Source organism: Moschus berezovskii, chromosome 17 (genome assembly GCF_049115385.1).
Source record: "Moschus berezovskii isolate FMDL1 chromosome 17, NW_MosBer_1.0, whole genome shotgun sequence".
Classification (NCBI taxonomy): domain Eukaryota; kingdom Metazoa; phylum Chordata; class Mammalia; order Artiodactyla; family Moschidae; genus Moschus; species Moschus berezovskii.
Genome location: NC_142476.1, coordinates 3076314 through 3148402, shown reverse-complemented (window position 1 = coordinate 3148402; position 72089 = coordinate 3076314). Strand labels below are relative to the sequence as shown.

The 72089-nt window shown below is 42.1% G+C and overlaps 2 protein-coding genes across 3 annotated transcripts; one reads left to right on the top strand and one right to left on the bottom strand.

The window, feature by feature from the left end:
• Positions 1-15692: 15692 nt before the first annotated feature.
• Positions 15693-20860, bottom strand: LOC148775037 (uncharacterized). Its single transcript, XM_088845077.1, is given in 2 exon segments — positions 15693-18322; positions 19942-20860. Coding segments are annotated over 2 exon segments (1041 nt in total). The 3' UTR covers positions 15693-18200.
• An 8692-nt stretch (positions 20861-29552) lies between these two features.
• Positions 29553-66415, top strand: LOC129551799 (ankyrin repeat and SOCS box protein 10-like). 2 transcript variants are annotated; one of them, XM_055420132.2, is made up of 5 exons: positions 29553-29628; positions 55607-55817; positions 64096-64210; positions 64373-64546; positions 66324-66415. In XM_055420132.2, exons 2-5 carry the CDS (start codon positions 55762-55764, stop codon positions 66345-66347), a joined length of 369 nt encoding a protein of 122 aa, XP_055276107.1. In that variant the 5' UTR covers positions 29553-29628; positions 55607-55761; the 3' UTR covers positions 66348-66415. The 2 variants fall into 2 exon arrangements, with proteins under 2 accessions (XP_055276107.1, XP_088701124.1); XM_088844998.1 differs by lacking the exon at positions 29553-29628 and having other exon boundaries at positions 55150-55817.
• The last annotated feature ends 5674 nt before the right edge of the window (positions 66416-72089 follow it).

Sequence of the window (72089 nt, the reverse complement as noted above, 5' to 3'; positions counted from 1 at the left end):
GGGAGAAAATAATAGTAAAATAAATAAATAAATAAAATTTTTAAAAAAGAAAAAGAGCAAATTAAGCCTGGAGTAACCAGAAGAAAAGAAATACTAAACATCACTGTGGAAGTTAAGGAGTAGAAGAACAGGGGTTAGCAAACTTCATGCTCTGGGTGGAAGGCAGCCCCATGGCCTGCTTTTGTGCTACAACTGAGCACTGAGCAGCTATAATAGAGACTGCATGGACTGCAGTCCAAGATAAAGCTTGTTGACCCTAATAAACTAAAAGACACAAACTACATGATCATCTCAACAGATACAGAAAATGATAAGACAAGTTCCAACATCTATTCCTGATTAAAAAAAAAAAAAATCTCAGTGAACCAGGAATTGAAGGGAACTTCCTTAACCAGATAAAGGGCACCTACAGAAATCTCAGAGCTAAATTATATGTAATGGTAAAAGACTGAGTGCTTGCCACTGAAGATCAGGAACAAGATTGGGACTTCTGTTCAGACCACTTTAATACTCTCCGGAAGGTTCTAAGCAGAGCAACTGGTCAAGAAATAACAGGCATCCAGATTAGACAGGAAGAAGTAAAACTTTTAATTCCAGAAAACATGCCCATGGTGTAGAAGACTTGGTATAACTTACAAAAGAGCTATTAGAACTAATAAGTGAGTTTAGCAAGGATCCAGGACACAAGTTCAGTATCAACTGTATTTTTATTTATAAACTATTAGAATTTGAAATTTACAATGCCATTTACAATAGCATCAAAACTATGAAATGCTGGCAAGCGATATGATAGGCTTGTATACTGAAAACTACAAAATATTACTGAGAGAAAAGGAAGAAGACAAAAATAACCGGGCTGTTTATAGGCTGAAACATTCAATGTTGTTAAGATGTGAATTCTCCCCAGATTGACACACAGATTCAATGTTGTTCCAAACAAAAATACAAGCAGGTCTGTTTTTGGTAAAAATTGACAAGCTATATGCAGAGTACATCATGAGGAACGTTGGGCTGGAAGAAGCACAAGTTGGAATCGAGATTGCCAGGAGAAATATCAATAATCTCAGATATGCGGATGACACCACCCTTATGGCAGAAAGTAAAGAGGAACTAAAAAGCCTCTTGATGAAATTGAAAGAGGAGAGTGAAAAAGTTGGCTTAAAGCTCAACATTCAGAAAATGAAGATCATGGCATCTGGCCCCATCACTTCATGGGAAATCGATGGGGAAACAGTAGAAACAGTGTCAGACTTTATTTTTGGGGGCTCCAAAATCAATGAGGATGCTGATTGCAGCCATGAAATTAAAAGACGCTTACTCCTTGGAAAGAAAGTTATGACCAACCTAGATAACATATTAAAAAGCAGAGACATTACTTTGCCAACAAAGGTCCGTCTAGTCAAGGCTATGGTTTTTCCAGTAGTCATGTATGGATGTGAGAGTTGGTCTGTGAAGAAAGCTGATCGCCAAAGAATTGATGCTTTTGAACTGTGGTGTAGCAGAAGACTCTTGAGAATTCCTTGGGCTGCAAGGAGATCCAACCAGTTCATTCTAAAGGAGATCAGTCCTGGGTGTTCATTGGAAGGACTGATGCTAAAGCTGAAACTCTAATACTTTGGCCACCTCATGTGAAGAGTTGACTCACTGGAAAAGACTCTGATGCTGGGAGGGGTTGGGGGCAGGAGGAGAAGGGGACAACAGAGAAAGAGAAGGCTGGATGTCATCACCAACTCAATGGACATGAGTTTGAGTGAATTCTGGGAGTTGGTGATGGACAGGGAGGCCTGGCGTGCTGTAATTCTTGGGGTCGCAAAGAGTCGGACATGACTGAGCGACTGAACTGAACTGATCCTAAATTTCATATGAAAAGCAAAGGACTTAGCACAGCCAAGACAAATAAAAAAAGCAGAAATTTGGAGCAAATTCGATAACACTATTTCTACAAATATTCCAACCAGTGACCTGAACTTCCACCTTGAATAACTAGAAAAAGAAGAGCAAATTAAATCCAAAGGAAGCAGATAAAAGGAAATGACAAAGATTACTCTAGACGTCAAGGAAAGGAATAGGGGTGGGCGAACTTCATACTGAGGGTGCAGACAAGCCCCAATGGGATATTTTGTGAAGAGTGTGCTTGGCACAACAAACCATTCATTAGTGCTTTATAAGGAAAAAGGTATTGGAGGAGTTGAATATCCATATATACCCCAAGCCCTGCTGTGACCTTGGACCCACACCTTATACCATATACAAAAACTGAGTCAAAATGGATCATGTCAATGTATGGCAAAATTGTAAAGCAATTTGCCTCCAATTAAAATAAATAAATAAAAATGGATCATAGACTCAAGTGTTGAACCTAAAAGTGTAACATTTCTACATAAAGTAAGAAAAGTTTTGAGATCGTAGGCTGGAAAAAAAAATCTTACATATGACTCCAAAAGCAGAAAAAACTACAAACGAATAAACTTGATTTTATCAAAACCAAAAATATGTACTTTATTCAAAAGAGTCTGTTAAAGAAAACAAGTAAGACAAGACACAAACTGGGAGAATATCTTTACAAAGCACATAGCTCATAAAGGACTTATATCCAGAACACACAAAGAATTCAAACTCAGACCGAGGTATTTAACAAAAAGGCAATGATTTAGACAAGCTCACCATCAAAAGATACACAGATTCCAAATAATTACATGCAAAGATACTCAACAGCATTAGTCATTCAGTTTAGTTCAGTTGCTCAGTCGTGTATGACTATTTGCGACACCATGGAGTGCAGCATGTCAGGCATCCCTGTCCATCACCAACTCTTGGAGTTTACTCAAACTCATCTCCATTGAGTCGGTAATGCCATGCAACCATCTCATCCTCTGTCATCCACTTCTCCTGCCACCTTCAATCTTTTCCAGCATCAGGGTCTTTTCAAATGAGTCAGTTCTTCACATCAGGTGGCCAAAGTTTTGGAGTTTCAGCTTCAACATCAGTCCTTCCAATGAATATTCAGGACTGATTTCCTTTAGGATGAACTGGTTGGATCTCCTTGTTGTCCAAGGGACTCTCAAGTCTTCTCCAACACCACAGTTCAAAAGCATCAATTCTTCAGCGTTCAGCTCTCTTTAAACTCCAACTCTCATACCCATACATGACTACTGGAAAAACCATAGCTTTTATTAGAAGAACCTTTGTTGGCAAAGTAATGTCTCTGCTTTTTAATATGCTGTCTAGGTTGGTCATAACTTTCCTTCCAAGGAGCAAGCGTCTTTTAATTTCATGGCTGCAATCACCATCTGCAGTGATTTTGGAGCCCAGAAAAATAACGTCAGCCAGTTTCCACTGTTTCCCCATCTATTTGCCATGAAGTGTTGGGACCGAATGCCATGATCTCAGACATGTTAGAAGTCCCTTAATGTCCACTACAGTAGATGATGCTGTTAAGTTATCCAAGTTTTATAGTGACACTGAGAAAAAAAGTCTCATCAAGAGGAACGCTTCTGCCCACAAACCCACATGCCACAGAGCTCACACGCCACAACTTCCAAGCCTGTGTGTTGCCACAATGGAAGCCCATGTGTCTAGAGCCTGTGGGGTGTGGGCAGTCTTACTACACCCGTTATCCCTACATGATGTTCAAGGGTCAACTGTATTAACCCTTTCTGACTCTGAAACGTTTGCTTCAAGTTTTTAGAAAAAGGATAATAGGATATTTAATGATAAACTTAATGCCTATGACAAATGATCATCACAAGGTGGTACTTATTTTGCTACTGATTCCAACATTTCCATCATTCGACACTCTTAGAAAATTTAAAGTATCCTAAGACAGTAAATACCTGGCTATGTTTTAAAGATATTACTGAAGTACCATCCTCAACTTCAAATGCTCTGTAGTCTTTTAGACACCGCACTTGAAAAGAAAAACTGATGTTTTATAATATCTAAGTTATTTTTTATTATGGAGTAACCATCAAGTAGCTGGGCACTGTACATGTACCTACAGGGAAGTGTTAGGCTCTGTTTGCTTCTTCTCTGTGTAGTTAGGCTTAGCATTCTTTACTGAGGCATTCTAGTGGTTCAAACTCTCCAATTCTGATGGGGAAGAAGAAAAATGGCAAATCTCTGAATACATGTGTAGGTCAGCTCGGACAGCAAGGAAACTGTAGGAGCTGCCAAAGAGAGTTTGGGGTTGGTTTTTCACTTTGATTTCATTTTCTTTTAACAATATGTAAAATGCTTACATAGTTCTAAAGTTAAAACTTTAAAACAGGTACAGTCAGAAATTTTTAATTAGTCAATCCTATTCCCACCACCACCTACAGGCAAAAGTTTTGGCTTGGGTTTATATTTCCTCTCTTATTTGCACTTTGCTTTATTGTGCTTCTCTAATACTGATTTTTTTTTTTTAACAAACTGAAGATTTGTGTCAACCCTGCATTGTCAGAGAGCAGGGGTTTTTTAGCAATAAAATATGTATATAATGCTAAGACATACTCAATAGACAAGTGTAAGCATAACTTTTACATGCAGTGGGAAACCAAAAGATTTATGTGACACATTTTAGTGAATATTCACTTTATTGTGAGTCAGAAACCAAACTTATGGTGTTTCCAAGTTATATACCTATATACACTAGTATGTATTCATATACCCCCTTCTTTGGACAAAAGTAAGCACACTTTTTGCATTAAAGAAACACCCTTTTTTTTTTTAAAGGTTTACTTTCTTCTATATATAGGGTTTTTGGAGGTTCATATCCTGTGTGATGTCCAAATTTTGGTCTCCTCCCAATGATCTCATGTAGGTAGCAACGGACTTTTTGTAACCATTGAACCAGTCCACCTGGAAACAAAGATGGCCATTTGACAAAGTTGAAAGAAAATAAACTTGCAGAAACTGTACACTAAACCTTTCAAAAATAACACACATGCCCACATGCATCTTTACTATGACCATTCATTCAAACTACAAATATTATTGATTGCCTATTATGAACCAAGCACTGCTACCTAGAACAGTAGGTATTGGTCATTCTGCATATTGGTACCTAGTAATGCACAATGATAAACCATTTTCAAGGACTGGATGATTCAGAATTATAATAATGTTAACTGATCTATAGATCCAAGTCATTCTCAATCAAAACTCCAATTGTTTAAAAACATCAAACTTGACAAATAAGGCTAAAATTTACATAAAAATGCAAAAAGCCAAAAATAGTCAAGACACTTGAAAAAGAAGAACAAAATGGGAAAACTTACTTAAGGTGCTTATTTTTGGACATGTTAGATTTGATCAACATGATTAGATTAGATTAGTCATCCAAGATGTTTCTCTAATGAGAATGCATTGTTTTTGAAATGTGGAAAACAACAATAAACGACATTTTAAAAGAAAAAAAAAGCACTCAAAAAAAAAAAAAAAGAAGTATTACAAAATTACAATCATTTAAGCAGTATGAAATCAGTACAAGGACAAACAGACTAATTCAAAAGAAACGCCCCCCTGCCAGACAGGCATCTTGGCTCATACATTATTCACAAAAATCTATTCCAGTAGTGAAGATCTCTTTGTGAAAAATAAAACAAGATAACTCCGAAAAGAGTGTACGGAAAAACATCTTCATAACCTTCACTAGTAAAGTGTATGTGTGCATACATACATCCCCTCCCTCAGGTTTAATACTTTGCCAGAACGACTCACAGGACCCAGGAAAGCACTGTCCTGACGTTCACTGTTGTACTGTAGTGAAAGGAATACAAATTAGAACCAGCCAAAGGATGAGGTCTGGGAGGGTCCCAGATGTGAAGCTTTGATTTCCTCTCCCTGTGGAATCAGGACACACCACCCTCCTGGCACACTGATGTGGAACAATGCACACGATGTCGTGTCAACCAGGGAAGCTCACACAACTCTGGAGTGTCACGACATAGGATGCATGGATGGATCAAACTATAAAGGACTGAATCGCAGGTGCTGGAGCCCTACTTCTAGCTCCGCTCTCCTCTCTGCAAAGATATCAAGAGGCTAAAAGCCTCAAACCTGAATGGAGAGTGGGAAACTCTGAATTTGCAGCCCATTGGTCAGAAGGGAGAGTGGCCCTGGGAACCCCCAAACCACAGCTGATGTCTGAAGTGAAGACAGTCAACCTATGAAGTTTGGTCTAATTAGGTAATTAGTGTCTGAAGTCACTGCAGCAGATGTTATGACCTTCACTTTGCAAATGAGGGAATTTAGGCACAGAGAGAAATAGTGTCACCTGCCTAGGATCTCACAGAAGAACAGCCAACGTTTCTACACGAATTTGTTTGCCTTAAATCCCGTGTCCTTAAATATTGTGCCTCGTGACTGGACAAATCAAGAATTCATCACACATATTCACAAAGATAAGCAAAGTACGTGTGTGCCTGCAGAGTCTCTTCAGTTGTGTCTGACTCTCTGCGACCCTATGGACTGTAGCCTACCAGGGTCCTCATCCTTGGGATTCTCCAGGCAAGAATACTGGAGTGGGTTGCCAAACCCTCCTCCAGGGGATGTTCCCGACCCAGGGATCGAACTCGCATCACTTACGTCTCCTGCATTGGCAGGCAAGTTCTTTACCATAAGTGCCACCTGGGAAGCCCTAAGCAAAGTATGTACACACACAAATTTTATGAAAAATCTCCAAATAATAATGCCAGTTTTGAATCCTACTGGTGGATCTCTAGCAACTAACATAATGGGACCCTTTGTTAATAGTAGTTTTCCATACAGTATTTAGAATTACTCCTACCATTCTCAAACGGACCAAAAACTACTGAAAAGCAAAAGTTAAAACAAAAAGACAAATACTATAAATACTATTACAGAAGCTGAGCCAGAAGCTCTGCCAGTTTCCAAATTCACAAATTTGAATAAGAGTGCTAACTTACTTCTCCAGTAGACATGTGAAATCGTAAAGCACTTGGCAAGACACTCCCATAATCCCACCTGAGGGCTCTAATCTGAAGCCCTAGAACACTGGTCATACCTAGAACATTAATACAGCATTGGATCAGAAGTTGTCTTTATTCAGTTCAGTTCAGTCACTCAGTCGTGTCCGACTCTCCGCAACCCCATGAATCACAGCACTCCAGGCCTCCCTGTACATCACCAAATTCCGGAGTTCACTCAAACTCATGTCCACAGAGTCGGTGATGCCATCCAGCCATCTCACTCTCGGTCGTTCCCTTCTCCTCCCGCCCCCAACCTTTCCCAGCATCAGAGTCTTTTCCAGTGAGTCAACTCGTCGCATGAGGTGGCCAAAGTATTGCAGCTTCAGCTTTAGCATCAGTCCTTCCAATGAACACCCAGGATTGATCTCCTTTAGAATGGACTGGTTGGATCTCCTTGCAGTCCAAGGGACTCTCAAGAGTCTTCTCCAACACCACAGTTCAAAAGCATCAATTCTTCGGCGATCAGCTTTCTTCACAGTCCAACTCTCACATTAGGAGAGATTTAATACTGAATCACCAGAAGGTAATACGTGGACTTTGATATGGTTCCGGAGGCAAACAAACCACTGTAAGAGGACACCTTCAGGACAATAGGGAAAAGAGGAATAGACTGGATGAATGCTGTGAAGGTATGGTCACTGCTCTAGACATGAGAATTATACAGTGGTCATAGGTGAATTATACAGTGAGAAAAGGCCCCAAAGGTCCTTATTTCTTAAAGATGCATACAAAATTATTCAGTGCTAAAATACCTAATGTTTAGCCTAGACACATAAAACAAGATGAAGCAATTATGGCAAAATGTTAAAAACTTTTGACTTATATGATGGCTCCATGGGGGGTTGTAATGTTATTCCCTAGTTTTAAGAATACTGCAATTTTCCATGATAAAAATGTTTAAATGGAAAAAAAGAGAAAATTCAGAATGCTCATAAAAGAGAGACATCTCTAAAAATTCCTGATACCCACTGGGACGAGGACCCTCCACTGCTCCCTGCCACCCCTGCAAACACAGAGAAGCTCACAGGTAGGCTCCAGTGCAGTGCTGATTTCTTAGCAAAGAACAGTGTCGAAACTTTATGGCTGTTATCAAATCACCTTGTCTACTTGACTTTACTTTATTCCTGGTAAAACATTTAAGGAAAAGAATGTCTATTGAGTACAAGTCAAATTTTCAAAGCCAGCTAGCAGCTGACTCCATACTTGTTTTTAACTATTTATGTTAGTAGTTAACCTACCTAAATAGTACCTGCCTCCACATCAGAGCTTTTGCTAATAGAAAAGAGCCAAAGAATTCCCTGGTGGTCCAATGTTTAAGACACTGCACTTTCACTGCTGAGGGCACAAATTCAATCCCTGGTCAGAGTACTAAGATCCTGCAAGCTGTGTGGACAAACTTAAAAAAAAAAATTTTTTTTTAATACCTAACTAGTTTGCCTAGGATCACACTCCCATTTTTTGTTTAGCCATGTGGCACACTGGGTTTTGCACACTGATTACTTTTGTCTCCAAAAGACAAATTTTTGCCTCACTTTTTAGAATCCCTTTTTCATAATAGGATAAGAGATCAAATATCACGGTGCATAACATTATGGCCTCACATCACGTTCTCGTCCTATGGTGTCTTCTTTCTATGGTATCAATACTTTCAAATCCTCATTCCTATAAAGTGAGCAAAGGAATCTAAAGTCAAATGCTCTTCCACTCATCCAAAAAATAGTTCTTGATCTTCAACTATGTGCATGTTTGTATTTTAGAGTCCTTTACACAGAGAGGGAGAAAATTTTGGTTTTATCCTATAAAATATATGTCTCCTTAGATATCTCCTTAGCATCACCCTTTCCAATCAGACGTACGATTGTTTACTGGGTATGGTGTTTCAGTTTTGTAAAATGAAGAGTTCTAGAGAAGGTGGTTGTGGTGGTAATGGCTATATGACATGAATGTTTTGAATACACTCAATAGTACGTGTGCTCAGTCACTCAGTTGTGTCCAAGTCTTTCTGACTCCATGGACTGTAGTATGTCAGGCTTCTCTGTCCATGGGATTTTCCAGGCAAGAGAACTGGGGTGGGTTGCCATTTCCTTCTCCAGGGGATCTTTCTGACCCAGGGAATGCATCTCCTGCATTAGCAGTAAGATTCTTTACCAATGAGCTACCTTAACCACAACTGTGGTGTGTATCTTAACCACAACTGAAAAGAAAAAAGAACAAGGAAAACAAAACAAAACCAGATGTACAGAATTAATAAGTATCTACTTTGGACTTTTAAAGGAAACAGATAAATATGAAATGTATGTGCCTGCTCTAGGCCCTGAAAATAGAGGCAAAATATATGTCCCGTGTCTTCCAGCTCTCTACCATGTAGAGATGTACATGTACCACGTACATAGATGTACCATGTCTTCTAGGTCTGTTCCAGACACTTCTGCCACTCTACAAATGTTAGATTTATTCTCCACACTGTTTACAATGTGCTCTTGATTATAATGAAATACCACAAATAAAATACACCCAACTTAACATCAAAGTTCTTGATTAAGTACATAAGAACTTCCTTAAAAAATTCACATTTCCACAGGAACAATTAAATAGGAATAGATTTCTTCTGAAAAATAATTTTAACCAGAAATTGATAATAGTGACTGTCCTGCACAGAACCAAACTAGATGGATAGGGAACAGAATTTTGGATCAAGAATTTCCCCCACAGTATGAATACAGCAAAATCATTCCCTTACTAGACCAAGCCCTGTTCAGTCACCTCCTAAATAGGTCTGTAAACTTTTCTCTTCTCCCCTAGTCTGGCTCACCTCTCCTGTCACCTGCATGACCACCATCCTCTCTCTCGATTCCATCATCCACTATCCACATGGTGGCCAGGGTGGTCCTTAGAACACAACTTGCCACCATCTGCCCCACATGCTTAGAGATCTCCCCTGGTGTCACCCTCAGCCTGCTCACTAAGTTTCAACCACACTGGCCTTTGGGCATCCCACCCTCTTTCATGACTCAAGGCCTTTGCACATGCTGTTTCCTCCAACTAGAATGCTCTCAGCCCACAGTTACTTCCTCGCTAAACCTGCTTCTTCAGGCTCCAGCTGAAGTGTCTCTTCCTCGGAGAGAATTTCCCAGATTCCTCAATATACTTGTATTTTCAGTGCCTGACTGTCTCTCCAAGTGTTGTGTTTTCCTTTACAGCAGGTACTCTGACCTGATTTACCTGCATTTAACACCTGCCTTCTGCATGACACTGAGGGCCATGGGGGCAAACCTCTTGATTTTTGCTGGTTATGATGGAAACACCAGAGCCCTTTATCAGCTTATAACTATTTAGTGCATATCTGTTGCATGAACAAATGAATGACTTGGGAACCTGAGTGCAGGACTTTCCATTTCCCTTACATTTACTGCAGACCTCTTGCACATCAGTTCCTCATTCATCGGTATCTATCCTTAAACACAGTCTCTGCAAAGTGTTCCTACTGTTCTGTGTAATCCACAACACACTACTTAACAACACACTACTGATTTCTATGCCCAACTAACTGATGAAAACACTACCTAACAAGGCGAGGGACGAAATCTCATGTTACAGACATACTTCTCTCCAGGTTGAGCTTTCAATAACTCAATTTTTCTCCAGCAGCCAATAGTCTTGTGTCTTATTCTTCACCCAATCACAGGTCCTCTGAAGTCTGTTGTTCAGCCCAAATCCTCCTCTGTGTCAACTACCATGCTTGGCTCTAAACACTCTGCAACTCCAGAACCCTCTCACCTACCAAGTTGTAGTGTTCTGCAGCACGAGTTCCCAGAAAACTTCACTTAAGCTTTTGGAAGTCACTGCTACTCCTGCTAAGTTTGCAAACTGCCTGTTCTCCCTTTAAACCCACTAAGGCCTCACCTGATGAAAACAAGCAGCGGAAACAATACACTTCACTTGTTAGGTCTGTTGCTTGTTCCTGTCTCATCTCTTTTGGATCCACCCTAATTCCTTTCAAGTCATACCAGTCAAACAAGAAGTATTTATTGAACACCTATCATGTGCCAAGGCACTATAGACATAACAATCATTAACACAAATCCTTCTACTTCTGTATAGCTAGGGTATGATCAGGCTCACAGAGAATTAAAAAAACCAAATCATATCTAAAAACTAATGTTATGATGATTTGACATCAATATTTCTTAAATTTTTAAAAATATCAACTTACCAATGTACACATCAGGTAGGTTTTGCTCGTACAAAGCTTTCATATCCTCCACAACTTGCCTCAGTCCATCTTCCTGGAACATATAAAATTATACTCATTAATTTCCCCACCAAGTTTGTAGCAATACTCTATGCTTCTGTACCGTGTGAAAAACCAATAGTCTTTCCACACCTACTAAGATGGCTATAATAAAAAGTGTTGGAGAGAATGGGGAGAAACTGGAACCCTTGTCCAATGTAGGTAGGAATGTAAAATGGTACAGCCCTATAGAAAACAGCCTTGTGGGTCCACAAAAAGTTAAATTTAGAATCACTGTATTATGCAGCAATTCCTCTTCTAGGTATACACTCAAGAGAACTGAAAACCTATGTTCATACAAATACTTGTGCACAAATATGCAGAGAGTATTATTCATAACAGCCAAAAAGTGGAAACAATCCAAATGTCCAACTGATGAACAGATAAGCCAAAATGGTACGTCCATTCAATGGAATATTACTTAGTCAAAAAAAGTGCTGACACATACAACAACATGAACTTTGAAAACACTGCTTAGTGAAATAAGCCAGACACAAAAGGACAAATATTGTATGATGCCACTTATCTGAAATGTCTAGAATAGGCAAAGTAATAGAAACAAAGTAGATTAGAAGCTACCAGGCTTAGGGGAAAAAAGAGTGGGTATCTGGGGTTATGAAAAAGCTTTGGAAATAGGGGTGATGGTTGCACAATAATGGGAATATAATTAATGCCACTGAAGTATACACAGAAAAATGGTTAGAAATGGCAACGTTTAAGTTATGTATCATCGACCACAATTAAAAAAATAAAAAGGAATGAATTACTAACAAAATACACAATCAACACAGTCATTAAGGATAATCTTAAAGACACTGTACTGAGAAGTCAGACAGAAAGGAGTACACACTGTATGCTTCTAACTGGCCCTGTACAGAAAAGTTTGCAATTGCTAGCATGCTGACTCCAGAAATACAATAAAAAAGACAAATATAATCTTTAGGGGAAAGAAAATCCTTGGCTGCCTAAGGCTGCAGATGGGAGGTAATCAGTGCCACAAAAGAGAAAACGGAATCCTTGAGATAGCAGAAATCTTGTTTGGGTTGCTGGTTACAAGTTTTTGTCAAAACTCAAAATTCTATTAAAATGTGTACTGTGTTGTACATAATTTATAGCTCAATAAAACTAGTGACAAAAAGCCAATAGTCTACAGAAGTAATAACACATGATGAAAGCATGTAAATAACTTATTATTTATTGGAAAAGGATCTTAAAAGGTTACTACCAAAAAAAAAAAGAAAGAAAGAAAAAAACCTACACACTGCTAGGATAGAAAACAGAAAGGCAAATTTCTTAAAAATGTCCCTTGGAAGGATAAAAACATTAGGATTATAAAATTCATAAATGCTACAAAATGTCTGTCAACAAGCAACCCCTACACCTGAAACACTGTAAATAAACTATATTTCAATCCAAATTTTTAAAAAATCCAATAATGTTATAATAATGACAACCAAAATAAAAAATCTCAAAACAAAACAACCATAAGCAACCCATCTACTTTTAGAGCCAAAATAAATGCATTAGCAAAAATGCTTTAGCATTATGGGTACAACTACAAAATTACACTATTTAATGCTGCTTGGATGTAAGAATTATTTCTAATGAAAAATGAAAGCATGACTTCTACCTACTCTTTCATCAACTGGTTAAAAAGATATCATGGAAAAGTGTGATTTACTAGAATTCACTAAACTGTTCCTTTTATCACGAATATTATTTTAAGGGATAGTTGAAAGTCTTGCACAATTAGGAGATCAGCAGGTATACAAAAGACCAGTATGAAATAAACTTGTAAAGATACAACCGAGTTTTCAGATTTAAATTTTTATTTATTCTTTTAAGACTTAGATTTTTATATATTTATTTTTATTTGGCTGCGCCAGGTCTCAGTTGCAACATGCGGGATCTTTAGTTGAGGCATATGGAATCTAGTCTCCTGCTCGGGGATCGAACCCAGGTCCCCTGCATTGGGAGTCAAGAGTCCTAGCCACTGGACCACCAGGGAAGTCTAAGACTTAGATTTTTAAAATTCACACTGGGAATTGCATCATTTTGTGTTCCCACCACCAGTTGTAAGCACCTGGGAACTCAAGATAATTTTCCTAAAGACTCAAATGATTATCAGTTCTGCAGATACAAAGTGCATCATTCTAATTTGCCAAACACAGCACCTAACCATGAGGAATTCTGGAATGAACAAGGCAAAGTCCCTGTTCTAAACCAGCTACCATCTGCCAGGGAGGAATGACTCTCAAAAGCATGTGTGGGTCCAGGATGTGAGGGGTCAGTCAGATCAAGACCAATTCTTAGTCTAACCCAGCTCAGCTGTCCCAATGACCAGCCCCCAAAGGCAGGCACGACTGCAAGAAAAGGTGCACCTGTGCCCTCTAAGACCCAGAAAAACCAGTGATTTTACACTTCTAAGTTCACCCCTGATTCCCCCCCACTCCACCCCGCCACTTCCCAAAGTGGGAAACCAACACGTAAAATCTGAGCGAAACAAACAGCTGGACTAACAGTCTGAAAAGCCAGCACCTGTGGGCAGTGTCTGCACTTTTGGGCTCATTTCTTCCCGTGTGACCTAGTCTTCCCACTCAAGTGGGGACATATTGGAAAGTCTCCATCTTCCTCAAACATCTGGCTTAAAACTCAGCATTCAAAAACTAAGATCATGGTATCTGGTCCCATCACTTCATGGCAATTGATGGGGGAAAATGAGATGAGGAAAAAATGAAAACAGAGGCAGAATTTATTTTCTTGGGCTCCTAAATCACTGCGGATGGTGACAGCAGCCATGGAATTAAAAGACCCTGGATCCTTGGAAGAAAAGCTATGACACACCTAGAGAGCATTTTAAAAATCAGAGATACCACTTTGCAGACAAAGGTCCCTTTAGTCAAAGCTATGGTTTTTCCTGTAGTCATAAACAGATATGAGAGTTGGACCATAAAGAAGGCTGAGCACCAAAGAATTGATGCTTCTGAACTGCTGTGTTAGAGAAGACTCTTGAGAGTCCCTTGGACAGCAAGGAAATCAATCCAGTCAATCCTAAAGGAAATCAGTTCTGAATATTCCTTGAAAGGACTGATGCTGATGCTGCAATACTTTGGCCACCTGATGTAAAGACCTGACTCACTGGAAAAGACCCTGATTCTGGGAAAGACTGAGGATATGACGAAGGAGAAGGGGGCTACAGAGGGTGAGATGGTTGGATGACATCACTGACCCAATGTATAAGGTCTAAAGAACAGGCGCCACAGGCTGTAAAAAAAAAAAAATAGCCCAGACACTGAAGAAAAGTAACAGGCTTTAATAGCAGTGCGCTCTTGGGCAGAACCCACTGACCACAAGAATGGCCACAAGGAGTTCTGCCCCGAACAAAGGCAGAGTGTGATTTTTATGTCTTTGGGGCAGGAAGTGACATCATATAACCTGGACAGGCCTAAATAAGGCAAAGCTCGGGAACGCGAGATTGTGAATGGTCAGCTAGTAGAGGTGGCAAGACCGGGTTGGTCGCTCTGGAGGTCAGGAAGGAGGGTAGATCTCGGCAGAGGGCTATTAGAGATTCCTCAGCGGTTTGGTGGGACTTTCCCTCTGGTGGGAGATGAAGAGGGGAAGAAGGAGCCAAGATGGCCACTGGGAAGGGAAAGTCAAGAAGGCCACCAGGGTCCAACCTTACATTCTGACCCTTTTGATAGGATAAGGGGCGACGTAGTCGTCTCTGGCTGCTTCCTGCTGAACAGGGGCGTCATGGGAAGGGGTCATGGTCTGACTCTAAGTGGTCTCGACTCCATTTGAGGTCTTATGGTCTTGTTGGGTCTTCAACAGGGAGTCCAGAATATGTAGCTAGTAGCATCATTTTCGGAGAAGGCAATGGCAAGGCACTCCAGTACTCTTGCCTGGAAAATCCCATGGATGGAGGAGCCTGGTGGGCTGCAGTCCGTGGGGTTGCTAAGGGTCAGACACGACTGAGTGACTTCACTTTCACTTTTCACTTTCACACTTTGGAGAAGGAAATGGCAACCCACTCCAGTGTTCTTGCCTGGAGAATTCCAGGGACGGGGAGCTTGGTGGGCTTCCGTCTATGGGGTCACACAGAGTTGGACATGACTGAAGTGACTTAGCAGCAGCAGCAGCATTTTTCCAGTGGCAGCTTGGACCATCGTCTGAATCCTTTGAGCAATACATTTTAGGATGCAAGGTCCAAACAGTAAGAGCACTATTATGAAAATAAGAATGATTAAAATCTATTTCCACCAGTTGCCTTTTATCCAGGCCAGAACTGAAGCCCAAAATGGGGGTTGAACATTAGACATAGCTTGGATTTGAGTTTGCATATCTTTTAGGGCAAATGACACATTATTTGATAAATCAGGAATATATACATAGCATTCAACCTTTATAATACATGTTCCCCCTTGGGCCACTGTAAGGATGTTTAGAGCCATCTTATAGCTAATAGGGATAAAAAAGCTAAATCCCACCCAGTAAGCTGAAGAATCATTACTCAGATTCAGCAATGGGTGGTAATGGGGTTTTGGAGATAATAAGCTTAGTGGGGGTTACTAGGATTTAGGGGACAGAAGGCCAGATCTCGAGCTAAAGCTTGGCCAAAAAAGTGAGGGCTATCCCCAAATCCCTGAGGAAGAACAGTCCAGGTCAACTGGGAAGAACATTGGATCTCAGGATCAGTCCAGGTGAATGCAAAAAGGAATTGGCAGTTGGGGTGTAACGGGATAGTGAAAAAGGTGTCTTTTAGATCAATTACAGTGAAAAGGGGTGTGTTGTGAGGGATGTTTGATAATAGAGTGTAAGGGTTAGGGACTTTTTGGTGTGCAGGAATTACAGCTTCTTTGATTAAGTGAAGGTCCTGGACTAGATGGTAGCCTCTGGAAGCCTTGCGTATTGGGAGAATAGGCGTATTACAAGGAGAGGTGGTAGGTATTAGAAGTCCTTGGCACATAAGGCGGTCTCTAATCGGTTTAAGACATTGCAGGTGCGCTTGTGAGATAGGGAATTGAGGACGGCTGGGGAAGTGGGTAGTATCTTTGATTTTGATAAGGATCGGCGTATGGTGAGTAGCTACTGTAGGTATTTCTGTGTTCCAGATTATAGGATTTATTGAAACAGAATCAGAGGCACATAGGAGAAGTAGTGGTATGGAAGAGGATGAGTTATTGCCTGAATTTGAGGTAGGCAGGTGTATAGTTGCCTTTAGTTTGTTTAAAACATCCCGTCCCAACAGAGGAGTTGGGCAGGAAGGGAGTACCAGAAAGGACTGTGTGAATAGATGATCATCAATTTGGCATAATTGAGGTCCTGTCTGAAGTGGGTGGGAAGGCTTGCCGTCAATACCCACCACCGAGACCTGGGAAAGAATTAAAAGTCCTCCATAAGAAGGAAGCACGGAATAAGTAGCCCCTGTATCTATCAAAAAGTTGATAGACTTACCCGCCACTTGAAGCATTACCCTAGGCTCGGCTTGAGTGATGGGGGTCCCTGAGTCTGGGCGTCGTCAGTCTTCAACAAGAGAGAGGTTCTAGAGCAGGGGACGAGGGCTGGACCACCTTTTTGGGGTTTTGGACTCGGCCTGGAGGGGCCGTAGTCCGGGACCCCTGCAGACAGTCACTCGACCAGTGTCCCTGTTTCCCACAGCGTAGGCATGGCTTAGTCGGAGGCCTAGGATTAGGACAGAAGGGTGACCAATGCCCTTCCTGGCCACATTTAAAACATTTTTCCTGGTGGTATCTTCTGGGGGCCCCCCTGAGGCCGTGTAGCCGGCATTAGAGCTGCTACTAGTAACTGGGTATGTTTTTCTAGGAGACTAGCCTGAAGTTCGGCCTTTTGTTTAAGCCTTGCCTTGCGGCTGGCTTTGGCTACTTCTTCCTGTGCGTTATATACCTTAAAGGCCATTTTTTACCAGATCTCAGATGGGGGTCTGTGATCTGCTTTTTCTGGAGAGTGAGATCGAGGAGCGGGAGCAGCAATTGTAGGAGAATCTGGTGGAATTGGAGAGGTAGGAGGTGATAGAGGAGGAGAAGTTAGGGCCGCCGCAGCAGGGGCGGCCACAGCGTATGGAGGAGGAAGGGCCATCAGGTCCTCCGGAGGGACTGTGAAGGTAGAATTTTTGTCAGCTGGTTGCCGCGTTTGACCTCGAATGTTATCAGCAGAGAGAGAGCTCGGAGTTTTAAGAGAAGCGGTTATTGAGGGGGCGGCAGACGGAGGCATAGGTGGAGGCATAGTTAACAAGATCTGAGAAGGAGAACAGTTAGTACAGCGGGCGGGATGGGAGCGCAACAGCCAAAAAGCCTGCACATATGGTACCTCAGACCATTTTCCCCTCCTTCGACGTTATTTATCTAAATCACGGAGAATATAAAAATCAAAAGTTCTCACTGAGGGCCATTTAGAGCCATTATCAAGAGAATATTGGGGCCAGGCCTCAGAACAGAGAAAAATCAATTGTTTGCGTCGTATATTGTTTGAAAGATGCAGAGTTTTAAGGTTGACCAGAAGGCAATCTAAAGGGATTGACCAACCCTGGTCAGGCTTGGAAGCAGTTGTCCCCATTGGCGAGTGGAGGAATATAGGCTTAGGAGTAAATCAATCAGGCGTCCCTAATAGACTCAACACCCCAGCGAGGAGGGTCACCGTAGCCGAAACCGGACGTCTCCGAGATCGACTGGTGCCCAGGAATTTGGGGGGGCTATCGCAGCTGAGGCGGACGTCTCCGACTCAACTGGTACCCGGAAGCAGGGCCTGGCCTGCGGAGGGGGGAGCCAGACACAGCGCTGTGATTTTTGTGCCAGGCCTGGCCCGAAAGGACTAGACTCCCACGGACTACTCGCCAAGGGGGAGAGCTACCCCAGAACTCAACCCAGGGAACTTACCCCGTATCCTGTTGGATGGTTGAACAGTCTCAGCGAGGCGGTTGATCAACCCAGGGTGTGGGCTGGGCCCGAGGGAGCCGCAAGCCCTGTGGCCAGTGGGGGAGGGCTCTCACCTCGAGCCCCACGTTGGGCACCAAATGTAAGGTCTGAAGAACGGGCGCCGCAGGCTGTAAGAAAAAATAGCGCAGACACTGAAGAAAAGTAACAGGCTTTAATAGCAGTGCACTCTCGGGCAGAAGCCACTGACCGCAAGAATGGCCACAAGGAGTTCTGCCCCGAACAAAGGCAGAGTGTGATTTTTATGTATTCGGGGCAGGAAGTGACATCATATAACCTGGACAGGCCTAAATAAGGCAAAGCTCGGGAACGCGAGATTGTGAATGGTCAGCTGGTCGAGGTGGTGAGACCGGGTTGGTTGCTCTGGAGGTCAGGAAGGAGGGGAGATCTTGGCAGAGGGCTATTACATCAGAGATTCTTCAGCGGTTTGGCGGGATTTTTTCCCTCCGGTGGGAGATGAAGAGGGGAAGAAGGAGCCAAGATGGCCACTGGGAAGGGGAAGTCAAGAAGGCCATCAGGGTCTGACCTTACACAATGGACATGAATTTGAGCAAGCTCAGGGAGACAGGGAAAGACACGGAAGCCTGGCATCATGCCTCAGTACATGCGGTCATAAAGACTGCGCCCTACTTAGGGACTGAACAACAACCACCCCTCTGAGTTCTACATCTCCAGTGAACCTCCCACTATGGTCTCCTAACTTTTTAGATAAGGTAACTGCCTGAAGTTGCAAGAATAAAAGACTGGAACCAAAGAAAACTGTTCAAGTTGAGGATCCGCTTCCAATAGCTACAAATTCAGACAAGCCCTTTAACTTGATCTGTGATTCCAGTGGCTCAGCTTCCCTATTTGTTAAATGGCCCAAGTGCTCGTGAATGTTCTAAACAAAACTCACCTTACCCAAAGGTTCTTCCTGCTGACCGCCAGATGTTTACCCTGCTATCTGAGAGAAGCCTCCAGAGATGAGGTCCCTCCCCCGCTACTCCTCTCAGCTCCACCCCTGTCCATGTACCTACAAGTCCTGCAGTCTCAGGACATGGTATTCAGGGCCCTCCGACTGAGTTGTTGACCACATCCATCTCTCCTGCTGTCTATTATAACCCGCTCAGAAACAGTCTTTCGTCTATTCGATCCATTCCCCAAAGTGCTTTAGTCCCTAAATCATGTCTGACTTTTGCAATCCCATGGACTGTAGACTGCCAGACTTCTCTGTCCATGGGATTCTTCAGCAGGAATACTGGAGTGGGTTGCCATTTCCTTCTCCAGAGGGTCTTCTCAACTCAAGAATCGAACCCGGGTCTCCTGCATTGGAGGCAGATTCTTTACCGACTGAGCTATGAAGAAAGCCCCTTAATTAGTGAAGTGAAAGTCGCTGTCTGACTCTTTGCCAGAGCACTGAAGTGGGTAGCCTTTCCCTTCTCCAGGGGATCTTCCCAACCCAGGGACTGAACCTAAGTCTCCCACATTGCAGGCAGATTCTTTACCAGATGAGCCACAAGCGCTGCGACAGCTATCTAAACACAAAGAAATCCCATCGCTCCTCTGAAATGCCTTGTGAGTGAAGAGAGAACCTCCCGCCCCAGAACCCCCTTGCTGCGCGCCCTTACCCGGCGAGGTGGGGAGTGTGTTTGCATGGCCGACTCCCGGAGGGGCACACTCACCGCAGCCCTCAGGGCGTGGTCCTAACGCCCGGGCCACCCCGTCCCCACCTCCTTGGTGTAACTCGCACCTAAGCTCCAGCAGCTGGTCTTCCCGGTCTCTCCGCGCGTCAACCGTGCGAGACGCCCACCGCGCAGCCCGCGCGCACAGCGGCTTCGAGGACGCCGGGCGGCGGGGGGCGCTGAGGAAGTGGCGAAACCAACCTGACCACAGCCCTGGAGTGGAACCACAAGCACACCCGCCATCCCGCTCGCGGATGTGCAGCGGCAGAGCAGCAGCCCCGGGAGTCGCCCGCCCGCCCACGCCCTCACGGCGGCCGGCCTCAGACAGCCTTTTCTCGGCCGCGCGGGGCAGCTCCCGGGCCAGCTCCACGTCCTTCTCGCAGAACACGGCTCAGGCACCGGGCAGAGAGCTTAGGCCGGGCCTCAGCGAGGGTCGGCGGTCGAGGACCCCGCGGCGTGCAGGGAATGTGTTAGCGGCGAGCACAGGCCGGAGTCTGGAGGGTAGGGGTTCTGTGGGCGGCGAGCGGGGCGGGCGCCTGCGCGGGGGGAGTGCGGCCGGGGAGCGTTGGCCGGCCCTGCCGAGGGCGGGTGCGGGGAGCGGGGCCGGCCCTGCCGAGGGCGGGTGAGCCGGCGAACTGGCCCGGCAGGGAGCCGGGGGGAGGGGTGCGTGTGAGTGGGGAGCGTGAGCCAGTGAACCGGGAGCGTGTGAGCGGCGGCAGCGCAGGGGGCGTGTGAGCCGGAACGCGGCCCTGTGAGTGGGAAGCGCGCGCCGGCCTCCCGGGGGCCTGTGAGTGGAAAACGCGCGCCGGCAGCGCAGTTGGGGAGGTGGGGCGGGTATGTGACCCGGGGACGGGGCCCTCTGAGTGGAAAACGCACGCCGGCGCCCCGGGGCCCCGTCAGTGGAAAACGTGTCCAGGCAGCGCTGAGGGAGTGAGTCGGAAATAGGGTCCTCTGAGCGGGAAACGCGCCCCGGCGCCCCAGGAGCATGTAAGCCGGGAGGGCGGGCGGTCATCTTCTGGCCTGAGGGGCGGGCAGCTGGAGGTGGAACCCGGGCCCCCTCCGCGGGGGGCCGGCGGGGCCGCCCGGAGAAAGCTGCCAGACGTCAGCGGTGGGTTTGGCAAATGCGTGGGTCCCGCCGCCACCGGTCTCCTAATTGTTTTTGATTAGAGGATAATGATAATATCGTGATTTTTCTACCCTGCACTTTGGGTTCTGAAGTTACATTTATCTAAAACTTACTGCGTTATTCCAGGTCAGTCTATAGCCAAATGCTTGTGTCTCTTCCTTCCGTTCTTCCCTCAAATTTTATTGGAGTACAGTTGATTTACAGTATTGTGTTAGTTTCAGGTGTGCAGCAGAGTGAATCGGTTCTGTGTATATATGTATATCAACTCTTAAAAAAAATTTTTTTTTTCCATATGGGCTGTTTCAGAATGTTGAGTTCCCTGTGCTATAGAGTTGGTCGTTTTTAGTTGTCTATTTTATACACAATAGTGTGTAGTGTGTTTGTCAGTCCCAATGTCCCAAGCAAATGTATGTTTATTTAGTACATATGCATCTGTAAAACTGCTGGATAGGGTCAGAGAGAAACAGGCTGAACTGTGTTTTTTTTACCACTTCGGCCTTGAAAAGATAGTTCTTGAAACTTGAAAGTATTACTACGTTTGGATTGTCAGGTTGATCTGCAAGGAACATTTCAAGAGAAGCAAAAGCATGAGGGGTAGTGATAAATATGTGGGGTTATGACGACAGCAGTTTGCTTTAGCAATGTTTTAATAAGGGCTTCCCTGAGAGCTCAGTTGGTAAAGAATCTGCCTTCAGTGCAGGAGACGCCAGTTCGACTTCTCGGTCTGGAGGATCCCTTGGGGAAGGCTACCCACTCCAGTATTCTGGCCTGGACAAGTCCATGGACCATATAGTGCATGGGCTGGCAAAGAGTAGGACACGACTTTACAGTAATAAGTACAAACCATTTTGGATGTGCAGAGTGTCTTTATGGCAGCTATACTTGAAGTAACAGAAAGTAAGGATGACTTGTTTGAAGGTGGCACCAATGGAAGGAGATAGGAAGGGCCTGATCTCTTAGTTTCAGGCGGCTGCTGCCTGGTGATCCAGCACTGTTACATAAGTCAGCATCCTGGTTCTGTCACTTAGCAGCTGTGGGATCTTGGCAAAACCTGTCTTAACTGGGTTAAATGTGGGCAGTTTTTAAAAGTAGGATATTTTCTTAGAAAGGGAATATACACTTCATGCATCTCAGTATTAATTTTAACAGAGTATCTCTGAGAGCCTTCCACAGAAGTATGTGGATCATTTATCTGGAGCTGCTGGTCAAAGAGGAAAAAAGACATTAAATGGACAAGTAGTAGGTAAGAACTGGATTTGATAGGAAAGTCATTTGACAGTATGTTGAATTAAAATGGGACTGCTGACATATTCTACTAGCCAGAGAAAATCACCTGTTGTATGTGTAGTAACAAAAAAGATGAGGAGGGAAATTGTGTATCTTATCAGGTTTCAGCTGCAGATTAAATTGAGACTGCAGTTTAAGGAGCTAAATTATGAGTTCCTGGACTTCCTTGGCAATCTGGCCCAATGGTTAAGACTCTGTGTGGTTAAGACTCTCCGATGCAGGGGGTGCAGGTTCAATCCCTGCTCAGGGAACCAAGATTCCATGTGACCAAGGGCCAAAAGAAAAAAAAAAAATATTGGTTCTGTTTCAAGATACTCTACAACCTCAGGAAGAAATAAGAGGAAAGCGGTTATGAAGGATGAGAGAGGTATAGGGTACAGGGAGGAAATGAAGGAAAAGGAAGCAAGGATCTATGGGGGAAGGTGGCAGTAAGTAAGATAGGTCTTTAGAAAAAGGGAGAGTATTTGACATGGGCGATGAATTTGAAGTGCTTGTTGGAGAAAAACAGCAGAGTTTTCCCCATCTTACTGTTTTCCTGGCTGTTAGAAGGCATTCAGGATTGAGGTCCCTAGGCTTGCAGAGCTGTGTGTTAGCCTCTGTACAGGAACATGGGCATGGGTAAGTAAGTAAGTAAGTGTTAGTCGCTCAATCGTGCCCGACTCTTTGCGACCCCATGGACTGCAACCCACCAGGCTCCTCTGTCCATGAGATTTTCCAGGCAAGGATACTGGAGTGGGTTGCCATTTCCTTCTCCTATGGGCATGGGTGTTCAGCTGTAAATGTGTGCAAATTGATGTCATATGAAATGTTGCTGCTTTATAGGATGGTGTTGCATAGGCCAAAACAAGAGAACTGAAAAAAGGAGAGAGCAGGGGCCATGATGGGGAGATCAGGGAACCTACAACCTGATACAGAGTACACTGAAAAGCTTCCACCTTCTAATGCAGGTTCAGGTTGGAGGAAAGTGTTAGAGTGAGGGTAAGTTGAGGCTAAAGTTTTAGAAGAATAAATTAAGTTGAAATAATGTAGAAGCAGACTCAGTGTAGACCAGAGTTTCTCAAATTTTAATTAGTTGCCTGGGGACCTTGTGGGAAGTGCACTTGCTGAGCAGGAGGTCTGAGATTCTGTGTTTCCAACAAGCTCTCCATGTAGCAAGGGTGTAGCCTTGCCTTTAGAGAAATCTGGAAGAAAAGCACTAGTGCAGGACATAACAGGATCAGGAAAAAACATTGTTTTTTCTTTCTGAGCGTGTTTATAGCCAGAGGGAAGCAAAGAGTTGAAGTAGCAATTACAGGTGTATGATACCATTGCTAAGGAAAGAGGGAAAAAGAAGTGGTGGAGATGATCCATAGAAAGAATGTAAAGGGGGAAGAATTAAGACCACAGATCCAGAGATTACCCTTTGGAGAGGAGAGAATCTAGTGAAAGGAGGAAAGGAGGAAAGTAATTCCTTAGGGAGGTGATTTGGAGTTGATGAGGGCAGTTGAGATAATTCCATCTAGATGGCTTCAGTGTATTGACACTGAAAAGAGAGAAGATCATTGTTGCTCCAGGGAATACTGGGGGTGGGGCAGAAGGGTAGTGGTGCCAGAAGTAGGGGAAACCCCAGCCACTTTAAGCAACTCTCAGGCATCAAAGGTATATGTTGTACTGGTATTTGTTATTTGAAGTAGATTAATTTGAATGTGGAAGGCATTGACTTTTTTTTTTAAAGATAACTGATTTTTTGGTAGTTGTTTCTCAGAAGTCCTTTGAAGCATTAGCATGATTTAGCAAACCAAACTAAGTTTTGAAACAAAACAAATTAATAGGGTTCATTCCCTAAATGCTAGAATTATTATTTTTAATAAATACTAGGCTGATTTTGAAACATGCAAGATTTTTAATATCTAATAATTCGGTGGCAATTAAATTATTAATAAAGTTCTTATGGAATACAGAATAGGTAACAGATTGAGTGAATTGATATAAGTAATACTAGAAAAGTAAAAAGTAGAAAAAATGAGACACACTAGTTAAAATCTCTTCATTAATGGCAGTGACGTGTAAGATACAATAAGCTGTGAAGGAGTAGTGAGTTTGAGGGGAGAGGAGGACATGAAAGTGATTCTCTGAAGTAAGAGTTCGTAGGAGGTAGTCAGAGTTGTATTCTTACTCACATTCTAATAAATGGAGACTTTGTTTTCAGATTTTTCAGGTTGGGATTCTACTAGTTTGAGCCTCAATAATGAGACTTGTCAAAGAGAAAGGCATTTGCAAATTGGTGATCAGTGTCTGTTGATTCACAGTCAATGACCAAAAATCAGTCAGCATCCACAGAATTGGGACACATGACCTTGTTAGGTAATTAGAATAGGGAAAAGGAGGCCAGAATGGCAGTGGCTAAAAGACAAGGAAGGGTAAAGCCTGCAAAGATAGAACAAAGGAAGGTTTGAGGACCAGAGTGAGGACCTCAGGTAGAACAAACAGCATTCCTGGCTAGCCCAATTTACATGGGGCAAGCCCAGGGGGAAGAAAAAAACATATAAAAAGAGGAGCCAAAGGGCAGCGGGTCTCTATCATACATGCACGCTCTCGGTCTCTCTCTCTCTCTCTCTCTCTTCTCTTTGAGTCTTTTGGGTGGGCATACCCTCATGCCTCGAGGGTGTATTTTCCTTTATTTTCTAAGTAAAACTGAGCTGTAGCATGGAGCTGGAACACTGTCTGAGAGCTGTGACGCACTGAGGGCTTTAATGTCCGTTGCTTCAAATTTTTGCTTTGACAAGACAGAACAGAGGAAATTACACACTCCCCTGACAACCTTAATAGATAAAGAAAAGGTGAATATTGGAGTGGTGTTTATGGTAGGGAATTACACGCTCCATCAGCTGCGCAAGTCTCAGCTGCCAGAAAACCGAGAAAGCAAACAAGGTAGTGAAGAAGCCCAGAGCACTCAGCCCTGTGCCACCTGGGCACTGACATTTCCAAAATTAGATTTTGTGGCAAAATCCACCTTGTGCTGACTCCTTTTATGCAACCTACAGCCAAACAGTATTTTCTGGTAAGGTGTTTGCATTCTTCCACTGACCATAGTAAGACAATGAATGACAAAGAGAGTTCAGTTCAGTTCAGTTCAGTCGCTCAGTTGTGTCTGACTCTCCGCAACCCCATGAATCACAGCACGCCAGGCCTCCCTGTCCATCACCAACTCCTGGAGTTCACTCAAACTCATGTCCATCGAGTCGGTGATGCCATCCAACCATCACATTCTCTGTCGTCCCCTTCTCCTCCCGCCCCCAACCTTTCCCAGCATCAGAGTCTTTTCTAGTGAGTCAACTCGTCGCATGAGGTGGCCAAAGTATTGCAGTTTCAGTTTTGAGGTGGCCAAAGTATTGCAGTTTCAGTTTTAGCATCAGTCCTTCCAATGAGTTAGGAGAAAGTAAATTCATTTTTGCTAGTATGTAGCATGCCTGAGAGTGGGTAGCAGGATTACGTTTAGAATTTTGCATCTAGTTGGGAGACCTGCGTAGATATCTAGAGATTGCCTTCTCAAAATGAGGCTTCCTAGCTATATTTTTATATAGCTTTGAATTCATAAGTATTAGTTATGAATTATACTCTGTATGACTGCAAAAGCACCTCTGAAGCCAAATACTAAAATATTTCTTGTGTTTGCTATGACTTTATATATTTTAGAATTGGCTTTCCCAGTGATAATGGGAGTCATGGGAAATTTGCAACATAGTACCTCCTCAGTTGTATCCATCTAATCTATCAACTTGTTTTATTATTTGTAATGAATTAATAGTTCAGAAGGAATGTTGGTTTTAAGGAATGCTGTATAATTTAAAAGCAGTATATAGAAAAGCAATTCTTATTCTACTGGGATTGTTGTCCATAAATACCAATTAATTTAGTGCCTTCAATCAGTCATATGATCAGGGCTATAGTAAGAAATCATACACTGTTTCTTTTATCACTCTTATCATTTTTTTTCTTTTCTTTCCTCACCTGCAGAAGTTACCTTTGCATTTACAAAAGATTCTCAGTTATCTCCTAGAATAGTGACTACAAGATATAAACTCAAACTGTTTTTTTTTTTTTTTTTAAATTTTTAATCTCTACAAGTGACTTGTTTGCTCTTGTTTCTCAATGAGCTTGGTAGGTCCAAGAAGCATAAATTCAAATAAAACACCTACACGAATCCCTTCAACACTTGAAGATGTGACATAGAAAAACCACCAAATAAATAGAAGCAACTTCAGACAGTTCATATAGATTGTTTCTCTTATCAGATACCTTTTATAGAGTAATCAGCAGAGTATACTCCTTCAGGGCCCCAGAGTTTGTACATGTATTCATTTCATAAAGATTTATTCTATACTCGACCCAGAAAGTTCAGTTCAGTTCAGTCGCTCAGTTATGTCCGACTCTTTGCAACCCCATGAACTGCAGCACACCAGGCTTCCCTGTCCATCACCAACACCTGGAGTCCATCCAAACCCACGTCCATTGAGTCGGTGATGCCATCCGACCATCTCGTCCTCTGTTGTCCACTTCTCCTTCTGCCCTCTTTCTTTCCCATCATCAGGGTCTTTTCAGATGAGTCAGCTCTTCACACCAGGTAGCCAAAGTATTGGAATTTCAGCTTCAACATCAGTCCTTCCAATGAACACCCAGGACTGATCTCCTTTAGGATGGACTGGATAGATCTGCTTGCAGTCCAAGGGACTTTCAAGAGTCTTCTCCAACATCACAGTTCAAAAGCATCAATTATTCAGTGCTTAGCTTTCTTTATAGTCCAACTTTCACATCCATACATGACCACTGGAAAAACCATAGCCTTGACTAGATGGACCTTTGTTGATAAAGTAATGTCTTTACTTTTTAATATGCTGTCTAGGACTGAGCGACTGAACTGAACTGAACTGAACTAGGTTGGTCATAACTTTTCTTTCAAGGAGTAAGTGTCTTTTAATTTTATGGCTGCAATCAACATCTGCAGTGATTTTGGAACCCAGAAAAATAAAGTCAGCCACTGTTTCCACTGTTTCCCCATCTATTTGCCATGAAATGATGGGACCAGATGCCATGATCTTAGTTTTCTGAATGTTGAGCTTTAAGCCAACTTTTTCACTCTCCTCTTTCACTTTCATCAAGAGGCTCTTTAGTTTTTCACTTTCTGCCATAAGGGTGGTGTCCTCTGCATATCTGAGGTTATTGATATTTCTCCCGGCAGTCTTGATTCCAGCTTGTGCTTCTTCCAGCCCAGCGTTTCCCATGATGTACTCTGCATATAAGTTAAATAAGCAGGGTGACAATATGCAGCCTTGACATACCCCTTTTCCTATTTGGAACCAGTCTGTTGTTCCATGTCCAGTTCTAACTGTTGCATGCAGGAATATTTCTGGAAACACTCCCCCAGTTCAGGCCTGCAGCACCTTTTATTTTTATTATTGTTATTAATACCTTCAGATTCTTCTCCCTCCATTTATTTGTATGCCCTTCAAATTCCTTCTCCTGTAGTGTTCAGAGTCACCTTTCTCAAAAGCAAATGTGACTATGAACCACTCATCAAATCACATTAATATCTAGATATCTTGGAGCGGCATATGATGCTTTCATAATCTGACTTCTGCCTGACTTTCCATCTCTCGTCCTTTCTGTCCTTTGCTCTGGGATCCTGAACTGCTGATGATGCCCTCCTCACATGTCCCTGTACTTTGGACAGATACCTACCCTGTTGTGTGTGTGCTTCTCTCCCCGTCTTGCTACAGCCTTCCGTGCTCTCCCTCTCCTTTCCTCTGTTCCCTTGAACTGTGTAAGTCTGCGCTCAGGCAGTATCTCTAGAAAAGCCATCCCTGACACCGTCTATCTACATTTTTCTTTAAACTTCAGTGTCAAATACTGAGCAGAAACCAAAAAAATAATTATTGAATAAGAGAAATAAAGACTTGTTTATACCAAGGTGATTTTTAAGAGCTTGTCCTCTGCAGTCTAAGAGCCAAGAGGATAGACGTGTGAAAAAATGATTTACATTCAGATGATGAATATACACTTGATAAAATCTATAAAGTCCTAAGGTAGTTACAAGGAAAGAGATACCTGTTTATCTGGGGAAAGATAGCTGGAATTAATGCCAACTTTACAAAGCAGGCTGAGTCTTAAAAGATGAGAAATAATTTGTTGGGAAAGAAGCATTTCAATTTAAGGAATTGAGAAAAGGAAAAAATGACAGGAATTTTATAAACTGTGAATAATGTTGCAGTTGAAGCTTGGCATGTTGTTATAAATGTCCTGTTATGAAGTAGAGAAGAGAAGATATTGTGACTTTATATGTCTGTCCTGTATTTTGAAATTTTTTGGTGTTTTTCTTTCTGGCTTACTTAACTCTGTATAATAGCCTCTAGTTTCATCCACCTCATTAGAACTGGTTCAAATGCATTCTTTTTAATGGCTGAGTAATACTCCATTGTGTATATGTACCAAAGCTTTGTTATCCATTCGTCTGCAGATGGACATCTAGTTTGCTTCCATGTTCTGGCTACTGTAAACAGTGCTGCAGTGAACATTGGAGTACATGTGTCTCTTTCAATTCTGGTTTCCTTGGTGTGTATGCCCAGGAGTTCAATTACTGGATCATATGGCAGTTCTATTTCCAGTTTTTAAAGGAATCTCCACACTGTTCTCCATAGATGTATAGAATAGTCTTTGGGACTCTGTGGGAGAGGGTGAGGGTGGGATGGTTTGGGAGAATGGCATTGAAACATGTATATTATCATATGTGAAACAAATCGCCAGTTCAGGGTAGATGCATGTTACAGGATGCTCGGGGCTGGTATGGGGGGATGACCCAGAGGGAGGATAATTGGAGGAGGGAGGTGGGAGGGGTGTTCGGGAGGGGGAACTCATGTACACCTGGGGCGGATTCATGTCAATGTATGGCAAAACCAACCAATATTGTAAAATAATTAGCCTCCAATAAAAATAAAAATTAAAAAAAATTTTTTTTTGGTTTCTGATTGTTTTGTTCACTGATGTTTGGATGAATTTGTGAATGAATCTTTGAGTGTTCTTGTGCCTGTAACCTGATGAATTCTGGTATTTCCCAAAAGGGTTCTTGAAGTTTTAGATCATTGGAAGTATTTCTTAAAGAAGTAAATATTCAGCTGAAAATTAAGATTGATATAAGCTGTCATTTGGTACAATGTTTTAAGTCTATGTTTTAAATATTCTGTCTTTTATCTAAACATTCTAAGTAATTTTAACAAAACATACATATTTGTCAGCAGAACTAGACTTAGAAATGACATCAGAGGAAGAAGAAGAAAAATCTGATTGAGATGAAAATAACCATTCACAGGTATGTAAAAATGTAAATTTAAATTTCTGGTTTAATATTGTTTTCTATTCTTTGACAATATAATACAGTTTGCAACAGAGTTCATAACAAATAAAATTACCTTTCAAAAGTAACCTTTTAGAATCGACAGATGATAATTTAAGTTTTTATAGCACTTCAATTAGAAAACTTAAAATATTGTTAGAATCTATTATAATTTATAGCTTGTCTTTGGCATTGAGGCAAAAAACTTTTCTGACTATTGTTTACTTCTTCCATTTTTATAATTTCTTTACATGACAAAGAAGGTGAGATCAAATACTGAATCATAGGATTAAAGAGTTGAATTTATGAACATGACAATAATGGTCCCTGACCTACATACATGTAAAGAGAAATGATTGCCAATAGTCTCGGTTTTTCCTTGAAATTGCCAGTCACTGATGCCAAGACTAAAGATTCATCCTGTCTCATATCTCGGCATTGTTGACTTCAGTTCAGTTCAGTGCAGTTCAGTAGCTCAGTCGTATCCAACTCTTTGCAACCCTATGGACTACAGCACACCAGGCCTCCCTGTCCATCACCAATTCTCGGAGTTTACCCAAACTCATGTCCATTGAGTCAGTGATGCCATCCAACCATCTCATCCTTTGTCGTCCCCTTCTTCTCCCACCTTCAGTCTTTCCCAGCATCAGAGTCTTTTCAAATGAGTCAGTTCTTTGCATCAGGTGGCCAAAGTTTTGGAGTTTCAGCTTCAACATCAGTCCTTCCAATGAACACTCAGGATTGATCTCCTTTAGGATGGACTTAGGGATGAACATTTAGGGACAGAGTAGGTCATAGTATCAGCCCAACTGCCTATTAAAATAATTGGACCTTCCAGATTGGACTTTTGTTGTTCAGTTCAGTTCAGTCACTCAGTCGTGTCCGACTCTTGCGACCCCATGAATCACAGCACGCCAGACCTCCCTGTCCATCACCAACTCCCGGAGTTCACTCAAACTCATGTCCATAGAGTCAATGATGCCATCCAGCCATCTCATTCTCTGTCGTCCCCTTCTCCTCCCGCCCTCAACCTTTCCCAGCATCAGTCTTTTCCAGTGAGTCAACTCATCGCATGAGGTGGCCAAAAAACAAACAACTTTTGTTGTTAGGGTACAAATAATAACTTTATAACTTATTTCATTTCCAGGTCGGAAATCAGTGAATATTATTAAATATGCTTTATACACTTTCATTGGTGGCTGTTAGGATTTAATATAATTGAACATAGGGCCTTTGCAGGTAGCTCAGCTGGTAAAGAATCCACTTGCAATGCAGGAGACTCCCGTTCAATTCCTGGGTTGGGGAAGTTCCCCTGGTGAAAAGGATAGGATACCCACTCCAGTAGTGTTGGGAGACCTGGGTTCAATCCCTCAGTTGGGAAGATCCCCTGAAGGAGGTTGTGGTAACCCACTCCATATTCTTGCCTGGAGAGTCCACATGGACAGAGGATCCAGGCACGCTATGGTCCTAGGGGATGTGAAGAGTCAGACAGGACTGAGCACACATATAACTGAATGTAAGCAGGTAATATGTATTGATGTATAACATTATTATTGTATATAATTTGCATTAAAATTTAGGAATTGGTTCCTCTTTCTTTTTGGTGTTAATAGATTTTGGTTCCTAGTAATATAAAGTTTGTCTGTTCTCCAGATATTAGTCCTTAAAAAAAGAAAAAAAAAAAAAACTTACAAATGTTCTGTAGGGACTCCCTGTTTAAGATAGAGTAAGGGGAAATATTTTGAAGGGAAACCAAACTTTATAACATTAAAAATCATCTCCTAATTCATTTTTGGTAGATTTAATGCACATGAATTAATTCAAGCAAGCAGGGACAAAATTGCGTTTTGAGTTCATGTTTTTCTCCTATTTTTGGGTAAGGCAAGTTATTTTTCACTAAACCATGAAAGGGTAAGGTGAGGACAAGTGCTTTTGGCCAGAAGTCATTTCAGTGAATAGTCCCCTTCACTGAAGCTGAACTGTAGTGAATACATGTAAACAGACCCATAGGCAATATTTCCTGGGACAGGCGATGGAGAACTGGATGGTAACTGAAAAGGAATGGGGAGTTCAAAGGAGTTTCTTATTTTATGTTCAGAGGGGAACTTTTAGCGTATGTATGCTGTTGGAAATGAGCCAGCAGAGGACATGTTTATTGAGTTGAATCTTGTTATTGATTGTATGGCATTATCTTTAAACTATTACAGTAAACTAATTGTACATAATACTTCTGTTCATATATAGTTTTATGGTAAGGGCTTGTTCATTGGTTCTGCAGTGTAATATTCTTATGTAATTGAATATGGAGATGATTACTTAAATTAATTCTATCATCAGTCAGTCAGTCGGTTCAGTCGCTCAGTCGTGTCTGACTCTCTGCGATCCCATGAATCACAGCACGCCAGGCCTCCCTGTCCATCACCAACTCCCGGAGTTCACTCAAACTCATGTCCATTGAGTCGGTGATGCCACCCAGCCATCTCATTCTCTGTCATCCCCGTCTCCTCCCACCCTCGATCCCTCCCAGCATCAGACTCTTTTTTCAGTGAGTCAACTCGTCGCATGAGGTGACCAAAGTATTCAAGTTTCAGCTTCAGCATCAGTCCTTCCAATGAACACCCAGGATTGATCTCCTTTAGAATGGACTGGTTGGATCTCCTTGCAGTCCAAGGGACTCTCAAGAGTCTTCTCTAGCACCACAGTTCAAAAGCATCAATTCTTCGGCGATCAGCTTTCTTCACAGTCCAACTCTCACATCCATACATGACCACAGGAAAGACCATAGCCTTGACTAGACGGACCTTGGTTGGCTAAGTAATGTCTCTGCTTTTTAATATGCTATCTAGGTTGGTCATATCTTTCCTTCCAAGGAGTAAGCGTCTTTTAATTTTCTGGCTGCAATCAGCATCTGCAGTGATTTTGGAGCCCCCCAAAATAAAGTCTGACACTGTTTCCACTGTTTCCCCATCTTTTTCCCATACATAGATTTAAAAAAATTACAGAATCATGAATATACAAACAGGCTATACTGAATAGGATTTAATCATTCCTTGATGATTCTGTATGATCATATCATCGTGAGTAACTATGGTTTTGTAAGGTACTCTGAAACATCACATCATATTATCTTCATATTGTTTATAGATTCCTGGGAAAAGGGGAAATTTTTGTTTATATTCAGTAGAAAAAGCTATTGACGATCTTTCATTAATTATTATTTTTGGTTCATAAAGTTCTAAATTACAAAAACCATCCATCCCATACTAAGAGTGTAATTAACACATTTTGTGTGCTCAATAAGTGCATGAAGAAACAGTAGAATGGTTACATGAATGCCTATTGATGAATTTCTTTACAAAAAGCAAATTTTTATTACAAGTAGATTTCTAATATTGCCTACATGGAAAGATGTTTGATTTTTTTGGAAATATGTTAAGATTCAAAAATTATTGTTTATGGTTATTGCTGCTGCTGCTGCTAAGTCGCTTCAGTCGTGTCCGACTCAGTGCGACCCCGTAGACGGCAGCCCACCAGACTCCCCCGTCCCTGGGATTCTCCAGGCAAGAATACTGGAGTGGGTTGCGATTTCCTCCTCCAATGCATGAAAGTGAAAAGTGAAAGTGAAGTCTCTCGGCTGTGTCCGACTCTTCACGACCCCATAGACTGCAGCCCACCAGGCTCCTCCGTCCATGGGATTTTCCAGGCAAGAGTACTGGAGTGGGGTTATTGCTGGACATGGAATAATAATATAGGTTCATTTGCTATCATATTACTTAGAACGACTTATTTAAATATTACTTTCTCAGCATATTTTGGAACCGCAGTGTTGAGGCCAGATTTCCTGGGTTTGAATTATGGCTCTGTTGGTGACCTGCTTGGGCAAGATCCTCAGCTTTTTCTGTGCTCCACTTCTCCCTATGTAAAGGATCTAATGCATTAACTGTCTCTGAGAATTACTGTGAGGATTAAAATGCCTTTAAGACATGTCAAGTGCTTATGACAATGCATAACAGTTGCATAGGAAGTCCTCAGAAGGTTAATATCATGGTTATTATGGCTTTTCTTAAAAATGGGTTTCTTTCTTATAAGTAATTAAGAAATACTTCCCAGATAGATTTTATTGCCATAAAAGGTCTTATTGAAAATGACAACTGCCAAAAACCATGGTATACTTCTTCCTATCAAATAACACAAGTAAAGTTATGATTTTCCTTTTCCTTTGATTTAAATTCAGTGCTTTATTAGTATTATTAATATATTTTCTTTGTCCACTAATACTACTCTTATTTATTGTTTAATCCTTTAGTAAAAAATTACTTCCCAGTGCAAAGGTTTTATGTAAAAAGCCAAAGTTTAGGTATTGTTTGTATTTTTAAGTATTTAATATTAGCCTGAAAAGAATCACTTGTTATTTTAGGACTGCAAAGAAATATCTAATGAAAAGAACAAGGTATAATAAAAAAGTTAACTATAAAAGCTTTATCCTAGTAAAAAATATTTTGTAAAAGGAATAGTGGCAAAACAGAAAATCTTCATTTGTTGTAGAGACATATACTTTGAGAACTTAATTTAGAAACACTATTGATCAAATTATCGTTTTGATAAAAATCTGTCCTTTTAAGAAGTGTCTGTTTTTGATTTAATGAAGAGCTATTTATCACCTTTGTACAGTTAGTATATTTTATAAATATTTTAAGGACATTGTGAAACAGTATTATTTATGTGCAGGTCAAAGAATAGATTAATGACGTGAGCTACCTGAATGATTTAACTCAGTCATATGAAACTCCTTCCCAAGATGGCAATGTCTTTGCTCTAAGAATTACACATTGCAAGCAGAATCACTTGAGGTATAAAGGTAGGACCGTGGTGTAAATATCAATACAAAGCCTGTTTGTGTAATAGTGTAGTAATATATGCACTCTTTGTCTAGTACTGGTCTAGACCTATGGATATATTACAGTGCTGAGCATCTTAGAAGTATGTTTTGTATTAAAAGATAGTGAAAGTGAGTGTATACTCTGATCTCTAGACCTATGATCATTCTTCAGTTCAGTTCAGTCGCTCAGTCATGTCTGACTCTTTGTGATGCCATGAACCGCAGCATGCCAGGACTCCCTGTCCATCACCAAATCCTGGAGTTCACCCAAACCCATGTCCATTGGGTAGGTGGTGCCATCCAACCATCTCATCCTCTGTTGTCCCCTTCTCCTCCTGCCCTTTTGAACTTTCCCAACATCAGAGTCTTTTCAAATGAGTCAGCTCTCCACATCAGGTGGCTAATGTATTGGAGTTTCAGTTTCACCATCAGTCATTCCAATGAACACCCAGGATTGATCTCCTTTAGGATGGACTGGTTGGATCTCCTTGCAGTCCAAGGGACTCTCAAGAGTCTTCTCCAACACCGCAGTTCAAAAGCATCAATTCTTCAGCACTCAGTTTTCTTTATAGTCCAACTCTCACATCCATACATGACCATGGGAAAAACCATAGCCTTGACTAGGCAGACCTTTGTTGACAAAATAATGTCTCTGCTTTTTAATATGTTGTCTAAGTTGGTCATAACTTTTCTTCCAAGGAGTAAGCATCTTTTAATTTCATGGCTGCAGTCATCATCTGCAGTGATTTTGGAGCCCTCCCCAAATAAAGTCAACCACTGTTTCCACTGTTTTCCCATCTTTTGCCATGAAGTGATGGGACCGGATGCCGTGATCATAGTTTTCTGAATGTTGAGCTTTAAGCCAACTTTTTCACTCTCCTTTTTCACTTTCCTCAAGAGGCTTTTTAGTTCCTCTTCACTTTCTGCCATAAGGGTGGTATCATCTGCATATCTGAAGTTATTGATATTTCTCCTGGAAATCTTGATTCCAGCTTGTGCTTCTTCCAGCCCAGCGTTTCTCATGATGTACTCTGCATATAAGTTAAATAAGCAGGATGACAATATACAGCCTTGACGTACTCCTTTCCTGATTTAGAACCAGTCTGACCTACATACAGATTTCTCAAGAGGCAGGACAGGTGGCTTGATATTCCCATCTCTTTAAGAATTTTCCACAGTTTGTGGTGATCCACACAGCCAAAGGATTTATCATAGTTAATAAAGCAGATGTTTTTCTGGAACTCTCTTGCTTTTTCAATGATCCAGCGGATGTTGACAATTTGATCTCTCTCTGGTACCTCTGACATTTCTAAAACAAGCTTGAACATCTGGAATTTCACGTTTTATGTACTGTTGAAGCCTGGCTTGGAGAATTCTCATTTTAAGGATGAATTACTATCATTTGGATGCACGCTTGTCTGCTAAAAGTGAAGGGTGGCAGGATTCATGAGCAGCAGGAATGGAGTGAGTCAGGAAGAGGGCTGTAGGGGCTGCGACCCGGAGGCAGGTGGAGGCCAGGTTATTGAGGTTCCTTGAAGGCCATGGAAGTAACCTCATTTTTAAAATTTTATTTTTCCTTTATTTTGGAATGTACTTGATTTCCAATTTTGTGTTAGTTTCAGATGTACAGCGAGTTGATTCAGTTATATGTATATATATTTATCCAGTCTTTTTCAGATCCTTTTCCCATATAGGTGACTACAGAATATTGAGTTCCCTGTGCTATGCTGGTCCTTGTGGTTAGCCAAGGGCAAAGGTGAAGAGTAGGGATAAAGTAGGAGTTTGGGATTAACATAGACACATTACTGCTAATGCTAAGTCACTTCAGTCGTGTCTGACTCTGTGTGACCCCATAGACGGAAGCCCACCAGGCTCCCCCATCCCTGGGACTCTCCAGGCAAGAACACTGGAGTGGGTTGCCATTTCCTTCTCCAATGCGTGAAAGTGAAAAGTGAAAGTGAAGTCGCTCAGTCGTGTCCGACCCTTAGCGACCCCATGGACTGCAGCCTACCAGGCTCCTCCATCCATGGGATTTTCTAGGCAAGAGTACTGGAGTGGCTTGCCCTTGACTTCTCCGATAGACACATTACTAGATATAAAATAGATAAGCAACAAGGAATGGCCTCATTTTTTTTACTAAGGTAGGAATCTCTTGGAAAGATCTGAGCACTGGACAGAATATGTGAAGATCTCTGAAATTAATCAGACCTCTAATAAAGAGTGAAAATGTTTCACAGTGTGGAATTTTCCACCACTTGTCACACATTCACACCTATTTCTTTCTGGACATGAGGTGGTGAATCTTTGCAAATTTATTGGGAGGGGCAGGGCATGGACAGTTGGTCTGCATTCTTTTTCTGAGTAGCTTAATATCAGTAAGGCCAGAGGGTGGCCACTTTTGTGTCTGTGACCAGATTCAGTGAGGGGGGAAAAGAAGGTGAGTAGATGTCTGTGGTGATAGGTTTCAAAGTCCATCAGTTCAGTTTAGTTGTCGCTCAGTCATGTCTTGACTCTTTTGACCCCATGGACTGCATTCAGCACATCAGGCTTCCCTGTCCATCACCAACCCCTGGAGCTTGCTCAAACTTATGTTCATAGAGTCTGTGATGCCATTCAACCATCTCATCCTCTGTTGTCCCCTTTTCCTCATGCCTTCAGTCTTTCCCAGCATCATGGTCTTTTCCATGAGTCAGTTCTTCACATCAGATGGCCAAAGTACTAGAACGTCAGCATCAGTCCTTCCAAAGAATATTCAGGACTGATTTCCTTTAGGACTGACTGGTTGGATCTCCTTGCAGTCCAAGGGACTCTCAAGAGTCTTCTCCAACACCACAGTTTAAAAGCATCAATTCTTTGGTGCTCGGCTTTCTTGATGGCATAACTCTCAAGAACTGTGACTACTAGAAAAACCATAGCTTTGACTAGATGGACCTTTGTCGATAAAGTAATGTCTCTGCTTTTAGTATGCTGTCTAGGTTTGTCATATTTTTCTTTGAAAAAGCAGGCATCTTAATTTCATGGCTGCAGTCACCATCTGCATTGATTTGGAGCCCAAGAAAATAAAATCTGTCACTGTTTTCACTGTTTCCCCATCTATTTGCCATGAAGTGATGGGACCAGTTACCATGATCTTAGTTTTTTCAATGTTGAATTGCAGGCCAGCTTTTTCACTCTGTTCTTTCACTTTCATCAAGAGGCTCTTTAGTTTCTCTTTGCTTTCTGCCCTAAGGGTGTTGTTATCTGCATATCTAAGTTTATTGATATTTCTCCCGATAATCTTGATTTCTACTTGTGCTTCCTTCAGCCCGGCTTTGGCATGATGTCCTCTGATCGAAGTTAAATGTGACAACATACAGCCTTGATGTACTCTTTTCCCAATTTGGAGCCAGTCTGTTGTTTCATATCTGGTTCTAATTGTTGCTTCTTGACCTGCATACAGGTTTTTCTGGAGGCAGGTAAGGTAGTCTAGTATTCCCATCTCTTGAAGAATTTTCCACATTTTGTTGTGATCCACAGAGTCAAAGGTTTGTCACAGTCAATAAAGAAGAAGTAGATGTTTTTCTGGAACTCTCTTGCTTTTTCTATGATCCAGCGGATGTTGGCAATTTGATCTCTGGTTCTTCTGCCTTTTCTAAATCCAACTTGAACATCTGGAAGCTCTCGTTTCACGTACTGTTTAAGCCTAGCTTGGAGAATTTTAGCATTATTTTACTAGCGTGTGAGATGAGATCAAAGTACATATGTTGGCGTTCTATATTATTAACGTAACATAATAGCAAAATGATTTTATAAATTCAGTGACAGAGTATCTTATTAGGCAGCTGTGAGACAGCTTCGACAAGAACTGGCTGACACACTATGAAAGCAGTACGTTTCAGAGGCTTCACTGGAGGTCACGTCACGTTACTGTCCTAACTTAGAAATGAGGCACAGGGTTTAAGGAGCAACTTACTTCAACTCAGTTGTCAGATAGATGTGAAAGCTGATGTGTCAATGGTCAATACAGAGGATAAAGTGTTTTCAGTTCAGTCGCTCAGTCGTGTCCGACTCTCCGCGACCCCATGAATCACAGCATGCCAGGCCTCCCTGTCCATCACCAACTTCCAGAGTTCACTCAAACTCATGTCCATAGAGTTGGTGATGCCATCCATCCATCTCATTCTTTGTCGTCCCTGTCTCCTCCCGCCCCCAACCTTTCCCAGCATCAGAGTCTTTTCCAGTGAGTCAACTCGTCGCATGAGGTGGCCAAAGTATTAGAGTTTCAGCTTTAGCATCAGTCCTTCCAATGAACAGCCAGGATTGATCTCCTTTAGAATGGACTGGTTGGATTTCCTTGCAGTCCAAGGGACTCTCAAGAGTCTTCTCCAGCACCACAGTTCAAAAGCATCAATTCTTCGGCGATCAGCTTTCTTCACAGTCCAACTCTCACATCCATACATGACCACGGGAAAAACCATAGCCTTGACTAGATGGACCTTGGTTGGCAAAGTAATGTCTCTGCTTTTTAATATGCTATCTAGGTTGGTCATGACTTTCTTTCCAAGGAGTAAGCGTCTTTTAATTTCCTGACTGCAATCAGCATCTGCAGTGATTTTGGAGCCCAAAACAATAAAGTCTGACACTGCTTCCACTGTTTCCCTATCTATTTCCCATGAAGTGATGAGACCAGATGCCATGATCTTTGTTTTCTGAATGTTGAGCTTCAAGCCAACCTTTTCACTCTCCTCTTTCACTTTCATCAAGAGGCTTTCTGCCTCTTTCTGCTTTCTCGCTTTCTGCCATAAGGGTGGTGTCATCTGCATATCTGAGGTTATTGATATTTCTCCCAGCAATCTTGATTCCAGCTTGTGCTTCTTCCAGCCCAGCGTTCCTCATGATGTACTCTGCATATAAGTTAAATAAGGACACTCATTTTCATGGACAGCTTTCTTTTGTGTTTTCATACAACTAATTTACTACAGTTTTATTATCTTTAAATGCACTTTTTTCTTAAACTCTTTCATTCTGCCATTTGTACTACATATTTTTTTCTTGTATTAGGTACCCTTGGTAAAGTTGGGAATTGTGCCTCATTCTTCTTACAAGTTGATAGACTTTTTTTTTTTTTTTAGTGATAGCTGTATTACCGTAATGAGGCAAGCCAGATAAAATCAGAGGATAATGTTTAATGGAATGTTCCAGAAAATTGTCATTTCTGATCTTCACTTTTGTGAATGGCTGTAAAGTTCTGTATATATTTATTTCATGTATTTCAGAAAAACTTGTGCACAAAGGGTATCATGCAAAGCAGTTGAAGTCAGGCATTGCCTTATTTTCTTTCCATTTTAGATATACTATAAAGCCATGGAGGTACTCAGATGGTGAGTAGGTTCATCACATGGAGGCACGTTCATCCAAACTAGAGAATTAAGAAGATTATCTAGATCCTGCCATTGAATTTTTTTGAAAAGCTGTTGAGATATAATTCATATATCATGGAATTCACCCACTCAACATGTGTAGTTTAGTATCTCTTAGTCTAGAGAGGTGTCACCTGTGACCAGTCAATTTTACAGCATTTCCATCACCCTCCAAAAGAAACCCTGCATCCCTTAGCCACCACCTATGCCCCACCCCCATCTTCCTCAGTCCCAGGCAACCCTCAGTCTAATAGTCTCTGGAGACATGCCTGTTTTGGGTATTTTATATAAATGGAATCATACAGTATGTGCTTCTTTGGGATTAGCTTTTCTCATTTGACGTCATGTTTTTGAGGTTCATGCATGTGATTGCATGAACCTCAAAAACTTCCGTTTCTGTTGATTGTCAAACAGTAACAAGTATGTGACTAAGCCATGTATCCATCATCAGTTGATGGAGCTTTGGGTTGTTTCCACTTTGGGGCTATTAATAATGCTGCTGTGAACATTGATTTACATGTTTCTGTGTGGGCATGTTTTTATTTCCCTGTGGTGGGATTTTATCCTCAGAGTTCACTGGCTGATTTCTCCTTTTCTTGGCCTTTGCTCAGACTGTCCTTTCTGTCTTTATAGTTTCTTTTCTCTTGGGTAGTCCTCCGTTTATTCAGACCTGGTGCCCAATCTCTCCTCCTTCATGGATCTTTTCTGACTGTCCAGCTCTCATGGAACCTTTTTTCTTAGCCTTTGTCATCTAGTCTGTGAAGAGCAATTTAGCCCTTAAATTTATGCTGTCATTTTTTCCATGAGGGAGAATCTTGTCTAAGTACACACTGGTCTAACGGAATATTTATTGATACACACAGCTATTGTCTTGCATAAATGGAAAGTAACAAAGGATTATAAGAATGTGACATTTTCAGAAAATGTATGGATCATCTCAGTAAACTATTAGGAAATGGAATTTCTTTAACTGCTTTGGAATGGAACTAAAAGTCTTTGTAGTTCAGGAAAACGCTTATGGGATTAGAATCCATATTTAAAGATTTAGTAATTAGAGTCTTGTCACAGTCTTCTTTTGGGAGGGATATATTAACTCAGCCGTAGATAACCCAATACAGTATACCTCACACTTCTTTGAAAACCATGGGCCATTACGATATGGGGTGGGGAGGAGTAAGAGATGTTCTACTAAGAGGGGACTTGCAGTCATTTTATGGAGAAAAAGTAAAAAAATATTTATTGTAGAACAATAATCAAATGCATATGTTGTGTGATGACAATGAAGAATATATTTTCTGACCCTTGGTGGTTTGAACTTCTTTCTTGATTCTCTGAGTAAAACCTGGTCCTACAGTCTACAATAAAGATACCATCATATTTATTTGATCCTGAATTTGAGTTAGGCTGTGCTCAGTCCACTTGCCTCATTACCAAATGGTATTGTTTTATTCTTGAAGACTGATGATCTTCCAGCAGAGCTGGGAACTGCATCTTCAAAATGTCTGCACCTGGATGCAGAAAAATCAAGTTCTTTGAGAGGAGTTATTATCTATGAAAGAAATGCAAAAGAAATGTGAAAAACTAGAGAAGAAAAAGAAGTTGCAGCAATAAGTAGTGACCCTCAAAAGTCATATAGAACTGAATATGATAGAATACAATAAAGTAGAGCAGTATATACTGGAGATTGAAGAAAGAGTGAGACAGGATCCTGTAGAGGAATTAAAAGAAGTCAATCTGTTTTTGCAGGTTAATTTGTTGATCTGTCATGTGCTTGAATTCACCTCACTGCACGTTCAGTTCAGTTCAGTCGCTCAGTCGTGTCCGACTTTTTGCAACCCCATGAATCACAGCATGCCAGGCCTCCCTGTCCATCACCAACTCCCAGAGTTCACTCAAACTCATGTCCACTGAGTCGGTGATGCCATCCAGCCATCTCATTCTCTGTTGTCCCCTTCTCCTCCTGCCCCCAATCGTTGCCAGCAGCAGAGTCTTTTCCAGTGAGTCAACTCTTCGCAGGAGGTGGCCAAAGTATTGCAGTTTCAGCTTTAGCATCAGTCCTTCCAATGAACACCCAGGACTGATCTCTTTTAGAATGGACTGGTTGGATCTCCTTGCAGTCCAAGGGACTCTCAAGAGTCTTCTCCAACACCACAGTTCAAAAGCATCAGTTCTTCGGCGATCAGCTTTCTTCACAGTCCAACTCTCACATCCATACATGACCACTGGAAAAACCATAGCCTTGACTAGACGGACCTTTGTTGGCAAAGTATTCTATGTATACAGTTTATGTGTTACCTCTACTTCCCTTGCTGCTGCTGCTAAGTCGCTTCAGTCGTGTCCGACTCTGTGCGACCCCATAGACGGCAGCCCACCAGGCTCCCCCGTCCCTGGGTAGTTTATTTTGTAGATATCTGGAAGGAAGGTAACACTTATTTCTCCCTTTAAATATTTCAGTTTCCATCACAGTTATCAGTAAACCGACTTTTTAGAATGATTCTCACTAAAGAATCCTTTTACTTATAAGGCCAGTTGGTATACAGCAAGACCATTAGGAGGAAAAGACAATACTGTGGTTTAGAACCAGCACCATCCTCTTGAATGATTTTTAAGTTGTCTTGTTCAGTGTTTAAAGTGTTAAGCTGATCTTTGTAGTCTTTGAATTATCAAATTATATAAGTACTCCTATAACATTAATTCCACTTGAATTTTATAATTCAGATTTAATTCACTTCACATTGACGATAACTGTTTTAAACTTCCACTCTTTATTTTTCATATTTAAAATGGCTCTCTGAATCACTGACTCAATACTAAAGGGAACAAATATAATTATCCAAGTTAAAAGTATTTTAAAAATGTCATCTTTTTACATTTGCCTTAGATACAAGCAGCATCTCAAGAGAATGTAGAGTAACTATGAGAGAAGAATAATGTTTCCATAAGAAGTCAGATGAAACTCAGAATTGAAGGCTTGAAATATGAACTCTTCAAGATGAAAACTTTGCCAGAAGATTATAATAAAGCAGAGTGGGAAAAATATAAGCAACTCTACCTAGAAGAAGTAGGAGTCAGAAAGTCATTGGCAAATAAAGTAAACAAGTCAGTCAAGACACAGAATCACAGAAAGTAAATTTAGTTCATTACTTTGTCTGGAAAGCCAATTTTTATAGAGCGGGTGCATAAGATTAGTGGGAAGTGAACGCTAACTAGATAGTCACTGCTAGAGGGCACCCTAAGACAATCTATGTTAATACTGTATCAAGTTTTTCTACACTACTTAAAAGCATGCTTGTGAAATAGGGGAAATTCACACAGGGATGAAAGGCAGGGTACTTCACAGAGCGGCTGAAGCTAGCATGGTGACCTGACTGAGGGGGTGTGCGGAGGCTGGAAAGGGCAGATCCCACCTGCAGTGCCGAGTCCAGGCTTTCCACCGTCTGAAAGCAGAGCACTCTTAGGACGCCTGTCATAAGCCCAAAGAGCATACAGCAAAGGAGCATTTACCCGAGGACACGTTCTGCTAGTAGGTGCCTAAAGTAAGTGACACATGGAAAGCACAGGTCCTCAGACAGGGTTCAGGGCTGTGGAGACTTGATGCTGGGACGTGAGGTGTGGCTTCCGGGGAAGGAGCTCGGTGGGTCTTGTCTCCCGCTTGGGGAGCGTGAGGCCTCTCACTGTAAAGACACGCACTGAACGCTGTTTAGAGTTTTGGCTTTTTAAATGAGACCAGAAATTCTCTTCACATTTTTTTTTTTTTTTAATCAAAAGCAGTTGCTGACATAGGCCCTTCGTGGAAGTGAAATAACATAAAGTGAACTTTGGAAAAGCAGGGGATACTTGTAATTGTTCCTGGGGCTCTTCAGTCTCACTCATTGTCTTTCTCATCCTCCCCTCGAGATTGTGGCTCTAGGTGATTCCTCAGAGCCAAATGCTTAATTTTTCCGAGGTCATGAGAGAAACATATATACAAGAATGGTGAAAGGAAGCACTAGAGAATGGCTTTGTGGGATGGTGTGTTTCTTCATCCCTGAACTGTTTCCTGGAGTCAGGTGTGTCCCAGAGGCAGCAGGTGTCACTGTGAGGCCACCTCCCTTTCTCTCTGATGCCCTTTCTCTCCTCTCCCAACTGTGACTTGTTACTTGAGGAGCCCCAGACACATGTGTACTTCTTTAGAACAAGGTTACAACTATCATTGATTACAGTAGGTCTCCTCTGTATTTTCGGTGTTCAGACAGGTTAATGGGAATTCCGTTTACTATATGGCAACTTTAAAAATGCAGATAATTTAGGGAAACATGAATGAAATTGGTATTTTCCATCTTCCCCAGGACTAATGAGAGGCTGGCAGATAGCACCAAACTTGAGGTGGAGAAACAGCAGAACAGATCTTTATTCAGCACTCGCACCATGAGGCCAGTCCTGGAGTCCCCTTGTGTTAGAAATTTCTGTAATACTTTAGTGCTCAACTGAAATCTTACTCCAAGAGCAAATGTAGTGGTTTCTACCTCAATTCCATGCCCTTTACATGACAGCTTTGAGACTTACTTGACTAAGGGTAGTTCTATTATCATTTTGCCCTGAGCTTCAGATTTCTGATAAGTGATTCTTGTTTTTTAATTTGGTGAACTTCCGTGCTGTTTATTTGACTTATTCACACTAAGTAAAAGCCATGCACACTAAGTCCTTGGTAGTCAAGGACACAGAAATTTTGTGATCTTTTTTGTCCTAGATTTCTTTTTTTAAAGAGATACTTATTAAATTCTTAAATTTCTTGAAAACCTGCATTTAAATTCTAATTTAGAAAGGGAATCTTATTGCCTAGTAATTGAAAGTATATATTCAGTTGCCAACAAAGGTCCGTCTAGTCAAGGCTATGGTTTTTCCAGTGGTCATGTATGGATGTGAGAGTTGGACTGTGAAGAAAGCTGATCGCCGAAGAACTGATGCTTTTGAACTGTGGTGTTGGAGAAGACTCTTGAGAGTCCCTTGGACTGCAAGGAGATCCAACCAGTCCATTCTAAAGGAGATCAGTCCTGGGTGTTCATTGGAAGGACTGATGCTAAAGCTGAAGCTCCAATACTTTGGCCACCTCATGCGACGAGTTGACTCACTGGAAAAGACTCTGATGCTGGGACGGATTGGGGGCAGGAGGAGAAGGGGACGACAGAGAATGAGTTGGCTTGATAGCATCACCGACTTGATGGACATGAGTTTGAGTGAACTCTGGGAGTTGGTGATGGACAGGGAGGCCTGGCATGCTGTGATTCATGGGGTCACAAGGAGTCGGACATGACTGAGCGATTGAACTGAACTGAACTGAACTGATTCAGTTGTTTGACTTACTTTCTAATTGATTTCACTTTGGCCGTGCTTCATAATCATTTCCAAGCTCTACTGCACCCACCGCAGTTTTTCTACCTCTAAGCATAAGTGAATGACTGGCATCTAAACACTAACCACATTTGGATGTTTTTTTCATTTGAAGAAATCATAAGAGAAACACTTTTTATGAATTAAACAAACTTGTGATACTAAGTCAGAAGATGAATTTCTGGTTCTACATTAATATTTTTTGTTATTTTCTTATACAACAGTAGATCTTTAATTACTATTTTACTTATAGCCTTTTAATTTAAATTTCTAAAAAATATCTTGCTGAGCAGTTGTAGAATGTTTCTAAATTTCTTCAGTTCAGTCGCTCAGTCGTGTCCGACTCTCTGCGACCCCATGAATCACAGCACGCCAGGCCTCCCTGTTCATCACCAACTCCCGGAGTACACTCAAACTCATGTCCACATAGTCGGTGATGCCATCCAGCCATCTCATTCTCCGTCGTCCCCTTCTCCTCCCGCCCCCAACCTTTCCCAGCATCAGAGTCTTTTCCAGTGAGTCAACTCGTCGCATGAGGTGGCCAAAGTATTGCAGTTTCAGCTTTAGCATCAGTCCCTCCAATGAACATGCAGGATTGATCTCCTTTAGAATGGACTGGTTGGATCTCGGATCTCCTTGCAGTATAAGGGACTCTCAAGAGTCTTCTCCAACACCACAGCTCAAGAGCATTGATTCTTCGGCGATCAGCCTTCTTCACAGTCCAACTCTCACATCCATACATGACCACGGGAAAACCATTGCCTTGACTAGACGGACCTTGGTTGGCAAAGTAATGTCGCTGCTTTTTAATATACTATCAAGGTTGGTCATAACTTTCCTTCCAAGGAGCAAGCGTCTTTTAATTTCATGGCTGCAATCAGCATCTGCAGTGATTTTGGAGCCCAAAAAAATAAAGTCTGACACTGTTTCCACTGTTTTTCCATCTATATCCCATGAAGTGATGGGACCAGATGCCATGATCTTTGTTTTCTGAATGTTGAGCTTCAAGCCAACCTTTTCACTCTCCTCTTTCACTTTCATCAAGAGGCTTTTGAGTTCCTCTTCACTTTCTGCCATAAGCGTGGTGTCATCTGCATATCTGAGGTTATTGATATTTCTCCCAGCAATCTTGATTCCAGCTTGTGCTTCTTCCAGCCCAGTGTTCCTCATGATGTACTCTGCATATAAGTTAAATAAGCAGAGTGACAATATACAACCTTGACGTACACCTTTTCCTATTTGGAACCAGTCTGTTGTTCCATGTCCACTTCTAACTCTTGCTTCTTGACCTGCATACAGGTTTCTCAAGAGGCAGGTCAGGTGGTCTGGGATTCCCATCTCTTTCAGAATGTTCCACAGTTTATTGTGATCGACACAGTCAAAGGCCTTGGCATAGTCAATGAAGCAGAAATAGATGTTTTTCTGAAACCCTCTTGCTTTCTCCATGATCCAGCGGATGTTGGCAATTTGATCTCTGGTGCCTCTGCCTTTTCTAAAACCTGCTTGAACATCTGGGAGTTCACGGTTTACATACTGCTGAAGCCTGGCTTGGAGAATTTTGAGCATGACTTTACTAGCGTGCGAGATGAGTGCAATTGTGCGGTAGTTTGAGCATTCTTTGGCGTAGTTAAATCAAATATTTAAAACTTGTAAATGAAACTCACTTTTGTCTCTGTCTTGACATTATCTGGTTGAATGATGACTGAGATAGCAATGATGGGGAGTCTTTAAATTGCAAGTAATTATCATTGTGTAATCATTGTGATTAAAATATCCATTTCAGTCAATGCACTCAGGTTTATGGTTTTGATGGCATTTTCATGATGTTTGTGGTACAGATAAAAATAGCCCTTGTTAAGTGCAGTCTCAATCTGTTTTCTCATTTGGCTTCTTGCCATCATAGAAGAGCGATCTAAGGTTTCTTCAACAACACTGTGACTACGTTGGCTCTTACTACTTGAGAGCCATGAAATTGGAGGACGTGCTTTAGCTGCACAGTCACAGCAGGCCTCTGAACACTTAATCCCAAGTCAGAGACTTGCTCACGCAGGCCTAAGAGGAGGAAGCAAATGCTTGACCTCCGTCCCAGAGGCGGGCTGCCTACTGCAGACCCAAGTTCACAGTGCTGTGGGCATATATATCTTTTCAAAGAAGAGATTCGGAACCAAGAAAGCACTTTGGGAAAAGTTGCTTGTCCCATACTTAACGGTTAAGTAAATCTCCTCACTTCTCATCCCACAACAAACATTATCCTCAATGGTGAAAAATTGAAAGCTGCTGTTGCTAACTCACTTCAGTAGTGTCTGATTCTTAGCGGCCACATAGATGGCAGCCTACCAGGCTCCCCCATCACTGGGATTCTCCAGGCAAGAACACTGGAATGGGTTGCCATTTCCTTCTCTAATTCATGAAAGTGAAATCTAAAAGTGAAGTAACTTAGTTGTGTCCGACTCTTAGTGCCCCCATGGACTGCAGACTACCAGGCTCCTCCATCCATGGGGTTTTCCAGGCAAGAGTACTGGAGTGGAGTGCCATTGCCTTCTCCAAAATGGAAAGCATTTCCTCTAAAATCAGGAACAAGATAAGGGTGCCCATTCTCACCACTACTATTCAACATAGTTTTGGCAGTTCTAGCCATGGCATTCAGAGAAGAAAGAGAAATAAAAAGAATCCAGATTTGAAAAGAAAAAGTAAAATTCTCACTGTTTGCAGATGACTTGGTCCTCTACATAGAAAACCCTAAAGACACCACCAGAAAATTACTAGAGCAAATCAATGAATATAATAAAGTTACAGGATATAAAATTAACACACAGAAATCCCTTGTATTCCAATATGCTAGCAATGAGAAAGCAGAGAAATGAAGGAATCTATCCCATTAACCGTTGCAACAAAAATGAAATACTTAGAAATAAATTTAGCTAAAGAAACAAAAGAGTCATATAAAACTATAAAACACTGATGAAAGAAATCAAAGATGACACAAATAAATGGAGAAATATATGATGTTTGTGGATTGGAAGAATCAATATAGTGAATATGAGTGTACTACCGAAAGCAATCTATAGATTCAGTGCAATGCCAATGGTATTTTTCACAGACCTATGAAGTGACTTAGCAGCAGCAGCAGCAGCAGCAGCAGAACGAATAATTTCACGATTTGTATGGAAACCCAGAAAACTTCGAATAGCCAAAGCAATCTTGAGAAAGAAGGATGGAACTGGAGGAATCACCCGGCCTGACTTTAGACCATGCTACAGAGCTGCAGTCATCACGACAGCATGGATTTCTCTTTGTTCCTGGATATATCCTGCCTCTCCTTCTGCCATCCGTGTAGAACTGTGCACCTGCACCCTGACACTGTTCTCAGAAAACATGGAGTTCATCACTTGTCAAGTGTCTGGTAGTCGTTAAGGCTAGGAAACCCAGATTCCAGCAATCATGTCTGTGTCGCTGTCACTTGGTGGGTGACCTTAAAATTTCTCAGCCATTGATTTTGTCACTAGTTTATCTTTTGCTCTCAGGAAGAATTCAAACCACCCACATCAATATGGGTCCTGCCAATGTATTTGGCCTTATCTCTTTACCACCCTCATCTGCCCCTTATCTCTGCATCTAATCAGACAGACAGTAGGATCCCACAGGTGTGCTTCCTCTCTCTGTCTCCTGTACTTTTTCCTGTCCTTCATGTATCTACTTCCACAGCACCTCCACCAAAAAGCTAACAGTATTGACTCTAAGCTGGCTGTCCCTTCTGAGTGTTCCTTGTGCCGTCTTTTATATCTTAGTATTTATGACTGTATTGAAATTGTCTGTTTTTCCAGTTTATGGGATATCATTTTTCAGGGTGGACTGGGTCACCTTCATCTTGTACTTACAGTGCTTGTCACAACATCTTTGCACATAGTTATTGAGTGAATGAAGAATGAGAAAACAAGAGGCTCTGATACTCAACCACATGTGGGGCCAAGGGCAGATTATGTAATTGTAATCTTGTATTTTGTTTACTGTCATCTATAGACATGTTTCGTTTTTTGGATGAAAAATGAAATAGAAATTAGAAATATCTCAGGGTGTTTTTTTTTTAAACTAATACTCAGTTAGCTCAAATATTTTAGATAAAGAATGTTATCCTTTTTCTTTCCAGCTGCTGCTGAATTTGAATCGTGAGTCCTATGGAGTGTCTCCTCTAGGATCTATAGATGGTTCAAATCTGTATCAGGACCTACTTTTGAAAACATCACAAGACTGTGCACAGGTTTTGAAGAAAAAATATATGATCTGAAAGATAAATAGTAAAAATTTCCCTTTTGGACTTTTTTCATGACATTTTAGTTGTCTCCCATTAAACATGATGAGAAAGTCTTTATTAAAGGGAAATATTTTTGTGTGTATGATGAAAATTTATTTGGTATTTTAAAAATACTAATTCTAAGTAGTATTTATACTACTTTTAAACAGTAGTATCTAAGTACTTTTGATATTAAGTATTTTGCCTGTATCTAACTTACTTTTCAGTTCAGTTCAGTCGCTCAGTCTTGTCCAACTCTTTGCGACCCCATGAATCACAGAACGCCAGGCCTCCCTGTCCATCACCAACTCCCGGAGTTCACTCAAACTCATGTCCATAGAGTTGGTGATGTCATCCAGCTATCTCATTCTCTGTCATCCCCTTCTCCTCCTGCCCCCGATCCCTCCCAGCATCAGAGTCCTTTCCAGTGAGTCAACTCGTCGCATGAGGTGGCCAAAGTATTGGAGTTTCAGCTTTAGCATCAGTCCTTCCAATGAATACCCAGGATTGATCTCCTTTAGAATGGACTGGTTGGATCTCCTTGCAGACCAAGGGACTCTCAAGAGTCTTCTCCAGCACCACAGTTCAAAAGCATCAATTCTTCGGCGATCAGCTTTCTTCACAGTCCAACTCTGACATCGATACATGACCACTGGAATAGCCATAGCTTTGACTAGATGGACCTTGGTTGGCAAAGTAATGTCTCTGCTTTTTAATATGCTATCTAGGTTGGCCACAACTTTCCTTCCAAGGAGTAAGCATCTTTTAATTTCATGGCTGCAATCAGAATCCGCAGTGATTTTGGAGACCAGAAAAATAAAGTCTGACACTGTTTCCACTGTTTCCCCATCTATTTCCCATGAAGTGATGGGACCAGATGCCATGATCATAGTTTTCTGAATGTTGAGCTTAAGCCAACCTTTTCACTCTCCTCTTTCACTTTCATCAAGAGGCTTTTTAGTTCCGCTTCACTTTCTGCCATAAGCGTGGTGTCATCTGCATATCTGAGATTATTGATATTTCTCCCAGCAATCTTGATTCCAGCTTGTGCTTCTTCCAGCCCAGTGTTCCTCATGATGTACTCTGCATATAAGTTAAATAAGCAGAGTGACAATATACAACCTTGATGTACTCCTGTTCCTATTTAGAACCAGTCTGTTTTTCCATGTCCAGTTCTAATTGTTGCTTCCTCACTGACATACAGGTTTCTTAACAGGCAGATCAGGTGGTCTGGTATTCCCATCTCTTTCAGAATGTTCCACAGTTTATTGTGATCCACACAGTTCTGGAACTCTCTTTCTTTCTCCATGATCCAGCGGATGATGGCGATTTGATCTTTGGTTCCTCTGCCTCTTCTAAAACCAGCTTAAACATCTGGAAATTCATGGTTCATGTATTGCTGAAGCCTGGCTTGGAAAATTTTGAGAATGACTTTACTAGCGTGTTACTTTTAGGCATATTTAAAACCCAGCATTGTTAAGTTTCCCATATTCAAAGTGGAAGTGTTAGTCACTCAATCATGTCCAAGTCTGCGACCAATGGACTGCAGCCCGCCAGACTCCTCTGTCCTCCACTATCTTGTGAAGTTAGCTCAAATTCATGTCCATTGAGTCAGTGATGCTCTCCAACCATCTCGTCCTCTGTTGTCCCCTTTCTTCTCCTGCCTTTAATCTTTCCCAGCATCAGGGTCTTCTCTGATGAGTTGGCTCTTCACATCAAGTGGCTGAAGTATTGGAGCTTCAGACTCTTCATCAGTCCTTCCGGATTGATTTCCTTTAGGATTGATTGGTTCGATCTCTTGAAGTCCAAGGAATCTTGGGAGTCTACTGTACCACCACAGTTTAAAATCATCAATTCTTTGGCAATCAGCCTTCTTTATGGTCCAGCTTTCATATATCCATACATCACTACTGGAAAATAGTGTCTATGTTTTAACCCCAATCTCCTAATTTATCCCTCCCCTCATGTTTCCCCTGTCATAACCATAATTTGATTTTGAGATCTGTGAGTTGGTTTCTGTTTTGTAAATAAGCTTATTTTGATTAGATTACACATGTAAGTGATGTGATATTTGTTTTTCTCTGAGTTACTTCACTTAGTATTGTAATTTCGGGATCCTTCTGTGTTGCTGCAAATGACATTATTTCATTCTTTTTGTAGCCAAGTTATATTCCATTTTGTGTGGTGTATGTGTTTGTGTACACTGCATCTTCTTTATCCATTCTTCTGTTAATGGGAACTTAGGTTGCTTCTGTGTCTTGGTTATTGTCAGTAGTTCTGCAATGAACATCGGGGTGCATGTACCTATTTGTATTATGGTTTTCTCCAGATATATGCCCAGGACTGGGCGTTCTTCACAGTGGGTGTACCTACTTACATTCCATAAGCAGTGTAGGAGGGTTACCTTTTGTCCACACTCTCTCCAGCACTTATTGTTTTTGATGGTGACTATTCTGATTGGTGTGAAATGATACCTCATTGTAGTATTTCTGCATTTCTCTAATAATTAGTGATGCAGAGCATCCTTTCTGAGCATCCTTTCCTGTGCTTTTTGGTCCTCTTTTGGTGTTCCTTACAGAAATCTACATTTAGATCCTGCACTCATTTTGTGATTGGGTTTTTTTTTTATTTTAATTGGAGGTTAATTACTTTACAATATTGTATTGGTTTTGCCATATATTGCCATGAATCCTTCCTGGGTGTACATGTGTTCCCCATCTTGAACCCCTCTCCCACCATCCTCCGCATATCATCCCTCTGGGTCATCCCAGTGCACCAGCCCTGAGCATCCTATATCATGCATTGAACCTGGACTGGCGATTCGTTTCACATATGATAATGTACATATTTCAATGCCATTCTCCCAAATCATCCCACCCTCACCCTCTCCCACAGAGTCCAAAAGGCTGTTCTATACATCTGTGTCTCTTTTGCTGTTTCACGTACAGTGTTATCGTTACCATCTTTCTAAATTCCATATATATGCGTTAGTATACTGTACTGGTGTTTTGATATTGAACTCTTTGAGCTGTTTGAATATGTTGCAGATTAATCCCATTACAGTTGCATCATTTGCAAATATTGTTACCCATTATGTGGGTTGTCGTCTTTCTTGTTTATGATTTCCTGTGCTGTGCCAAAGCTTTTAAGTTTAATTAGATCTCATTTGCTTATTTCCTTTTTTATTTTCATTATTCTCAGATGTGCATGAAAAAATATACTGCTGTAATTTAGGTCAGAGAGTCTTGTGCCTATATTCTCCTCTAAGAGTTTTATAGGGCATTGTCCTTATATTTAGGTCTTTAGTCCATTTCGAGTTTATTTTTATGTACGATGTTAGGGAGTGTTCTAATTTCCTTATTCCTGTAGCTGTTGAGTTTTCTCGGCAGCACTTATTGAAGAGGTTGTCTTTGCTCCTTTGTACAGTCTTGCCTCATTTATCCTAGATTAATTGACCGTAGGTGCACAGGTTTCTCTCTGGACTTTCTGTCTTGTTCCATTGATCATTCAGTATATTTCCGTTTTTGTGCTAGGACCAGTGTTTTGATTACTGAAGCTTGCAGAGTAGGCTGAAGTCGGGGTACCTGATTCTGTCAGCTCTTGCTTTTCTTTCTCAAGATTGCTTTGGCTATTTGGGGTCTTCTGTTTCCATACACACTGTAAAATTTTTTGTTCTAGTTCTGTGAAAAATGCCATTGGTAATTTGATAGAAATTGCACTGAATCTGTAGATTGCTTTGGGTAGTATAGTTGTTTTGACAGTTATATAGTTTTAATGTTGCTTTGATATCTGTGTTTATTTCAATTTCCTGTCTTTCCCTCTTAGTTTAGGTAAGCGTTTATTGGTATTGTTTGTTTCTTTCAGAAAATGAACTTATAGTTCTTGCACATGCACACTTGTCAGTCTGTGCCCATGGGCAATGCGTTTTGAGGTATCACTTAGCAACGATCATTCTGGGATGAAAGATCCTAAATCGTTGAGCTTCCCAGATGGGAGGTTGTTGCAGCTGCTATAAACTTCTGTAAACTGCAGAGATATAAACTTTAAACTGCTGTAAATGGCAGAACTGTAAACTGCTTTGGTTTACCTGTAGTGCTTGTGTTGGATTTAGGGGATTCCGAAGAGCGGAAGGGGAGGTGAGGTGTGGTTGGAGCTTGTAGGCTCTGCGATGAAGAAGACTTTTGGCTTCAGGAGTAAGAAGGGCATCTCGCCCTTTGGCTCCTCCATCAACCCGGTGAGAGACAGTGGTCATAGAATCAACTTCTAGCCTGTGTACGACATTCGAGATGAGGACCTTGGAAAGATCCACAAAGCTGCCAAGGTAGGCAACGTAGACAAAGTGCTGCAGGTTCTGTTACTCGGGCAGAGTGGCCTGAACAACAGGGACAAGCTGAAGAGGTGAGCGGGGTGGAAGGGCCTGTCAGGGGTCCCTCCTGTGAGTTTCCCCTCCAAGGCTCTTGGACATCTTCCTGGGATCCAGTACCCCAAAGACTTTATATGTGGCAAAAAGCCTTAGCTGGTTTCAGACCCACTTGTAATTCCCCTTATAGAGCACTTTGATGATTGTTTTGAAATCATTTACCTGAATATCAGTAGTCACAGAAATGAAATGAAACATGAATAGCATCTGTTTTTTTCTGTTTTCCTCCTACTTTTTCTTTGCATGGGTTAGCATGTTGTACTCATGAGTAAGAGCTCTTCAGTTCTGTAGCCTTCAAAAAATCTTCTGGAACCTCTCGGCTCTCACATTTTTTCTCATGTGATTTATGAAAACACTTCTTCATGGATCGCCTATTATAGATCATGACAGTGGACAGATTTCTGATGTTGTCAGCATCTTATTTGCAATGTACACATTTTTATACCATAAGGTTATATATTATAGAAAACTTCCTAGTGAGCCAAATAATTCCCATGACAGGTCAACTTCTGGATTAAAAACTCTTCAGATACAATTCAATATCTGTTTTATATCAGTGTATACCAAAATCACTGCAGATGCTGATTGTAGCCATGAAATTAAAAGACGCTTACTCCTTGGAAGGAAAGTTATGACCAACCTTGATAGTATATTAAAAAGCAGAGACATTACTTTGCCAACCAAGGTCCGTCTAGTCAAGGCTATGGTTTTTCCCGTGGTCATGTATGGATGTGAGAGTTGGACTGTGAAGAAAGCTGATCGCCGAAGAATTGATGCTTTTGAACTGTGGTGCTGGAGAAGACTCTTGATAGTCCCTTGGACTGCAAGGAGATCCAAGCAGTCCATTCTAAAGGAGATCAATCCTGGCTGTTCATTGGAAGGACTGATGCTAAAGCTGAAGCTCCAATACTTTGGCCACCTCATGCGACGAGTTGACTCACTGGAAAAGACTCTGATGCTAGGAAAGGTTGGGGGCGGGAGAAGAAGGGGACGACAGAGAATGAGATGGCTGAATGGCATCACTGACTCTGTGGACATGAGTTTGATTGAACTCCGGGAGTTGGTGATGGACAGGGAGGCCTGGCGTGCTGTGATTCATGGGGTCGCGGAGAGTTGGACACGACTGAGTGACTGAACTGACTGATACTTAGGTATATATGTTCTTTGCTGAAGGACTTTAGGCGACAGCTTTGAAATAGGAAGCTGACTATGTCCTTGAATAAGAAGACATATTCTTAGGATGTATGGTCTTTCTATACTTAAACCAAATCATATCGTGATTTTAAACATTTTGGGTTACATATGCTGTTTTTAATTGTGATGAAATTAAAATTTTACATAGTAGATTAAGACTTGCCCTTCTTGATATCAAAATATGCCTTAAATGCCCACAAAGTATTCATTTACTAATAATGAAAAGGGGATAGATAAATGAATGGGACAGAAAAGAAAATGCCCAAACACCCAAATGTATGTAAAACTTTAGAACTTGATACTGATGACATTTTCTGTTAGAAAAGATAAATTGTGTGTAGATGGTGGAGAAATATCCTGGTAAAAGAGAAAAGTAACTAAATTTTTATCTCACCAAAAAGTTTCAGATGGAGTGTGGATCAAACATTTTAGATATACACAGTGAGAGAGAAGGAACAAGGTGGCGGAGGAATTGGATGGCGAGACCACTCTCTCCCCCACAAATTCATCAAAAGAACATTTGCACGCGGAGTAAAGTCCACAAAACAACTTCTGAATGCTGGCAGAGGACATCAGGCACCCAGAAAAGCAGCCCATTGTCTTTGAAAGGAGGTAGGAAAAAAACATAAAAGATAAAAAGAGAGACAAAAGAGGTAAGGATGGAACTCCATCACGGCAAGGGAGGCTTTAAAAAGAGAGAAGTTTCCAAACAACAGGAAACACTCTAAATGGCTAGTCTGTGGTGAGCCTTGGAAGCTCAGAGTGCCACATAACCGGGAGGAAAAAAGAAAGAAATAATTAAAACCTACAGATTACCCGCCAAACGGTAACTCCCAGTGGAGAAGCAGTGCAGACGCCTGCGTACACCATTAGCAAGCAGGGGCCTGGCAGGGAGCAGCCGGCTATACTGCTTAGAGAGAGGACTGGGCTTGAATGCCGTGAGAACAATCTGAGAGATCTAACAGGGAATAGCAAAGCAGACTGAGATAACATCCCCATGAAGAGGCGGAAAGCTCTAACCTAAGACTCCACCAGCCCCACTCACAGAACAAAGGGCTGAGCAGAGCAAGCCGGCTGCGGTCGGCCCATCCCCCATCCCCTGCCGAGACAGGCAGGGAGGTCAGTCAGAGCCGGAGGGGGCAACTGCGGCCCCAGAAAAGCATCCGATACAAACTGCAGCCAGACTTGTTGCTAATCAAGATTTCTTGGGCTTGGGCTGGTCGATATCCGCCTGAGAAGGTGCGCCGGTTGTACACCCAGAAAACCAAGTGGCAGGGACCGGGGAGACGATAAGTCGAGGCGACCATGCTTGCCAAACACCTGGTCACCTGAGCTGCTTGGACCAGGGAAGGCACAAAAGGCAGACCCAGCCAAGTCTGCGCCTTTGTGGAGTACCCGAGAAACTGAACTTGAGCTGCTCAGACCTGGGAAGTGCATACAACCCAGCGCCGGCCTCGGACAGTTCCTGGCAGAGCAACCTAGAGCCTGTGCAGTGTAGACTGGGACAACACACGCGCTGTGAGCGGGGTAAACCCAGTGTGGCCGAGACGCTGCCAGCACTCCCCACAGATGCCAGAGATATTTGTCTGCAGTGTTCCTCCCTTCCCAGAACAGGACTGAACAATTGAGCCTTAAAAAGTGTCCACCCACCCCCTAGTATCAGGGCGGAAATGAGACACTGAAGAGACCAGCAAACAGAAGCTAAAACAGAGGGAACCACCTTGGAAATAACAGATAGAGAAGTCTAGAGACTACTCCAAGAATAAGACCAAAAACTAGAGGCAAGAGGCTTAAGCCCGAATCCTGAGAACACCAGAGAACTCCTGACTCCAGGGAACATTAATCGATAGGAGCTCATCAAACGCCTCCATACCTACACTAAAACCAAGAACCACGCAAGGGTCAACAAGTTCCAGAGCAAGACATACCATGCAAATTCTCCAGCAACACAGAAAAATAGCCCTGAGTTTCAATATACAGGCTGCCCAAAGTCACTCCAAACCCACTGACATCTCATAACTCATAACTGGACACTACATTGCACTCCAGAGAGAAGAAATCTAGCTCCACCCACCAGAACACCGACACAAGCTTCCCTAACCAGGGAACCTTGACAAGTCACCCGTCCAACCCCACGCACAGCGAGGAAACTACATAATAAAGAGAACTCCACAAACGGCCAGAAGAGGGAAAGGCCACCCTAAGCAAAGCGATATAAGCAAGATGAAGAGGCAGAGAAATACCCAGCAAGTAAAGGAACAAGATAAATGCCCACCAACACAAACAAAAGAGAGATATATAGGGAATCTACCTGATAAAGAATGTCAAATTTTGATAGTGAAAATGATTCAAAATCTTGAAAGCAAAATGGAGTTACAGATAAATAACCTGGAGAAAAGGATTGAGAAGATGGAAGAAAGGTTTAATAAGGACTTAGAGGAAATAAAAGAGTCAATATACAACGAATAATGCAATAGATGAGATCAGAAACACTCTGGAGGGAACAAACAGTAGAATAACAGAGGCAGAAGACAGGATAAGTGAGCTAGAAGATAGAATTGTATAAATAAATGAAACAGAGAGGAAAAAAGAATTAAAAGAAATGAGGACAATATTAGAGACTTCGGGGACAATGTTAAATGCTCCAACATTCGAATCATAGGAGACCCAGAAGAAGAAGGCAAAAAGAAAGACCATGAGAGAATACTTGAGGAGATAATAGTTGAAAACTTCCCTAAAACGGGGAAAGAAATAATCACCCAAGTCCAAGAAACCCAGAGAGTCCCCAACAGGATAAACCCAAGGCGAAATACTCCAAGACACATATTAATCAAATTAATAAAGATCAAACACAAAGAACAAATATTAAAAGCAGCAAGGGAAAAGCAGCAAATAACCCATAAGGGGATTCCCATAAGGATAACAGCTGATCTTTCAACAGAAACTCTTCAGGCCAGGAGGGAATGGCAAGACATACTTAAAGTGATGAAAGAAAATAACCTACAGCCCAGATTACTGTACCCAGCAAGGATCTCATTCAAATGTGAAGGAGAAATCAAAAGCTTTACAGACAAGCAAAAGCTGAGAGAATTCAGCATTGCCAAACCAGCTCTCCAACAAATTCTAAAGGATCTTCTCTAGACAGGAAACACAGAAAGGGTGTATAAACTCGAACCCAAAACAATAAAAAAAATGGCAACGGGAGCATACTTATCAATAATTACCTTAAAGGTAAATGGGTTGAATTCCCCAACCAAAGACAAAGCTGGCTGAATGGATACAAAAACAAGAACCCCATATATGTTGTCTACAAGAGACCCACCTCAAAACGAGGGACACATACAGACTGAAAGTGAAGGGCTGGAAAAAGTTATTCCACGTAAATAGAGACCAAAAGAAAGCAGGGGTAGCAATACTCATATCAGATAAAATAGACTTTAAAACAAAGGCTGTGAAAAGAGACAAAGAAGGAAACTACATAATGATCAAAGGATCAATCCAAGAAGAAGATATCACAATTATAAATATTTATGCACCCATCATAGGAGCACCTTAATATGTAAGACAATTACTAACAAGTATGAAAGGGGAAATTAACAATAATGCAATAATAGTGGGAGATTTTAATACCCCACTTACATCTATGGATAGATCAACTAAACAGAAAATTAACAAGGAAAAACAAACTTTAAATGATACAATAGACCAGTTAGACCTAATAGATCTCTATAGGACATTTCACCCCAAAACCATGAATTTCACCTTTTTCTCAAGCCCACATGGAACCTTTTCCAGGATAGATCACATTCTGGGCCATATCTAGCCTTGATAAGTTCAAAAAATTTGAAATCATTCCAAGCATCTTTTCTGACCGCAATGCAGTAAGATTAGATCTCAATTATGGGAGAAAAACCATTAAAAATGCCAACATATGGAGGCTGAACAACACGCTGCTGAATAATGAACAAATCATAGAAGAAATCAAAAGAGAAATCAAAATATGCATAGAAATGAATGAAAATGAAAACACAACAACCCAAAACCTCTGTGACACCGTAAAAGCAGTGCTACGGGGGAAGTTCATAGCAATACAGGCACACCTCAAGAAACAAGAAAAAAGTCAGCTAAATAACCTAACTCTATATCTAAAGAAACTAGAAAAGGAGGAAATGAAGAAGCCCAGGGTTAGTAGTAGGAAAGAAATCGTAAAAATCAGGGCAGAGATAAATGCAAAAGAAACACAAGAGACCATAGCAAAAATCAACAAAGCTAAAAGCTGGTTCTTTGAGAAGGTAAATAAAATTGACAAATCACTAGCCAGACTCATCAAGAAACAAAGGGCGAAGAACCAAATCAATAAAATTAGAAATGAAAATGGAGAGATCACAAATGACAACATAGAAATACAAAGGATTATTAGAGAATACTATCAGCAATTATATGGCAATAAAATGAATAACCTGGAAGAAATGGGCAAATTCCTAGAAAAGTACAACTTTCCCAAACTGAACCAGGAAGAAATAGAAAATCTGAACAGACCCATCACAAGCATGAAACTAGAGGCTGTAATCAGAAATCTTCCAGCAAACAAAAGCCCAGGTCCAGATGGCTTCACAGCTGAATTCTACCAAAAATTTAGAGAAGAGCTAACTCCTATTCTACTCAAACTCTTCCAGAAAATTGCTGAGGAAGGGAAACTTCCAAACTCATTCTATGAGGCCACCATCACCCAAAATCCCAAAACCTGGTAAAGATCCCACAAAAAAGAAAACTACAGGCCAGTATCACTGATGAACATAGAGGCAAAAATCCTTAACAAAATTCTAGCAATCAGAATCCAACAACACATTAAGAAGATCATACATCATAACCAAGTGGGCTTTATCCCAGGAATGCAAGGATTCTTCAATATCCACAAATCAATCAACGTAATACATCACATTAACAAACTGAAAAATAAAAATCATATGATTATCTCAATAGATGCAGAGAAAGCCTTTGACAAAATACAACATCCATTTATGATAGAAACCCTCCAGAAAGTGGGAATAGAAGGGACATATCTCAACATAATAAAAGCTATATATGACAAACCCACAGCAAACATTATCCTCAATGGTGAAAAACTGAAAGCATTTCCCCTAAAGTCAGGAACAAGACAAGGGTGCCCACTCTCACCACTACTATTCAACATAGTTCTGGAAGTTTTGGCTACAGCAATCAGAGCACAAAAAGACATAAAAGGAATACAAATTGGAAAAGAAGAAGTAAAAGTTTCACTGTTCGCTGATGACATGATCCTCTACACAGAAAACCCTAAAGACTCTACCAGAGAACTACTAGAGCTAATCAATGAATCCAGTAAAGTTGCAGGATATAAAATCAACACACAGAAATCCCTTGCATTCCTATACACTAATAATGAGAAAATAGAAAGAGGAATTAAGGAAACTATTCCATTCACTGTTGCAAGGAAAAGAATTAAATACTTAGGAATATATCTACCTAAGGAAACAAAAGACTTGTACATAGAAAACTATAAAACACTAGTGAAAGTAATCAAAGCGGACACTAATAGATGGAGAAATATACCATGTTCTTGGATTGGAAGAATATTGTAAAAATGAGTATACTACCCAAAGTAATTTATACATTCAACGCAATCCCTATCAAACTACCAACGATATTTTTCACAGAACTAGAACAAATAATAATCTCACAATTTGTATGGAAATACAAAATACCTCAAATATCCAAATCAATCTTGACTAAGAAAAATGAAACTGGGGGAATTAACCTGCCGGACTTCAGGCTCTACTGCAAAGCCACAGTCATCAAGACAGTATGGTACTGGCATAAAGACAGAAATATAGATCAATGGAACAAAATAGAAAGCCCAGAGATAAATCCACGTACCTATGGACACCTTATCTTTGACAAAGCAGGCAAGAATATAAAATGGAGAAAAGACAGTCTCTTTAAGTGGTGCTGGGGAAACTGGTCAGCCACTTGTACAGAATGAAACTAGAACTCTTCGTAACACCATACACCAAAATAAACTCAAAATGGATTAGAGAGCTAAATATAAGACCAGAAACTATAAAACTCCTAGAGGAGAACATAGGCAAAACACTCGCTGACATAAATCACAGCAGGATCCTCCAAGACCCACCTCCCAGAATATTGGAAATAAAAGCAAAAATAAACAAATGGACCTAATTAAAATCAAAAGCTTCTGCACAGCAAAGGAAACTATAAGTAAGGTGAAAAGACAGCCTTCAGAATGGGAGAAAATAATAGCAAATGGAGCAACTGATAAAGGATTAATCTCCAAAATATACAAGCAGCTCCTGCAGCTCAATTCCAGAAAAATAAGTGACCCATTCAAAAAATGGGCCAAAGAACTAAACAGACATTTCTCCAAAGAAGACATACAGATGGCTAACAAACACATGAAAAAATGCTCAACATCCCTCATAATCAGAGAAATGCAAATCAAAACCACAATGAGATACCATTTCACACCAGTCAGAATGGCTGCTATCCAAAAGTCTACATGCAATAAATGCTGGAGAGGGTGTGGAGAGAAGGGAACCCTCTTACACTGTTGGTGGGAATGCAAACTAGGACAGCCACTATGGAGAACAGTGTGGAGATTCCTCAGACAACTGGAAATAGAACTGCCATATGATCCAGCAATCGCACTCCTGGGCATACACACCGAGGAAACCAGAGTTGAAGGAGACACATGTACTCCAATGTTCATTGTAGCACTGTTTATAATAGCCAGGACATGGAAGCAACCTAGATGTCCATCTGCAGACGAATGGATAAGAAAGCTTTGGTACATATAGACAACGGAGTATTACTCAGCCATTAAAAAGAATGCATTCGAACCAGTTCTACTGAGGTGGATGAAACTAGAGCCTATTATACAGAGTGAAGTAAGCCAGAAAGAAAAACACCAATACAATATACTAACGCATATATATGGGATTTAGAAAGATGAAAATAACCCTGTATGCTGCTGCTGCTGCTGCTGCTAAGGGACAGCAAAAGAGAGACAGATGTATAAAACAGTCTTTGGGACTCTGTGGGAGAGGGTGAGGATGGGATGATTTGGGAGAATGGCATTGAAACATGTATATTATCATATGTGAAACGAATCGCCAGTTCAGGGTCGATGCATGTTACAGGATGCTCGGGGTTGGTATGCGGGGATGACCCAGTGGGAGGATAAGGAGAGGAGGGAGGTGGGAGGGGGGTTCGGGAGGGGGAACTCATGTACACCCGGGGCGGATTCATGTCAATGTATGGCAAAACTAACCAATATAATATTGTAAAATAATTAGCCTCCAATAAAAATTAAAAAACAAAAAAGATATTCACAGTGAGAAAAGTACCAGAAGAAAATTCAAATTTCTATCTATGCATTTTTTTTCTTTCTGCTGACAGAGACCTTTTTTTTTTTTTTTCCTATTTCTATTGTTTCTTAACCTTAATTTTTTTTAAATTGGAGAATAATTGCTTTACATTGTTGTGTTGTTTTCTGCTGTATAACATCAGAAATCAGTTTTAAGTATATATATATATATCCCCTTCCTTGTAAGCCTCCCCCCCACCCCAAAGACCTCACTAAGAATTATTTCAAAAGCAAGAATTCTGGAAATTTCTGGATTTGTGCACCAAAAAAAAAAAAAAAGGAAAAGAAATCTGGAGGTTGAATTGATATTTTAACAACACAAAAAATCTTAAAACTCTTGTGTCAATCAAACTGTCTATAGTCCTGTCGGATTAGCAGACAGGGCTCGTCTTTTTGGCACTAATAGGAATGTAATACAGATAAAAATAATTTGTCACTTTCATTTTTTTTTTTATAATTTTTTTTGAGGATTTGTATCTTCTGACAATTTTCAGCCCTTTCAGAAGTCAAAGGAATCTTGGGAGTTCCTTGGTGGTCCAGTGGTTAAGACTGCTGTGGGCCTGGTGTTCGATTCCTGGTGGGGTAAATAAAATCCTGCAAGCTACCAGGATATATTGTACACCATAGGGAATATAGGCCAAATCTTATAATAACTTTAAATAGAGTGTAAAATCTATAAAAATTGAGAATCACTATGTTGTATACCTGTCATATATAATAATATATAATATACATCATCAGTACTTTTAAAAAAGCAACCTTTAGCAAAAAGACCTAGTGATAATTAGGCCAACAGGAAAAATAAGCAAGGAACAAACAAAAATGCTACTAATTATAGTTGTACAGATGTTGTGAATTATAAATTTCATTCCAATGTCAGAGATGTTAAAATGTGAGAAAATGAGGATATTAGAATCATCGAAGTATCATGTTGTCTCTAATCCTCAAAATATATGTGCAAAGGAGATGTCACATCCTATGTCTTCCCTGAGATGTTGTCCTTGTAAAATAGTAGTAATAGTCATAAATATGATAATATTACCTAACAATTACTGAGCTGTTATCTGTGCCAGGAACGGTTCTGAACCCTTTGCATGGATCTCATTTAAGCATCACAGTGCTGTTCTGTGAGATAACTACTACTCCCTCTCCATTTTGTTAATGAGGAAATTGAGGCACAGAGAGGCTGAGAAACAGCTAATATGTGACAGAGTGAAAGTAAAATACAAACCCAAGTTCAGCTGAATCTCAAGGTCATGCTTATTCTATTCAAGTAGATTGTTATTTCATTACTGTGGTAAGAAGAGCTAAAGCTAATATATACTGTTCTTTCTCCAGAAGAGAACGAAATATTTGTTTTAGAACAATAGGAATAGCATTCTATTGAATGTTTTCAGTCACATGAACAGTTGTTTGTTTTGAAACAGTAGCACTACAGTTTCCTGAAAACTGCTCTTGCTTTTGCAGGACTGCACTCCACTTGGCCTGTGCCAATGGCCATTCAGCGGTTGTAACTGTCCTTCTGGAGAGAAAATGCCTGCTTGACGTTGGTGATAATGAAAACAGGACAGTGCTGATGAAGGTATGGGGCAGCAAACCATGTCCCCATGAGATGGATGCAATTTAACCACTGAGACTAAAAATGACTTTATCTCATTGAAATATAGGGAACTGGGGAAGCTTGTGGACTGTTTACTTTGAATTCCTAGAATTTACACTCTGTTTCTTGGCACAACACTGACAGGCCATAGAATGGCACGGGGAGGAGTGTGCGACTCTTCTGCTGGAGCATGGTGCTGACCCAAATTTCATGGACGTCTGTGGCAACACTGCTCTCCATCATGCTGTGTTTTGCCAGAATTTATCACTTGCAGCAAAGCTGCTTTCCTATGATGCCAATATAGAAGCCAGGAACAAGGTATCAGTCAGCTAATTTTATTTACAAAATATTTGTGAAGCATTTTTTAAATCTACAAGTGTTTCATTTACAACAGTATGTAAATAGGTAAACTGAATAGTGTCCATCAGGCCCTGTTACCATGGAAACAATTCTAAACTTGAGTCAGAGGGTGGGGGTGAAAAAAGTTGGTGCCCACAGAAAGGGCAAAGCTCTGTCTCCCAGCCACCCTTCTACCCCAGAAGGAAGGTTTTCCCATTAGGACATGAGTGAGAGTGGGTGGTAGGCTCAGAGCCCACAAAAAATGAAAGCCTGCAGGGAGTGAAGTGATTGGGGACTGGCTGTTTACAGGGGTTCAGGGAATGTGTGCTGCTGGGGGTAGACAGAGGAGGAAGGAGACCCAGTGCCCAGCACGGGGAGCTGGGTGAGTACAGGTGGGCCTGGGAGGCAGCAGGCCTGGAGCCTGAGGCCTCCAGGACCCCGGGTTCTGAGATCCGGCTAGGTGGGCCAGGTCATGTTTGACACCCAGCAAGGGTGTTCACTTGTGCTGGTGACCACTTGGTTCACCAGGTATACCTCGGGGTATTCCACGCTCAGCCCCAGAGAGCTGCTCAATGGGGTTGCAGCTGTGCCTGGGGAGCTGCCCCTCCTGCTCTGTCTTCAGGAAGCATGTGAAGTCCGGCCTCTGCAGCCCCACCAGGAACTCCCTCCATCTCACAGGTGGGCTCAGTTTTCCATGTTTTGAAGCTCCAGTCTTTCCTGAGTGAAAGTATTTTGAAGAAACGAAATTGTCCAAAATTTCACTTTAAATCATGATATTTCTCAAGCATTAGAGAGTAAAGTGTTCCTTTATGTGTTTATGACAGATATTTGTGGTAACAATGCACTTGTTAAAGGTAAAATATTTTCCAAATATTTTTCCCCACTTAAATTTTTTTTTATTCTAATTAGTCTAAAATAGCACAGTAAAGCAAAATTTGCCTTAGTAGTAGACTTTGTCCTAAAATTCAAACATAACAAAAGGATTTTACAACATAATAGAAATCTTGTTGCTGTTCAGAAATTCCCATTTTATGAAAAATTATTTATATAAACATGATTTCTCTCTCATTGTCCAAGTCTTAGGTGGGTAAAAGAAAAGGAAAAGAAGCAAGCAAATGAAAAATGCAAGTCAAGTTGGAATTTTGGCAGTTGGGAACTGCCAAGAAGAGGATTTATTTATTTTAATATTTATTTATTTGGCTGTGCTGGGCTTACTTTCAGCATGCAGGATCTAGTTTCCTGACCAGGGGTCGAACCCAGGCCCCCTTTACTGGGAGCACTGAGACCCAACCACAGGACCGCCACGGAAGTCCCAAGATTTTAGTTTGTGCTTTTTATTCCCTTCAGTTTATATATTTCTGTAAGGTGTGTTTCAGTTTTCAGGGATAATAGTTGTTATTTTGAAAAAGAGAGTGAGTGAATTGTAAACTTTTCTCGATACCAGTTTTAAGAAGACTCTGAGCAAAACAGACTGGCAGTGGACAGGTGGGAATTAAAAGAGAAGAACAAATAATTACCTGATATATTATCCTATTCTGGTAGAAATAGCAACTTAGATAAGAGTCTTGACTTTGCGCTTCAGTGTAGAATGTCTTGATGGAAAGTAAGGGATTTATAAATAATGAGATCAGGTTGCCTTTTGGGTTTACTAGTCCCAATAGTTCTACCACTGTTTACTCAGGAAAATTTAAAAAATTTGCGATTTTGATGACTCTTACCTGTTACACTTTTCTTTTTTATTCAAACCCTCAATTAGGAGAAGGAGTTGGCCTTGTGGTGAGAGATGAGACTGGAGTGGTTGCTGCCCTAATTGTCGGCTAGATTGTGCTGCTGAACTACAATTACTTGGGAAGACTTATTAAAAAAATTTACAAGCGTAGGCTGTTCCCTGAAGATTTTGACTGAATAAATCGAGGAACGCTTGGACATGTGTATTCACAAATATTTCCTTGAGATTCTGATCCAATCCTTGATGAATAACTATGGAGTGAACACACGTAATTTCAGAATGTACCTATCACAAAAAATAGTAGTCTCTAGAAGACTTGGATTTGATCAATGATATCTACTTCCATCAGCCCCTCCTTTCCAACAATATTAGCCTGACTTTGCTCTGCCCCTGTGATTGAGACTAAAAGGAATATCTTTGGCAATATTTATTGGCTTGAATAATAACTCCTTTTCCTTCCAACCACTCATCATTCAGTGGCACTGAGAGAGTTTTTAGAGATTTGCTCATGGTGAAGTCACGTCATCTGTAGAGTCTGATGCTTTAAGGATTTTGCACCTTCTCTTATCATCCAGGTCACTAGGTCAACAGATGTTTGTTACCAACAGGGTTTTCCTGACTACAGTAATAGTAGCTCATGTGCCTTCTTTTGGTGTCAGCTGCAGGACAGACTTTTGCATTGTGTCTGCTAGATTTGCTGATCCCTGGCATAAGCAGATGAGAGCTTTAAAACCCATGAAGTTAGTAACAGTACAGATGGGAATTGTTTTAAGCATTTATTTTCAGCAGGCTTGGGAACTCATTATATATTTGATTAACAATCTAGAAGAATTCTAGAGATAGATTGTAGTTTCAAAAGGCAGTGGAAACATTCTTGATTGTGAATTATGAATCTTTTTAAAAGAATTTATGTTTAATTGAATTATGAGTCTTAATAGCCATATTTATTACATATTGGGACCCACTTTTTTTCGTGAAACATATGATGCTAAAGAAAGGAAAGGTTTCACACACAGATATTTGCTTTATATCCATCTGTTTGGAAGCAGCAAACATAAAACCAATAGTAGGCCATAGACCAAACTTGGCCCTTGGATATGTTTAGTTTACCTCCACACACTGAGTCAACATTTAAAATTTAGGAGACTCATGCAGAAATCTGCAGTTCAGGATTCTCCAGGAACCAAATCTGGACCCCTTTTAACCTATCCTACTGTTTGGTCTGCATGCAGGGGCCACCCCTTCTGGATAGGGCATGTATTATCGGGTTTACCAGTCTCACCTGGCTTTTTCTCTTACTCAAGTCATCAGCTTTCCCTCCATAAGCATTTGAGTTTCCAATTTTTGATAAATATTTCAAGGTTTTAAAGACAGTCTAATCTATAATTGATTTCATATTTTTAAAAATCTCTTAAGAATGGGATTGAATTTTTCAAATTAGAATTTTTAAGTTTGTTGATGCGGTTTTGCAGTGCATAATTCTCACAAACACAAAAGATTATAAGAGCTCAGGGAGAGCTTGTGGAAGAGCAGCTCCCAGAGAAAATGTTGAGTGTGTATTTATTGGTAACTTATGTTGTAGTAAAGCAAGACAGACACCAGAACTCTGGGATTTTGGAAGCTTCCTCCTGGTGGTCTGCTGGTAATCACATGAGAGTGATCAAAAAGGGTCTTTGAAGATAAGAGGGGAGAGGGGGGCACTCATTCTGCATGCAGATAGCATCTAGCTAATGCAGACCTGTCAAGAAGAAGTTCTAACTTAAGGGTTGTGGAAAGAGCGAGCAAGTCACCAGCCGCCTGTGGACTGAGAGTCACACACAACTGAGAAGCAGTGGCTGGGAGGTCATTTTGCAGTGGCAATGGCCCCTAAGGCCCTGCGTCCAGGGAGCGCTCCCACACTCCCAGGGAGCGTCACGGCCACCTCCACACGGCTGTTCCGTCATGTTTGCTCTGCAGGAGAGAGCTGGTGAGCCTAGGTCTGCACCATGCTCGGATCCTGCCTGGAAAACACCCTAGGCGTCCACCTGAATCCCGGGCCTAGGGGGCAAAATTCGCATTTTTCTCCTGGGAAGCCCTAACGTGGGGCAGCCCAGGAACTGCTTGCAAATGCACCCCGTTGCTGTTTTCTTCCTTCTGACAGAACTAGTTTTGCTCTCCACTTAGACATTTGGGAAGCCAGGGACTGGCCCGCCACTCCTCACTGGGGGCCCATGGGAGGTGCCAGGTACCCTCGACCAGGTGACCCCAGCATGGCACCAGGCCCCCTCAGACACACTCCTGCAGCCTTCTTCCCCATGGCCAGGACCGCACTGATCTAGGAATGTGTTTGCAAGGCTCAGAAAGTACAGGGAGACAAACAGCCCCAACTCGGAAATTGAGGCTCTCAGAGCAGACTTGGAGTTCTGGCATTTGAGGAGCCAAACACTTGATGCGATATGGAGTCCTGAAAACACACTGTCTGAGACTGCTTTCCTACTGCCAAGGAAGATAGCGTCCCCAGCTGCCTGCGGGCTGAGAGACACACACGCCTGGGAAGCATGAGCTGGGAGGTCATTTTTTAGTCACAGTGGCCCCTGAGGCCCTGTGCACAGGGAGGGCTCCCACACTCTCAGGGAAAGTCAAGGCAACCTCCACAGGGCTGTTCTGGCATGTTTGATCTGCAGGAGAGAGCTTGTGAGCCTAGGTCTGTCTGTACCGTGCTCAGATCCTGAGAGGAGAACAGTCTGGGTACCCACCTGGATCCCGGGCCTAGGGGCCAAAATTTGCATTTTTCTTCCTGAGAGCCCTAAGGAGGGGCAACCCAACAAGTGCTTGCAAAGACATCCCATTGCTTTTTTCTTCCTTGTGACAGAGCTAGCTTTGCTCTCCGCTTCGGCATTTTGGCAGCCAGGGGGCGCACCACCTCTCCTCGCAGAGGGCCCATAGGAAGTGGCATGTATCCTCAACCAGGTGACACCAGCATGGCACCAGGCCCCCTCAGACATACTCCGGCAGCCTCCTTCCCCATGGGCAGGACAGCGCTGACCTAGGAATGTGTTTGTAAGGCTCGGAAAGTGCAGGGAGGCACACAGCCTAACTCGGGAATTGAGGCCCTTGGAGCAGGCCGGGAGGCCTGGCGTCTGAGGAGCCACACACTTGCTGTGCGATAGAGGCCTGAAAACCCACTCTGGGGCTGCCTTTCTTGCCTTCAAGGACGCTAACATCCCCAGCCGCCTGCGGGCTGAGAGTCACACACAGCTGTGAAACACTGGCTGGCTTCAGTGACAATGGCCCCTGAGGTCCGGCGCCCAGGGAGGGCTCCCACACTCCCAGGGAAAGTCAAGGCAACATCCACATGGCTGTGGGTCATGTTTGGTCTGCTGGAGAGAGCTAGTGAGCCTAGGTTTATCTACAGTGTGCTTGGATCCTGCGGGGAGAACACCCTGGGCTCCCACCTGGATCCCAGGTAAAGGGACAAAATTTGCATTTTTCTCCCGGGGAGCCCTAACGCAGGGCGGCCAGGTAACTGCTTGCAAATTATCCAGTTGCTCTTTTCTTCCTTCTGACAGAGCTGGCTTTGCTCCCTGCTTTGGCATTTCAGAAAGTCAGGGGGCAGCCTCAACTCCTCTCCGGGGGCCAATGGTAGTGCCAGGTACCCTCTACCAGGTAACCCCAGCATGGCACCTGCCTCCTCAGACACACTCCCGCAGCCTCCTTCCCCATGGGCAGGCCTGCACTGACCTTGGAATGTGTTTTCAAGGCTCAGAGAGTGCAGGGAGACACACAGCCCTGACTCGGGAATTGAGGCCCTTGGAGCAGGCCTGGAGGTCTGTCGTCTGAGGAGCCACACACTTGCTGCGAGACAAAGGTTGAAAACCCCCTCTCTGGGGCTCCCTTTCCTGCCTCCACAATAGCAACACCAGCTGCCTGCAGGCTGAGAGTCACACCTGGCTGGTAAGCGCTGGCTGGAAGGTCATTTTTCAGTGGCAATGGCCCCTGAGGCCCTGTGCCCAGGGAAGGCTCCCACAGCACACTCCCAGCGAAATTCAAGGCAACCTCTACACGGCTGTACGTGTGCTCTGCAAGAGAGAGCTTGTGGCCTTGGTCTTTCTGCAGCGTGCTTGGATCCTGCGGCGAGAACACCCTGGGCACCCTCCAGATCCTGGGCCTCAGGGCCACAATTTGCATTTTTGTCCTGGGGAGCCCTAATGTGGGTGCCCCATCAACTGCTCACAAAGGGATCCCATTGCTGTTTTCTGCCTTCTGCCAGAGCTAGCTTTGCTCCCCACTTCGGCATTTGGCAAGCCAGGAGCTGGCCCACCACTCCTTGCCAGGGGCCCATGGGAGGTGCCAGGTGCCCTCAGCTGGCAAACCCCAGCAAGACACACGGCTCCCTCAGACACACTCCTGCAGCCTCCTTCCCCGTGGGCAGGACCGCGCTGACCCAGGAAGGTTTTTGCAAGTCTTGCAGGGTGCAGGCAGACACTTGGCCCTGACTTGGGGAATTGAGGCCCTGGGAGCAGGCCCGGGGGTCTGGCGTCTGAGGAGCCACACTCTTGCTGAGAGACCGAAGCCTGAAAATCCACTCTCTGGGGCTGCTTTTCCTGCCTCCAAGGAATATAGCGTCCCCAGCCGCCTGTGGGCTGAGAGTCACACCCGCTGGGAAGCGCTGGCTGGGAAGTCATTTTGCAGTAGTAATAGCCCCTGGGGCCCTGCACCCAGGAAGGGCTCCCACACTCCCAGGGAACATCAAGACACCCTCCACACGGGTGTTCTGTCAGGTTTGCTCTGCAGGAGATAGCTCTCTGTGGTGACTGAGCCCACACAAACACAGGTCCAGGGCCGGGTGTCATCCTAGCGACTGTGGGATATGTGACCACAGGTACAGTGTCTAGGAGTTAGGGTCACCCTGGTGAATTTGCCAGTGTGACACCATGTGCAATGTCTGGAAGCTTGTTCACCTCAGAAACTGTGGACATGTGACCCCAGGTACAGTGTCTAGAAGGTAGGGTCAGGCTAGAGAATCTGGGCATGTGACCTAAGGTGCTGTTGGTGGGGGTGGGGTCACACTGGAGACTGTGGATGTGTAACCCCAGGTAAAGTGTCGGGAAGTTGGGGTCACCTTGGTGGCTGTGTCAATGTGACCCCTGGTATAGGATCTTGGGAGGGGTGTCATCCTGGCCTCAATGGTCATATTACCCCAGGTACAGGGTCTGAGATATGGGGACACCCTGGAGACTGGGGCCATGTGACCACAGGTACATTGTTCGGTGAGGTTGGGTCACCCTGAAGAATGCAGATGTGTAACCCCAGCTTCAGGGTCAGGGAGGGGTGTCACCCTGATGACTGTGGACGTGTGAAACTAAGTGAATGATCTGCGAGGGGTTGCCACCCAGGAGACTGTGGATGTGTGACCCTAGGTACATGGGCTTGGAGGTGGGGGCACTCTAGAATCTGCGGATGTTTGACCCTAGTACCAGTGTCTGTCAGGTCCTGTGACCCTGGAGTCTGTGGACATATGAACCGAGGTACAGTTTCTGGAAGGAGAGGTCACCCTGGTGAATGTGCCCATGTGAAACCATGTACAGGGTCTGGGAGGGTGTTCACTCTAGAGTCTGTGGACATGTGTCCCCAGGTACAGTGTCTGCAAGGTGGGTTCATGACAGAGGCTGTGGAAATATGACCCAACTTGCAGGGTTTGGGGGGTGGGGTCACAATGGAAATTGTGGACGTGTAACCCCGCCCAGGTATAAGATCTGGGGAGGGGAGTCACCCTGTAGACTGTGGATCTCTGTCCGCAGGATCAGTGTCCTG

Coding starts and splice junctions, on each gene's coding strand:
- LOC129551799 (XM_055420132.2), top strand. CDS start 55,762: ATGCTGGCAGAGGACATCAGGCACCCAGAAAAGCAGCCCATTGTCTTT. Junction 64,211..64,372: donor ACAGGACAGTGCTGATGAAG/GTATGGGGCAGC, acceptor CAACACTGACAG/GCCATAGAATGGCACGGGGA. Junction 64,547..66,323: donor ATATAGAAGCCAGGAACAAG/GTATCAGTCAGC, acceptor ACCCTCAATTAG/GAGAAGGAGTTGGCCTTGTG.